The sequence below is a fragment of the Vicia villosa genome, linkage group LG4 (assembly GCF_029867415.1).
Source record: "Vicia villosa cultivar HV-30 ecotype Madison, WI linkage group LG4, Vvil1.0, whole genome shotgun sequence".
In the NCBI taxonomy this organism is placed as follows: domain Eukaryota; kingdom Viridiplantae; phylum Streptophyta; class Magnoliopsida; order Fabales; family Fabaceae; genus Vicia; species Vicia villosa.
In genome coordinates, this window is record NC_081183.1 from 36132777 (window position 1) to 36194960 (window position 62184).

A 62184-nucleotide genomic window follows, 5' to 3' on the forward strand; every position below is an offset into this window, starting at 1 on the left:
TAAAAAAGATTGACTTTGCATATGCATATCCGAAGTCACCCTTTTTTACACAAAAAGGGTGATTTTGGATATGCATATGCGAAGTCATCCTTTTTAAAAAAAAGGGTGCACTCGGAGATGCAAATCCGAAATAAGTTGTGTTATATCAGGAAATGCAAACAGTCACCCCCACTCTATGCATTCTCTTCAAACACCAAATACTCCCTACGACAACAAAAATCCATTTTTACAAAAATTTCTATTGAAGATTCACACTCCACAACCTCCATTCAAGAATTCCAACTTCAACTCAAGCTCAAAGTTAGAATTTAGGGTTGTTAGATTTTAGGATAATGTGTAGGTTTATCTTATTGTAGTTCAATGTTGGTGTTTAGATGTAAAAAATTGGATTTTGGATGAGTTAGGGAAAGAAATAGAAGTTTCTATAAAATGGTTGTTCGCAGGTTATTTCAGAAGTACATATCTGAAATCCCCTCTTACCAGTTTCGGATATGTACTTGTTAAATGATCCCTGAGTTGTTTTTTTAATTTTAAATTTTATTTCATACTCAAACTTTAATTGTTATTAAACAGTGGCATTTTTTCAGGAAAATGGCACACAACCAGGCACCGACCAATCGACTAAGACGGGGAAGGAAAACCCAGACAGTATTGGCTCGACGCGAGAGAGCTGCACAACAAGGAGTGGCTCAGAGATGGGAAAGTGTCCAAGTCCAAGTGGAGGAGGCGCCTACATGATCCTCATCTACACCGAGGAGACGCCTGTCTCGGGAGTCTTCCTATCGTGAGGTTAGTCGGGAGAAGGAGGTACCTGAGCATGGTGAGGTACCTGAGGAGGAGGATGTTCACCCTGAGCACGACGAGGATGCTCATGAAGATGTACATGATGTACACGAGGGCGGCTACCCAGGAGGACCGTCTGACATGTTCGTCTTGATTTACTATCACGACCATGCCGCTCGACATATTTGGGATTGTAAGGTTGTTTTTTATTGCAATTTTTAATTGAAACGATTTACTTACTAATATTTGAAATGAATTTAAACGGTTGATTCATGATCCAACAACAACTAACATTGTTTTTTTTATTCTAATAGGAACGGTTGCCCATAAAATTCGTGAACCATTCGCAGAAAATATTTGATCTCTTTAAACCACAGGCTGAGTGGTTTAATGATACTGTTACTGGACTCAAACTTGGCGGTTTATGTTGTACCGTATATGTTACCATTAGCAACGACATGCAGGGGGCATTTGCTGAAATGTGGCACAATGAGACGTCTTCTTTCCACTTTCCTGTTGGGGAGTTGATGATCACACTCCATAATGTGGCTTGTATGCTCCACCTACCTATCAGAGGGAGGTTACTGGAAAATTCCCGGATACAGAGGGTTAATGCCATCGAGTGAATGGTGGATTATCTAGGTATGGATCCATTTATGGCTGATTACGAGTGTAGAACAACGAATGGGGCCGAGGATGAGGGGGATGCGGTTTTTATTGAGTACCATCGCAGTTGTGCTTTGTAGTATTGGTTCATGTTCTTGGTTGACACGTCCCTCTTTATGGACAAAACTGCAACCGACATGGATGTGACATACCTCCGGTACTTTATGGATTTTAGTATAGTTCATGAGTGGAACTGGGGGGCCGCCATTCTGGTATACCTATACCAGAAGCTGAATGAAACATGCAACTAGAGGACCAGACAACTGACTGGCTCTTGCACACTCCCCACGATACATTTATTTTTTATTATATCACATTTAATCTGTTATTTGTTAAGTTGTACTAACATATTTTCATATTTGTGTTTCAAAGCTGGACCATCTCTTACTTTCACCATATTCATTACTATGATCCTGATTTGTTGTACACTAACGACATGCCTAGGGATGCACAATACGTCCTTCAAAGTGGGAATCAGAAAGTGAGGCCATATCGGGTATACCTCGATCGTACTGCTCACGATGACATCAACTGAATGCCCTTCCGTGATTACCAGGAAGTTATCCCCTTCGACCACATCTCGTTATATTGCGGATGGATGGCATAGGGGACTAACACCATGGTTAGATAACTGCTAGAGCAGTGCATCAGACAGTTTGGGTGTGTGCAAATGATACCTAGGTCACCATTTGCGGCTGCTCTCGACACCATTACCCGCCGATATCTCACTGCTATCTTTCAGGATTGAGAGCATCATTTCGTGCTAGAGGAGTATCAGAGTATGCAGGCCACCGAGAACTGGCACTGTGTGTTAGAACATAGTTTGGTTCTACATCTTCGAAAGAGTTTTGATGATAACAAACACGTAAACTTAGATAAGAACAAATATGCACTCTAATTCTATGTTTCACTTTACAGAAGTTCTGAAGTAGGTAACAGTGATTTCTCAGAAGCAGAAGGTTGAATTGAGGGAAGCTTATAAGAAGAAGATACTCTGAATATTGATCTCTCAGAATCAGAAGGCTACTTAGAGAGAGGCTTACAAGAATAAGAAGATCTAAACTCTTGAAGGAAGTTTATAAGAACAATAAGTTCCGAAGATTCTAAAGGAAGTCTACAAGAACAAGAAGTTCTGAAGATAAACCAGATAATTCTCAAGTTCTGAATAACTCTGATACATAAGCGCTTCATGCACCAACGCTGAACAATACTCTGATGAACAGTTCCGTTACAAGAATTAAATGCAAGATCATTTCTTCAACGGCTGGAAATTATATTTAAGAGACAGAATATTCTCTTATGGAAACAAAATTAATTATGCAATTCATCAAGTTTCCAAATCAAGAAAGCATGTCTTCCAGCGGATCAAAATGCTCTCCTATATAACCTAGTATTTGTTGAAGAATCCGTACATCTATCACGCACGCTGAAAGCAAAAGGCTAAAAACGATATTCATAATTCTCTGACTGCTTGTGTAATTTGAATACTAGTGTATACATCACGGTAGTGATACAGCTTATTCGAAGCACTTTTGTAAACACATTATATTAAGTTTTGATTGTTATTGTTGTACCTTGAGCAAACCGGGTTGTGGTTTGAATCTCGAGAAGACGTTGACGGTTGTCTTCGTGAAAGGGTGTAATCAAGTTTGATTAGTGGACTAAGACCTCGTAAGAGAAAGGCAAAATCACCTTAATAGAATGGACTGAAATAGTTTGAGTTCAAATGAACCAGGATAACCAAACGTGTCATTAAGTTTTTATTTTATTAAAAACCTAATCCAACCCTCCTTATTGTGTTTTTCAATCCTCCTCAGATGGATATGTGACATGGTTTTACCAAGTGTCACATCCTATCATGACACCCGATGCTCCAGGGCGTCCACCTAGGCCAGCTGTAGCGGTAAAAAATATTCGAATATGTTCACACACTCGAAATACAACAGAGTCGCCACCAGATTTTATTTATTCCAAAGGAAAGGGAAAATAATGATAAAACCCACAAAGAAAGAAAAATGGATAAGATGGTCATCGCAACCAAATTTGGGTTCGGGAGTCGGTTAAGCAAGGGGAAGATATTAGCACCCCTCACCTCCATCGTACTCGATGGGACCCATTTAGTTAGTTTCGTGTTTGAGTGTTTACATGATGTTTGCGTTCGTTTGCTTATTAGTCGAAGAAAGATAAAAGAAAGAGTTTTTTAGTTTTTTTATTATTGTGAAGAAAAAGAAAAGATTTTTTTGTTATTATGCTCGCCAAGACATTTGTATCTTGTGCCTACGTATTCCATAGTGCAATGGGAAAGTAAGAGCAATCGTAGTTCGGGCGAAGAACCACGAAAGTTTTGTTGGTTGATTTTAGCGAGAGGTACTCGATCGCTTTCAAATGGAGACAATACTACGCACACATGGATAAGAGATCACCACAAGAATGGATGACTAAATCAAGAGTAAGACAAGATTTTGGCCATCATCGCATTCGAGTGGAAGATATTCGATCTTCACATGTGGAAGTATGTTCGCATATAAAATTGACTATAAGTGTCTCGTTTATGAAAAGAGTTTTAAAATGGTAAGGCCATAGGCAAGAAGGTTTGAATTAAAATCGAAGTTATGTTTTAAAGGGATGTTTTTGCGGATGTTTAGCAAAGGATTGAGCATAGGTGTTCACCTAGCGCGTCTTTACCCAAGGTGTTCAACAGGAGCGAGTCCCATTGTCACTTGTTGTCCTTGTTAATAAAAGAGGATATTTGCGAACGTTTAGTAAAGTGTTTGAGCATAGATGTTCACCTAGCGCGTCCTTTACCCAAGGTATTCAACAAGAGCGAGCCCCATTGTCACTTGTTGTCCTTGTTAATTAATTTGTTTTGATTCAAAGGATCAAGGTATTCAAGAGGTGTTCACTTCTTGTCACTTAATCACTTTGATTTAATTAATGTATTTTAATTCAAAAGATCAAGGTATTCAAGAGGTGTTCACTTCTTGTCACTTGATCTCTTTGATTTAATTAAGAAAGCTTTTTTTTGTTGTTTGATTCAAAAGATCGAAGATATTCAAGAGGTGTTCACTTCTTGTCACTTAGATCTCTTTGATTTGATTAAGAAATTGATTTAATGTCTTGATCCAAAAGAATCGAGGTATTCAAGAGGTGTACACTTCTTGTCACTCAATCTTTTGGTATGATTAAGAAAAGAAATTTTTGCATTAACGACTTGAGACGTTGGATCAAGCGTTAGAATTTATTTAAAAGTTCATTTTTTAAATTAATTGAAGAAAATATTTTTTTTGAATCTTTTTATGAAACATCTCAAACAAAAAAAAAACTAAGTCTAATCAAAACAAATTTACTATCATCTTTTTTATTTTCTTTAAATAAATTATGAAAGAAGAAAACAAAGAAAAATAAATAAAACAATGAATAAAGAAGTTGTTGTTGCATTATCTTAATACTTATCTATTAATCACACATGCATGTCATTACTTTTAAACCAACACATACAAACAGACAAACTAAAATATTGGATAGGCGGTGGACAGAATTGATTCTAGTAGAATTGAGTTTGGTAGAATTGATTCTATCAGAATTGAGTTTAGCAGAATTAATTTATGTTTGGATACATTTATGTAAAAGTGAGTTGAATAATAAATTTCAGTGTAAAAAATATCCAGAATCAATTCTGGAGGCAGAAGCTACAAGTTCTAGCTTCAAGTAGAATCAATTCTGGAGACAGAATCAATTCTACATTTACCTAAACAAACATCTTTAAATCACTCAAAATCAATTCTACATCTATAGAAGTGCTTTTGACCCTTCCAAAAGCCAAACCAAACATACACGAAAAGAGTAAATTACTTTCTTCCTCACTTCTCACGTTTCCTCCCCTCTCATGCTAGCTTTAGTTCCAACAAAACACATAACATAAACTCACATCTAAATGAGTTATCATTAATAAAATATTTACATAATAAAATAAAATAATTCTATACAAGGAAATATTTCTTTGTCTCATGCTTCAGTAGCCTTTACATTAAAGAAATTATGCATAATTCCACCACTATATGCCAAATAAACACTCAGCGTAAACAGTGTCATACAAAACAAAATTATGTACTCAAAAGCCAAAATGAAGCAAAGCTAACAACAAGAACACATGAAATCTTACAAACACACTTGTTTAGAGTTTTCACACCTATTTCTACACATAAAAATATGTCTAGAAACATGGTTCTCTCTTCTCAAAAAAACAAAACCAGTAAACATAAAACAAAGCAACACAAGTGGAAAACATAGAGAAATGAGAAATCTACCTGTAACGCAAATTCGGTCGAGATGGATGTGAGCGGAGTTCCACTCCAGCGCTGTGTGTTTCACGGTGAGTTTGAGGGAGGAGGAGATGAGGGTGTCTAGTGTGTATGGTATGGTATGGTGGTTGTTTCAACGAGTGAACAAAATGATGAGTTTCATGGTTTGTGGCTAGCCTATGGTATATTGAAGGAACTGAATCGAAGTTTTGGAGGAGGTTCTTGCTCTTGCGATTTCGGCAGAGTTTTTTTTTGTTCCGTCCCCTTTTTCGTGTGGCTCCCCCCTGTTTTTTAAAGACCAACTTGTGAATTTTTGGGGGGAAGATTGAGATGAATTTGAACAATTTTCACAAGCTGCTCTTATGCTTTCTCTTGCAGGTTTTGTAGGTTTTGTGATGACTATTTTTATGTAATCCTTGGCTTTTTGTGTGAAGGTTTTGGAACAGATGCAGGGGAAGAGTTTTTGGACACATTATGCAGTGTTTTGCAGGTCTATTTTTATGTAATCCCTTTTTTTTGTTGTTCTTTTTGTACTATTTTTGTGTAAAAAATAAAAAGTGTAATTGGGCCTAACCAAACAAAATGGGCCTAAGAATCAAATATTTTTCCTTTTGTACATCATAATAAAAAGGGTTAAACCCTATTTCACCCCCTGTCATTTGGGGCGAATTCGAAAAACAACCATGTAAAAAAAAAACAAGATTCCTCTATTTTGCCCCCTCATTAAATTTGGTCAACAAAAATGATGATGTGGCGTGCTGTGTTGGAGTTTTTTAATTTTTTTATTGCTGACGTGGCTGCCAACTAGACTATTTTAATTTTTTTAAATTTATTTATTTTTTAAATATTAATTTTTTTTTCACATATTTTGTAAATGCAAGCTTCTCAAGCATAGTTTGTTTTGATGAAGACAATATGGACATCAAGCTTTCATAAAAGGATGTGCAAAAAGTAGTTCAAGTTTTAAGCAAGAAACACATCATTTCAGAGTCTTGAAGAAACAATAAAGATTCAAGGATCAAGCTAAAACGGCAAAGGTACAAACAATACTCACTTTGACATATAATTGTTCACAAATATATTTTCATGCATATCATAAAAATACTACAAAGTGTCATCCCTCAAAAGTTCTTTTAAAACCTTTTTCAAAGTTAAAAATCAAAATAAAGGTTTTAGGAACCGGGTTGTCCCTATGGGGGAACCGGTTCCCAGCATTCTCAGTTTTCAGCATTCTGTGGTTTACTATGGGGAACCGGGTTGTCCCTAGGCAGGAACCGGTTCCTCAGTTCAAAATTTGAATTTTTCTGCTGTAACGTTCAGCAGGAACCGGGTTGTCCCAGGCAGGAACCGGTTCCTACTGAACCAGTGTGTTTTTCCATTGCATGATTTCATTCAAACGAATTTGTTTTCATACCACTTAATCAATGCATTGCTTCATGGAAAAATAACCATTCAAAGAGGTGTTTAGCACATTATATATACTACATCTTTCATAATCATTAATCACCTTCTTCATTAACAATTCATAACTTTCATAAATCTTCATCTTTCAATATTTCCAAGTGTTCATCAAATTCTTACTTTCAAGTGAAACTTTCTATACACATTTTCATTGAGAAATTCATTCAAAGTTTCATGCATACATTGTGAACACTTATATCCATTTTGAGAATTGTTTATTTGAAGAAGAAGATCAATTCAAGATTGATAGTGCTATACAAACTTCATCTAAATCTCTTGTAAAAATTCAAAGAAAATTATTTCCTTACTATCCAGGATTGTTGGAAGTAAGTGGTGTGTTTGAAGAGGATTGTTCTTCATCCACATTAGTGTTGATTGATTTTAAAGGTGTTAAGAACCTTTGATCACCCTATAGGTTAGATAGTAGGCATAGGCTTGTACAATAATTCTAACTATAGTGAAATCTCTTTCGTGTTTGAAAGGGGACTGGAGTACTCTCGGATTGTGAGGGGAACCAGTATATATCGTTGTGTTCTTTATCTTTTCGCTTTTATCGCTTTCATCACCATTACCAAGAAAAAGATAAAAACCATCAAAAGCCGTCAAACACTTAACCAAAAATCAGAAAAGACTTTCTCATAAAACCGATTAATTTTTGAAAACCTAATTCACCCCCCTCTTAGGCGCACTTCATACTTACATTTGGCATCAGAGCAAGTTATAGGTAACTTGTTCCTAAAGATCCAGAATGGCTTCCGCAAATCAAAATCCGGTTTTCAGAGATGGTGGTTCTAACAACAAGCCTCCATTGTTTTGTGGTGAATACTTTGACTTTTGGAAAATCCGAATGAAGGCTCATCTAGAAGCACAAGGAGAAGAAGTATGGGAGGCTGTCCTACAAGGTCCTCATGTTCCTGTAACTGTCGTTAACGGTGTTGGATCGGATAAACCTAAAGCGTCATGGGATGATAACGATAGAAAGAGGGTTTTTGCTGACAAAAAGGCGGTCAATCTCCTTCAAGGTGCTCTTAGTATGGATGAATTTTTCCGAGTATTGGCATGTACAACAGCAAAGGAAATATGGGATACTCTTGTAGAAACTCATGAAGGTACCACTGAAGTTAAAAGATCAAGATTGAATACTTTAAGCCAAGAGTACGAACTGTTTAGAATGAAGCCCGGAGAAACTATTCTCGATTTGCAAAAACGATTCGTACATTTGACAAATCACTTGAAGGCACTTGGTAAGACTCTTACTACCGAAGAACTTAATCTTAAAGTACTCAGATCCTTGACAAGGGAGTGGCAACCAAAAGTGACGGCGATATCCGAAAAGAAAAATTTATCAAAATTTACTTCCGCAACACTATTTGGAAAACTTCAAGAATATGAGACGGAACTTGGAAGATTGGAAAAGCATGAGAACTTAGAGAAGAAATCCAAAGGCATTGCATTAAAGGTAGATTCAAAAGAAAGCAAAATGAAAGATGCATCGGATGAAGATGAAAATTTCTTGCTTCTTGTAAAAAGGTTAGGCAAATTTTTTGGTAGTAAAAATAATATTGATAATACTAACTATGTCAAAAGAAAGAAATTCTCAAAGCATAAGGACAAAGAAGCATCCACTTCATCACAAGAAGTTACATGCTATGAATGTGGGAAACAAGGACACATAAAGCCGGAATGTCCAAAGCTTTCGAAGAAGAATGGATTCAAAGGCAAAAAGGAGTTCAAAAATAAAAAGGCCTACATAGCATGGGAAGATAATGAAGTAAGTTCCTCACCGGACTCCGATAGTGACGAAAGTGCAAACCTAGCACTAATGACATCACACCACTTCGACGATGAAGAAGGCGAGGTTAGTTATGATGATTCTCTTTTTGATAATGGTGCACAAGGTGCAATAGATGAATTATTAAAAGAATGCAAAATTCTCTATAAAACTATCTCATCTCAAAAGAAAATAATATCATCTTTAGAAGAGAAGGTTAAGATAATTGAAGTAGAACATAAAGATGACAAAGAAAAAATAATTAGTGTTCAAGAAGATAATGTTGCATGCAAGAATTGTGAATCACTTTCCTTCCAAATTGTCCAATTAAAACGTGTTTTAGAAAGATATGAAAAAGGGCAAATTGGATTAGAAAATGTTCTTAGCACACAAAGATACTCCAATGATAAGAGCGGACTTGGTTTCTCTAAATTTGATAAATCAAGATCCAACAAGACTATCTTTGTCAAGGCTAGTAACCAACCAATTCAAGAGAAAGTGATCAAGCCTAAAGTAATGCAACATTATCCTAAAAGGAAGAACTTTGTTAAGAAGAAATCCTATCCTCCTAGATATAGAAGTAACTTTGAACCTACTTGTTTTTATTGTGGTATTATTGGTCACACACCCAATGCTTGTTATGTAAGGAACTTTAGTGTTCCTAGTGGACATTATGTATGGGTGAAGAAAGGAACTAACTATGATGGACCCAAAGCCATTTGGGTACCTAACAAAACTTAATTTGTTTTGTAGGCATGCTTGAAGACCACCTTAAACCTATGGTATCTAGATAGTGGTTGTTCAAAGCATATGACGGGTGACCTAAACCAATTTTCAGATCTAAGGTTAAAGGCCAAGGGCTTTGTCACTTATGGAGACAACAATAAGGGAAGAATCCTTGGCAAAGGCAAAGTTGGTGCACCACCTTTCACATCCATTGAAGATGTTCTTTATGTTGAAGGACTAAAGCATAATCTTCTAAGCATTAGCCAACTTTGTGACAAAGGCTTCAAGATCAAATTCACCAAAGAGGAATGCTTGATCATCGATGAAGTCACCAATGAGGTAAAACTCAAAGGTACAAGAATTAATAACATTTTTATGATTTCTTTAAATGATTTATCTTTGAAAGTAAAATGTCTTTTGGTAAACAATAATGAATCATGGTTATGGCATAAAAGAGCAGCCCATATTCATATGGATCATTTAAATAAGTTAATCAAACATGATCTTGTTATTGGCTTACCTAAGATAAAGTTTGTCAAAGATAAACTATGTGATGCTTGTCAAAAGGGAAAGCAAACCAAATCATCTTTCAAACCAAAGAATGTGGTGACTACAACAAGACCACTTCAATTGTTGCATATGGATTTATTTGGTCCATCAAGGACAAGAAGCTTCGGAGGTAATGTATACGCTTTAGTTATTGTTGATGATTATTCTAGATATTCTTGGACTTTGTTTCTTGTGCAGAAAAGTGATGCTTTTAAAGCTTTTAAGAAGTATGCAAAACAAATCCAAAATGAAAAATCATTAAAGATTGTATCCATAAGAAGTGATCATGGTGGAGAGTTTCAAAATGCATCATTTGAAGAATTTTGTGAAGAACATGGTATCTCTCATAATTTTTCAACACCAAAAACTCCACAACAAAATGGAGTAGTTGAAAGGAAAAATAGGTTTCTAGTAGAACTTGCAAGAACAATGCTTAGTGATGCAAATCTTCCTAAATATTTTTGGGCGGATGCGGTTAGTACGGCATGTTATGTTGGAAATCGAGTAATCATTAGACCTATCTTAAAGAAGACTCCATATGAACTCTTCAAAGGAAGAAAGCCAAACATTGCTCACTTTCACATTTTTGGATGCAAGTGCTTTGTTCTCAACAATGACAAAGACAATCTTGGTAAGTTTGATGAGAAATCTGACGAAGGTATATTTCTTGGTTATTCTCTTTCTAGTAAAGCATATAGAATTTATAATAAAAGAACTTTAACTATTGAAGAATCCATGCATGTATCCTTTGATGAGACTAACACCTCCAAAGAGGAAATAGTTGTTTGTGATGATGATGATCCTTTAGATTTACCCTCGGAAGAACTTTCAAATGATACAATTGTGAAGGCACCGGAAGTTCAACAAGAAAGTGTTCAACAAGAAAGTGTACCACAAGAAACTAACACCAACGATCTACCAAAAGAATGGAGAACTCATAGAGATCATCCTATTGATAAAGTTATTGGTGATATTAGCCAAGGAGTTGCAACAAGATTAAATCTTAAAGATGCTTGCTTACACATGGCTTTTGTTTCTCAAATTGAACCTTCCAAAGTTGATGAAGCCTTAGGAGACGATCAATGGATAAATGCAATGCAAGAAGAATTAAATCAATTCGAGAGAAATCAAGTTTGGGAACTTGTTCCTAGACCAAGTAATAAACACATCATAGGTACTCGATGGGTGTTTAAAAACAAACTTGATGAGAATGGTATAATTGTTCGAAACAAAGCAAGATTGGTGGCCCAAGGTTACAATCAAGAAGAAGGAATCGACTTTGAAGAAACATTTGCTCCGGTTGCAAGGTTAGAAGCTATTCGTCTTTTACTTGCTTATGCATGTTCATTAAATTTTCAGCTTTATCAAATGGACGTCAAGAGCGCATTCTTGAATGGCTACATCAATGAAGAAGTCTATGTCAAACAACCCCCGGGATTTGAAGACTTCAAGAATCCTTCACATGTCTTTAAGTTGAGAAAGGCTCTTTATGGATTAAAGCAAGCACCTAGAGCATGGTATGATAGACTTAGCAATTTTTTGTGTGAAAAAGGTTTCGAAAAGGGTAAGGTTGATAAAACTTTGTTCATTAAGAAAATCAAAAGTAACACTTTATTGGTTCAAGTCTATGTTGATGATATCATTTTTGGATCGACTAACAAAGAAATGTGTGAGGAATTCTCATTGATGATGCAAGGAGAATTCGAGATGTCTATGATGGGAAAGATGAACTACTTTCTTGGACTACAAATTAAGCAACTCAAAGATGGAATCTTTATCAATCAATCTAAATATTGTAAAGAACTATTGAAAAAGTTTGATATGGACAATTGTAAAGCGATGAATACTCCAATGGGCTCCGGTACATATGTTGATCAAGATGAATCCGGTACTCCAATTGATATTACCAAGTATCGAGGTATGATTGGTTCTTTATTGTATTTGACGGCAAGCCGTCCTGACATAATGTTTAGTGTTTGTCTTTGTGCTCGCTTTCAAGCAAATCCAAAGGAATCACATCTTATGGCAGTTAAAAGGATCATGAAGTATCTCAAAGGAACGACCAACGTTGGCTTATGGTATCCTAAAGGTAGTGTTTGCAATTTAATTGGTTATTCTGACGCGGATTATGCAGGTGTTAGCTGAAGATTTCGTTTCATATTGTTTGTCCTTCGAAGAGGTTGAGAATCGAAGGAAGAGATGGTTATTGATGGCCGTCCCTTAAAAAGTAAAAGAATGGCTACTGATGGTCATGCCTCGAAGATACAGACTTCTAAGTTCGTTGAAGATAGTGAACACTGAAAGACTAATGAAAGCGTATGTCTTCGGGACTTAGACAAAATTTATAAAGTATATATTTAAGTGTTACTACTTAGCGTGTTTTCATAGTGTTTTTACACTGCCACGCGTCGAAGACGGACTCAGGCGGGAAGATTTGAAATTCGAAGACAGTATCGTAACTGTCCAAATACAGATGGCTTCGCTGGAAGTTCTGATGAGAAACGTGGCAGCAGATTAGTGTAGGACCGTTAAGGTCGAAACTAGTATAAATAGGGGTCTTTATGTTAGGATTCCGTGTGTTCATTTTGTACAAATCACTCACATATTTACTCAAGTATCAAGTGTTACGAGAAAGAGTTCGCTGAGAAAATGTACGTATGACACCACCATTTTAATACATGTGTATTGTATTTCATTTTCGAATACATTTCTGAGTTACTGCATTCCATTTATTTCTTGTCATTTACATTCCTGTATCTTTATTTTACTTTCGAATTTACTTTCATGATCATTTACTTTTAAAGTCCTTAACGTTTCTGCAGTTTAAGATTCTTTATGTTTTAACAATTTTTAAGTTTCATATGTTATGTTATTTATTTTTCTTGTTGAAGTTATAATTACATATAACGAAGCAATTACCAAGATTCTTGAATCGAACAATACTCATCGAAGAGGACAAATTACGAATATGATTCAAATGAACATTGATAACAATCTTCTTGACTATGTGTCCTAGGATCAATCTAGTCGATCCTGCAAGTAACCAAATCATATTTATTATAGTTTGGAAGACTAGCGGTTGTTTACCGGAAATCACCGTAAACAAATTGGCACGCCCAGTGGGACAGTGTCACGCGGATTGTTTTAATCAATTATTTTGTTTTTGTCTAGACAATATCAAGACCTTGTATGAACCTTAGGAACGGTAAATTAAAAGACAGTGCACAACCGATTCCCAAACGAAGGTACAACAGGAAAATGGCTGTTACGGCCAGTGCAGGGGGTGATCAGGATCCCCTACAAGGTTCAGGATCAGGAGCGGCAAATTCGACTTCCAGTCAGGGAACACAGAATACGACGGGTCCAAACGGATCGAGACCTGCAGACAATTCCCAGACTGCGCCTGAAAATACTACAGGACATTCAGGAACTGTTCCAGTTTCGGCATCGACAACCGCACCCTCATCTACAAGTGCAGATGATGTACTGTATCCCTGGACAAACGCTGCAAACAATTCATTGGGTCAAGGCACAAGTTCTGGCTTCGAATGGAGACCAAATAGTCCATATGGAATGCCATACCCATTCCCATTTGGAACAGACGTCCGAGGGGCAAGACCTATAAACACCTCAACTCATAATACGACATTTTCACCAAATGTTAGTTCAGTGGGTCGAAGTGGACGCAACACTAATTTTTCTACCCAAATACCCAATTTCACCACAAATAACCAAGCAGCATTTCGACAAGAAATGGATGCAAGCAACCATGATATGGTAGGGGTTTTGGCCAGAGAACTAACTTCAGTCTTGAACCCACTAATGGCAAATGTTACTACGACAAATAGAGAAAACGTAGAAATTTTCCAAAAGATATCATCGCAAATGAATCGAATGGCAGAATTCATGGGAGTACCACCACCTAAAAGGAAAGACAAACAGCCTGTGAATCAAGAAGAGAGGCCTATTTTGGAATGTGTGCAAGATATGGTTCCCCCACCTAGGACGGTTCCTAGGGATATAGGCCCCTCACGAAGGACGGAGTCGTTCGAAAAGACTCCGGTAATTAACGTGGAGGATTCAAGTCAAAGGACCGTCCCCTTTCAACAAGAAATGGAGGAAGAACGACCCAGATTGAGGATTTTGGGTAGAGACGATCATCCAGATGAGATTGTCCAAAGAGTTAGAAGAGAAAATCTGGCCACAGAAAATAATTTAACTGCCATGATAGAAAAGGTTATGGCCAATAATGGCCTTAGTACTGGACTCAGACGTCCAAATTATACATCCCCTATATCAGATTATATCATGCAAACAGAATTGCCTAGGGGAACTAAGGTTCCTAAATTCACAAAATTTTCTGGCGAAACTAATGAGTCAACTGTGGAACATATTGCTAGATATTTAACAGAAGCAGGAGACTTAGCGGGAAACGAGGATCTAAGGATTAAATATTTCCCTAGTTCGCTGACAAAAAATGCGTTTATTTGGTTCACTACTTTGCCACCAAATTCGATAGACGCATGGGCATACTTAGAAAGGTTGTTCCACGAGCAATTCTACATGGGTCAAACTAAGATAAGTCTGAAAGAATTGGCCAGTGTTAAAAGAAAATTCGCAGAGACAATTGATGACTACTTAAATAGGTTCCGCCTGTTGAAATCAAGATGTTTTACAACGGTTCCGGAACATGAACTCGTCGAAATGGCTGCGGGTGGTTTGGATTATTCAATAAGAAAGAAACTAGATACCCAATACCTCAGGGACATGGCCCAATTAGCAGATAGGGTTCGACAGGTCGAACGCCTGAAGGCGGAAAAAGCTAGGGCAAATAAAAGCTATAAGAAAGAAAGAGTGGCGTACGTCGAAGCCGAGAATGTTGATGAGGAGTCTTTCAATGACTCATATAGCCCTGAAGAAGTCGAAATAGACTTGGCTGAATTAAAAGAAGCGCCACCTTATGCTTGCAAATTGTTAAATCCAGCAAATGGAAAAAACCCAGTAGAAAATGATAAGAATGATAGGTTCCCTAAGAAAACTTATACATTTGACATTACCAAATGTGATGAAATATTTGATTTACTGGTAAAAGATGGCCAAATGATACTACCCCCAAATTCCAAAATTCCTCCGTTGGAACAACGGAAGAAAAGAGGTTTCTGTAAATATCATGGTTTTTTAGGCCATAAAACTTCTCAATGTTTTCTTTTCAGGGATCTAATTCAAAATGCTCTCAATGATGGAAGGTTGAAGTTTGCTGACAAAACCAAGAATCAAATGAGGGTAGATTCAAATCCTCTGAACATTGCTGACGCTAGCCTCTGTGAGGTAGAAGATATCAACATGGTGGAGGCGTCTGAAGTCGAAGTTGTAGAAACTAAATCAAAGTTCAATGGAAAGCAGGCTACTGAAAGCCTAAATGGTGACATAATCTTCAATACTGATGTTGAAGAATCTTCCAAGGCAGAGATAACTGAAGCCTCGAAGGAAGAAAGCAGCGAGGCCACTGAAGACCTCAGGATGAAACTCCAGAAAATACAAATCTCTAAAGTTCCTCCAGTAGCAGTTAACATGGTCAGTGCCAGACGCCCAGTGTCTGAGTTTGGCGAATTAGAGACTTGGTTAACAAGGCAAAATGGGGGCATCGAAGCTCCACAAAAAACTGAAAGCCTCAAAGAATATCTTTGGAAATGTCACGAGAGAAGCGGTGGTAAGCAATGGATGTGTCCAAGGTGCTCGATCATGCTGAATCGAAGAGTCGAAGCCAACTTCGAGAGGGCTCGGCGCGAAAGATGGGAACATCCAGGAAGAGAGCCAAATCCCCTGCTACAACTATATCCAAAGATGGATGAAAGCTTGGTAGGATTTTTGGTCAGATGCCACAAAGGAAACACTGAAGTTGCTCTGTGTCCCAGATGTGGGGCAGTCTATGATGAAAGACTCGCACGATCATTCGAACGCATATACTGCCATATGAGTAGGGAAACTCAGGGGTTGCATCCTAACCTTTATGGTTTCGACATATGGACTCCGACAAAGAGGCCTGATAGTCCACACCCTAGAGCTCGAAGAGTGACTTTCAAAGTCCCTGCGAATGCACCCAGGGATAGGTGGATACAAGCTAATGCAAGAACCAACAAATGGCGAAGCTGGGACCAAGGAGGAAGAACTGCAATGGCATATAGGAAACAATTTCAAAGACCAAATCGAGAGGCGAATCGATTGAAGAATTATAAGGGAAAAAATCCTATGTCTCGATCCCAGTGGAGAAGGCATCAGAGGATAAAAAAGTCTCAGAAGGAATACAGGCCAAGAGAAGTTGGAGAATCTAGTAGCAACCAAGTCTCATACCAGGGGGCAAAGTTAAACAAACCTCCAGGGAACGCAGGTTGTTCGAAGCTGAGAAACTCTTAGATGAAGAAGAGAAGATGCGTTCAAATTCCTGGAAAGAAGAGGATAGAATGACAAATGATTTTGATTCCGATGGAGTGTCATCCATAAATCTTAATTGTAATGTAGTATCTGTACTCCCTCACGAGTTTAACCAGGAAGTTGAAGTAGAAGACTGCGAAGAGGCTGATATCGAAGAAATGACAAAACACAGACCTGTGTGTTACTATGTGCTGAATAATGGTGCAGTAGAAGAACAGAATGCTTTCTTCGAAAGACCAGATGAGGGTATGCGAAACCACTTGAAGCCACTTTACATCAGGGCGAAGATTGAGAATATTGGTATTAATAAAGTCTTAGTTGATGGAGGAGCAGCAGTGAACCTAATGCCTCAATATATGCTGAAAAGAATTGGTATGTTCGATACAGATATAAGGCCACATAACATGGTCTTATCTAATTATGAAGGCAAAATAGGACAAACACTGGGAGTTGTTCAAGTCAATTTGACAGTAGGCTCAGTTACGAGGCCAACCATGTTTATGGTTATATAAGCAAAAGCAAACTACAACCTTTTGCTTGGTAGAGAATGGATTCATGGTGTAGCAGCTGTACCCTCAACAATGCATCAGAGGGTGACGATTTGGAGAGAAGATGGTATAATGGAGAATATCGAAGGTGATCAGAGTTTCTACATGGCTGAAGTCAACCAGGTAAATAGAACCAACTTCGATAGGAACCTGGCAAACATAGGTCCTTGTCATGCTGCTGAAGAGATGTATGCTCCAAATAGAAATGCATTGTACTATTTGTCTTTACACCCAAATGGATTCCAATGGGATAGGGAGATCATGGATGGTCCACCAGATCCAGCACCATTGGAGAATTATCAGACAGTACGGCCAACAGGCTGGGATGATGACGGTAATAATGTCTGAGTCTGTGTTCTTCGAAAAGATTTCGGCCTATGTGGCCGAGAACAAAAGAAAGGCGGCTCTCGAAGCCGAACTATCAAGTACAAAGATAGATACAGTTCCAATCAAGGAAGGAACAACAGAATTGGAGATACGTACGAGTTTCGAATTCCCTGAAGACACGACTCCAGTTGAAGAGATCATAAGAGAAGAACCAAGTCAGAGGTTAGATGCAATATACGACGAAGAACCTTTGGGATTTGAGAAAGACCCAATGGCGTCGAACATAAAGATGTTGGCCCAAGATCCCCTTGAAGAAGTAAATCTTGGAGACAATGATCAAAAGAGAATAACATACATCAGCGCGAAACTAGAGCCTGAGTTGAAAGCAACGATCATCAAAATGTTGAAAGACAACAGAGATTGTTTTGCTTGGGATTATGATGAGATGCCTGGTCTCGGAAGAGACTTAGTCGAATTGAAATTACCAATAAAAGAAGGGAAGAAGCCAATAAAGCAAACTCCCAGAAGATTCGCGCCAGAGATTCACTCGAAGATTAAGACAGAAGTCGAAAGACTCTTGCGTTGCAAATTTATCCGAACTACAAGGCAGGTGATTTCTTGGGTTTCGTAGTCCACAAAAAAGGGATAGAAATCAACCAAAACAAGACAAAAGCCATTATGGAAACTAAGTCTCCATCCACGAAGAAAGAATTGCAGTCTTTATTGGGTAAGATAAATTTCTTGAGAAGATTTATCTCTAACTTAAGTGGACGCACCCAAGCTTTCTCGCCCCTATTACGGCTTAAACAAGGAAAGTTCGAATGGAGTGCAGAACATCAAGAAGCTTTCGATCAAATAAAGCAATACTTGACGTGTCCACCAATTCTCATTCCCCCGAATGGGAAGAAGCACATGCGCCTGTATATCTCAGCATCAGATAAAACAATAGGCAGCATGTTAGCCCAAGAAGATGAGAACGGCATCGAAAGAGCCATTTATTACTTAAGTAGAGTACTCAATGATGCAGAGACTAGATATACTGATATAGAAAAACTCTGCCTTTGTTTGTATTTCTCTTGTATCAAACTTAAGTATTATATAAAGCCAGTTGACGTCTATGTTTCATCTCATTGTGATGTTATTAAACACATGTTATCTAAGCCAATACTACACAGTCGGATTGGCAAGTGGGCTTTAGCCCTTACTGAATATTCATTAATATTTCAGCCTCTCAAGGCAATGAAAGGTCAAAATTGTGTCAGATTTCATTGTTGACCATGCGGTGGTTGAGAATCATCAGCATTATGTGGATTTGAAACCTTGGAAGTTATATTTCGATGGTTCAACACATAGAGAGGGTACTGGTGTTGGAATATTGATAATTTCTCCTGATGGAATTCCAACAAAGCTCAAGTATAAAATTGAAGGTCCATTATGCTCCAATAATGAAGCTGAATATGAAGCATTGATTGCTGGACTTGAGGCTTTGTTAGAATTGGGGGCAACCAGAGTCGAAATTAAAGGAGACTCCGAATTGGTCATCAAGCAATTGACAAAAGAGTACAAGTGTATCAAAGAGAATTTGATCATGTATTTTGTTATTGCAAATAGGCTACTCAAGAAATTTGAATATGTGGAATTAAAACACGTATCAAGAGTGAATAACGAGGAAGCAAACGACTTGGCACAATTAGCCTCAGGATATAAAGTATCAAAAGAAAAGTTGGAAGAATTGATTGAAGTAAGAGGAAGAGCAATGTTTACTAAACTTTCGCCAAGTGATCTGGAGAACTCACGATTGGGTTATGCCAACAAAGAACAATTCGAGGTACTGTATATAGATTCATTAACAGACACAGATTGGAGGAGTCCAATTATTAACTATCTGAAAAATCCTTCGACGGATACAGACAGAAAAATCAAGTATAGAGCCCTGTCATATTATCTGATGGGAAATGAATTGTTCAAGAAAACTCCTGAAGGGGTATTGTTAAAATGCTTGGGAGAAGCAGAAGCATACTTGGCTCTGTCGAACGTACATAGTGGGGCATGTGGTGCACATCAAGCAGGGCACAAAATGAAATGGCTTTTGTTTCGATATGGGATGTATTGGCCTTCGATGTTAAAAGATTGCATAGAATTTGCAAAAGGGTGCCAAGAATGCCAAGAACACGCAGGTATCCAACACGCCCCAGCAAACAAACTAAGTACGATAGTAAAACCATGGCCTTTTAGGGGATGGGCACTAGATTTGATTGGAGAAATTCACCCCAAGTCCTCTAAAGGTCAAAGATACATTTTGGTGGGAATAGACTATTTCACAAAATGGGTCGAAGCAATACCGCTGGCAAATGTGGATCAAGAGGCTGTGATTGAGTTTATTCAAAAACATATTATATATAGGTTTGGAATCCCAGAAAGCATAACAACGGATCAGGGATCAGTCTTTACTGGACGAAAAATGCAAGACTTTGCCAGAGAAATAGGTTTCAAGTTATTTACTTCTACACCTTATTATGCTCAAGCAAATGGCCAGGTTGAAGCAGCAAATAAAGTAATAATTGGCCTTATTAAGAAACATGTAGGAAAGAAACCCAAGAATTGGCATAAGACTTTAGATCAGGCACTTTGGGCTTGTCGAACATCTCCAAAAGAAGCCACAAATACAACTCCTTTTCAGTTAACGTTTGGACATGACGCAGTACTTCCAATTGAGATATGTTTGCAATCAGTAAGAATACAAAGGCAAGCAGACATTCCTCCCAACGTATACTGGGAATTAATGATGAACGAGTTGGTAGATTTGGACGAAGACAGGCTTCGAGCATTGGAAATGATAAAGAGGCAAAAGGAAAGAGTGTCCAGAGCATATAACAAAAAGGTGAAAGGTAAAACTTTTGTTAATAATGATCTAGTTTGGAAAGTTATTCTACCTATAGATCGAAAGAATCAGGCACTTGGTAAATGGTCCCCACATTGGGAAGGACCCTTTCGAATCATAAAAGTATTCTCGAACAATGCCTACGAAATAGAAGAGTTAGCAGAAGATCGCAGGATCTTAAGAGTGAACGGGAAATACTTGAAGAGATATAAACCTAGCATGCATGAAGTAAAGATTGCAAAGACGTAGACACTCAAAGTACTACGAAAAGCCAAAATGGTCAGGCATGTGTCAAAATATACTTCACATTGATCAAAATGGCTTTAGAATCAGAAAGAATTATGGAAAGAAAATCAAAACACCAAAATATTCTTTTCATTGCAAGCATGGAAATACATTTCATTACAAAAAGATCCAGAAATAGGATCTGAGATTACAAAAAGAGAGGAAGGCATAGACATATAAAAAGATTAAACCTAGACTCGCTAGTTAATTCTGGCGTCTAGACCTTCCAGAGATAGCACAGGAACAGGTTCAGCTTCGAACATGTCCCTAGCCCCAGAATCACGCATTCTTCTCACTACGCCTTTCTTGAGAAAAATGTAACTAAGGAGTCTCCCGTATGGAAGACAAGTTACACTTTCTCGACGGTCCACGCCGATAGCAACAGCTTTGACAAGACCTTTGAAGATCATCAAAGGTATGTTAATCTTTCTTCCCCGAATACCACAGAGAATAAACTCCAGATCTTCAACCATGATGTTATTCTCATCAATCACCCGAGGTTGAAAGTTGCCTACGAGCATTTGGTGCCAAATCCTGATGGTTTGTGCGCTGTAGCGATCACTATCCACGAGTGTTCTCAACATGATATGAGTAGTCATGCTGAAAACATTATCATCACAAGTTGCTCCGGAGTTATTGCATCTTATGAGATTGGCAATAGTGGTGGGGGTAATGCTAAGGTGAGCATGTCGAACGGATGAATCAATGGTGGCTCTACCTTCAGGGTCCATGCGTAAAGACGCATTCATCCAAAACTCTGCCACCATATTAGGGTAGATGGCACCCTCCAGGACTTCCTCAAAGTAGAAGTTCAGTTCCTGATTAGCAAAGAGGTTTTCAATGTTAATGAAATGACGAACAAGTTCATCCTCATCAAGTCTGAACTCACCCTTGATGAGAGCTTTGAGATCGTTAAAGGAAAGAATTCCAGCCATTTCAGGGAAAAATGGTGTTTGAGAGGAAAGAGTTGTGTTTTCTCTTTTTTCTGTGTTTTGGTTTGGGGAAGAAATACTTGAATGAAGAAATAAAAGTGATATGGAACCCTTTATATAGAAGGAAAATACTGAAGGTTGGTTTTACATTTTTAATGAGTGATTAGACTGCGGTTCGTTTTTCAAAGTGAGAAGTTATTGCCTCCGCCGTTTCCCGCCCTTGGAAGTTGAGAAGTAATCATTAAACTGATGCACGCACGTCTTAAAAACCGACGTTTTGGAGAAAATGACGTCACTTTTAATAATGATTATGGCTAGAAGAAGTGGAAACGTCAAGTCTAGAGGCAAGAGTGTTGCGAAGGATGTTCAGGTTTTACATGTTGCATTTAATAAAAGCACTATAGGAAATCTAAAGATATATTTGGCAGAAAATTGAAAGATTTGTTAAAATTAATGCAAGCAAATATTATAGATAGAAATGGGAGTCAGGCGTACAAATATTATATGTCTCGATTACAAAATAAAAATCCAACAAATGAAACAAGATGGAAGACATCTAGCTAAAGTCCTCAGGGAGATCCCTTTTGATCTTCAGATATGGAGTTTCCCATGAGGACATTCGAAGTTCAATTAGTGCCCTTTGCTTCTTCAACTTTTCGATCTCTGGCACTAACTTCTGTGCAGTCTCGAAATGTTTGATTCCTGACTGCACCACTTCGAGCAAATCTTGTTGATTAGATTCTTGGAGGGCTGCTTGGCTACTTTCAGCTTCCTTTATCTTGCCCTCGAGCGTTTTTATTTCTTGTTTCCAGGAGCTGATTTTCTTCTCATATTCATCAATGGCTTTTTGATTCGCCGAATGTTTAAGCTTGAGGGCTTCACCTTGTTTTGTGGCTTCCACAGCAGAATTCCATGAAGAGTCATGAGAGGCCACTATCTCAGATAATTCTTTCTCGACATTTTGCTTTCGAAGAATGTTAGCTTGGAGTTGTTCAAGGAGAGAGCCTAGCAGAACAATCATCTCTGAGACTTCTGGGGAAACTTGAAGCAAATCTACTTTCTTTAAAAGTTGATTTAAGTTGTAGCTTTTAACAGGGTCCCGGTTGAGAACATCTACAAGATTAACCCCAAAGAATCTCTCTTTTATTTGTCGAAGAAGATTAGGAGTATCTTCCTTGTCACTAGAATCTGCAGTTACAGCTGGAGAGACATCAGGCTCCGAAAGTGAAGAAGTATTCACATTCATGATAGCCTTTAGGAACCCAAGAGTATCAGTTTGTTTAAGTTGTTCAAGCTCCGAAGGAGTAGGCTTCGTAGGGGCAGGCGTCGAAGTTGTCTCAGGAATAGTTTCTACATCGGGAGTCGAAGTTCCTTGAGAGATTGGTCTTTCTGGTTGAGAAATCTCCTCCATGGCATCTTTCTCCGATGCAGAATCTTCGTTGCCATGTGATTGCTGGTTCACATTGTCGCTGCCGGAGAACGGATGATCCTCTTCCAAATCTTTGCCTTGATGAGTAGGTGGGGATTCGTCAGTAGATTGGCTTTCTTCGATTGGCTCATTAGACAATATAGTGGCAATTGGCCTAACGTCTTCGAAGACTGGTGAGAGAACATGGGTTCTAGCTTGAGAAGTATCTGTTTCGAACGAAGCCAAGTTAATCGTGAGGTTAAGCCTTCGAAAGTTTTAATTGACGAAAGATGAAATTTAACAATTACCATAAAGTTTATCAACATCAATGGTGAGGCCAGGGTCTTTGAAACCAGAAGTAGCAGTGCCAGCATCATCCTGCAATAACAAGGTAGAATGCCAGTGCAATTAGTTAGTTAAAATTACAAGATAATATGTAAGACAAACGCAAGATACCTTGGGTGGATTATTGTCTGGGCTTGAGTTATGACTTTCCAAAACAAGAGCATTGCTGGCAGTCTTCAAAGGAGACTCTTCAGAAGACGCCTTATTGCCAGGAGAAGCAGCTTTTGAAGGACTTGCCTTTTTCCCTTTTCTTGAAGGGGTAACAGCTTTGTGTTTCTTTTTATGTCCTTGTCTAGTTTGAGGAGGAGATTTGTCTTCACCATCTGAGGCATTGGTCGAAGAAGCTTTACGCTTCGAACCCGTTGGGGGTTTCGAGCTCTGGAAAGTGAAAGATGAGAAAGATGAGTACCAATCACAGAATTGTACAAGATTGAGAGTATGAGATAAGTATTTACCGTGGGCTTCTTATCCGTGACGATCGAATCACTTTCGTTTGGTTTGTCGCTTTTAGATGTCTCAGACTCTTTTGGGGCAGAAGCTTCTTTAATCTTCCTCCTTCGTGCAACAGCTGTAGTTGAGACTGAAATCAGTATATCAGTAAAAGAAAAGAAAAGTCAGTCGAAAAAGATTATCTTAATTCAAACCTTCAGGTATTGGAGTCAGGACACGGACATGTTTAAGATCTATATGAAGATGTCCTTTGAAAGTATCCAAGGTATGCTTAGTCGGGACCACTCGTTCAGCGCGTTTTTTAGTACTCTCTCGAAGAATTTTGAGAGCATTCCCACACACAAACCAGTCTGGGAAAGGAGGACTTAGAGCCACACCAAAATCAGCACTTGGTAGTGGAGGGAATTTTGGAGGATGAAGTTTGAAAGCCACTTCATAACGTAGTTCTGGTCGAACATACGAGGGCAATTTCAATTTATTTAGTTTGGTGGAAAACTTTTCGCGCAAAGTGACTGCAGCCTCACGAACGGTCCGACTAAGATCATCAGGCCTATAGATAGTTTCAAAGAACTTTTGAAAAGCTTGGATTTCTTTAATATGAGTTGAAGTACCTTTTTTGAAGTTCTCCTGCACATCAGTGAAAGCTGCGGTTAGTTCTTGAGCAAGGCTATCAGCATCAAAAATTTGAGAGCTATAATACTCTGTCCACCATTGATGGAAATCTGGTGTAGAGTAGAAAGAAGGTTCGAAAGGAATAGGAGAAAGGTTGGTGACGCCACTATATTTGTTGATTTTTTGTTCACATTCTTCTTCAGTCAAATACAAAGTGTGGAAACACATATGGTTCCTTTTCTCATATAAGCACTTGGGTGTTATTTGAGTTAGCCCAAACTGCCTCGAGACCAAATTTGGTTGATAGCACATGAGGGTACATTGACCTTTCGACGGTCGAAGACGTTGGGAAAGCAACCTTGGAGTCAGGAAGGCTTCCCAAATTTCCATGGATTCAGTTTGCTGATCTTGAGATGTTGGTGGAAATTTTCGAGTAAACCATTCAGGACCTATTATTCTGTGTACAAATGGGGCCATGGAAGGATCGAACTGATCACGCCGAGCAAACATCATTGAATACGCCAAGAAATGTTCATGAAGCTTTCCCATTTCCTCTTTTGGAGTTAGGTAAGCTAACCTGGTCCCTTCTATAGTTCGATTTTTGATTGTGCTATCTTCCTCATTGACATCTCCTCGAAAAGGAAGATAAGTTTCGAATGTGGCATTGAGCCACAGTTGCAATAACCAAAAAGGACCAGCATAAAGTAAACTGCCAGATTTGAAATTCTTGGTAAGATTCGCAGCTTCACTAAGGTTTTCGTAAAGAGACCCTAGAAGTAGTTGGCTGAGGTTGAGTTTTCTACCAGCATGCAACTGATTAGCCATGCAAAGGTACCTCTTTGCAACCTGGATAGATATTGAGCAGAAGGCGCACCGTGAAAGCCATAATGCTAGAAAAGCAATATGCTCTTCGTCAGATACTGTCGCTTCGGCGGTAATATGGTGTTTCTGGATGAATGCCGTGTAAGTAACTTGCGAATCGTTGAAACCTATAGTGTCATTATCCATGTCATTGGGATCAAAGGTTTCGCCAGTTGGTCGAAGTCCCGTAATAGCAGCCACATCAAAAAGCGTGGGGGTAACCATTCCACAGGGAAGATGGAAGGTATTGTGAGAAGCATCCCAGAAATGAACCGCTGCTACTAACATGGGTTGGTTGTATTCTAAACCTGTTTTTGACAGTTGGATCAAATCGTATATCCCTAACGATTTCCAAAAGGATCCTTTTTGTTTCTCTACCTTTTCTAGCCAAGCATAATACAAATCAGGATCTTTGGCTAAAGGAAATGACCTAAACACTTTTACAGAATTGGTCATATAGTTTAACCTAATTTTGGCTAAAGCTAAAGGGGTTGCAGTTGAAGTTTCCTCTACATTAGTAGATTTGCCTAAAGGAGAACGACCGTCTTCATCTATCCTAACTTTGCTAACTATGGGTCTAGTTTTATAGTAAGCAGGGAAAAACTTATTCACGGATTGGATATTTTCACTCGGTAACGGACCCATAAAAGCAAGAGTTTTTCCAGAAAGATCAAAAGGTATGATTACCTGGGAAGCGTAGATTGCGCGTATTTCTTCAGTATTAGGGTTTGGAACGAACTCTCGTCCCCCAGAACATGTTGTTGATTGGAGCTTCACAGCGGGTTGAAGAACATTTGAAGATGAAGCCATGGAGGAGTTTTTGCTAAAGAGAGCAAGATTTTAGAAAGAGTGAAGATATTCTTAGTTTTCTCGGTGTAGAAGATGAATGGAAGGCGGTATAAAGGCACAAGGTCAAATATTTAAAGGTTTAACGGAAACCCTTTTAAATCTTTTGGGTAAAACCCGAGAGACACATGGCGGTTGGTGATTTAATCCAACGGCGGTTAAATAAGTTAGCCTTACTCCTAGTATATAGGAATAATGATCAGTAAGTAAGGTTAAAACGTGGGAGTGTAAGTTATGAGAAGACATCTTTGAAAATGACAAGACGTTTCGGAAACAGTGTTATCAGTGATTATGACGTTAGTCAGCAGTCTTGGAACTTTCAAGGATCATAAAAACGAAATCTTATAATGACAAGAAACGCCTATTTCTGTTAACTCTCGAAACAGGCATTTATTGGGGGCAATTTGTTAGCTGAAGATTTCGTTTCATATTGTTTGTCCTTCGAAGAGGTTGAGAATCGAAGGAAGAGATGGTTATTGATGGCCGTCCCTTAAAAAGTAAAAGAATGGCTACTGATGGTCATGCCTCGAAGATACAGACTTCTAAGTTCGTTGAAGATAGTGAACACTGAAAGACTAATGAAAGCGTATGTCTTCGGGACTTAGACAAAATTTATAAAGTATATATTTAAGTGTTACTACTTAGCGTGTTTTCATAGTGTTTTTACACTGCCACGCGTCGAAGACGGACTCAGGCGGGAAGATTTGAAATTCGAAGACAGTATCGTAACTGTCCAAATACAGATGGCTTCGCTGGAAGTTCTGATGAGAAACGTGGCAGCAGATTAGTGTAGGACCGTTAAGGTCGAAACTAGTATAAATAGGGGTCTTTATGTTAGGATTCCGTGTGTTCATTTTGTACAAATCACTCACATATTTACTCAAGTATCAAGTGTTACGAGAAAGAGTTCGCTGAGAAAATGTACGTATGACACCACCATTTTAATACATGTGTATTGTATTTCATTTTCGAATACATTTCTGAGTTACTGCATTCCATTTATTTCTTGTCATTTACATTCCTGTATCTTTATTTTACTTTCGAATTTACTTTCATGATCATTTACTTTTAAAGTCCTTAACGTTTCTGCAGTTTAAGATTCTTTATGTTTTAACAATTTTTAAGTTTCATATGTTATGTTATTTATTTTTCTTGTTGAAGTTATAATTACATATAACGAAGCAATTACCAAGATTCTTGAATCGAACAATACTCATCGAAGAGGACAAATTACGAATATGATTCAAATGAACATTGATAACAATCTTCTTGACTATGTGTCCTAGGATCAATCTAGTCGATCCTGCAAGTAACCAAATCATATTTATTATAGTTTGGAAGACTAGCGGTTGTTTACCGGAAATCACCGTAAACAGCAGGATGTAAAACTGATCGTAAAAGCACAAGTGGTACTTGTCACATTCTTGGAAATGCATTAGTATCATGGGCTTGTAAAAAACAAGCATGTGTTGCTCTTAGTACGGCCGAAGCGGAATACATAGCAGCAGGTAGTTGTTGTGCACAAGTTCTTTGGCTTAAGCAACAACTTCGTGACTACGGACTTGATCTTGGATGCATTCCTCTTCGATGCGACAATACAAGTGCTATAAATATCACAAAGAATCCGGTCATGCATTCAAGAACCAAACACATAGACATTCGACATCATTTCCTTCGCGATCATGTGCTTAAAGGAGATGTTGAAGTCACTTTTGTAGATACTCATAATCAACTTGCGGACATCTTCACCAAGCCTCTCCCAAAAGAATCGTTTTACAAAATTCGACGAGAGCTTGGAATTTTAGATGAAGGTGATGTTTAAATTCGTTCGTTATTATCATAAATCAAAGGTACACGTTTCTAACATTTTATGTGATAAAAAGTGTTTTATGAATGTTCATATATTATGCCTTGGTATTTATGTATGATATGTATGCTTTATATTTCATAAAATTAAAGATTTTGGACTTTTTTAGTCCAGGAACCGGTTCCCATGTGGGATGAACCGGTTCCCCATAATAATTTCCAGAAGCGTGGTTTTTGTGTGCTTCAGGAACCGGTTCCCATGTAGGGACGAACCGGTTCCCACGAACTTTTTTTCAGATTTTCTTTTCCTCTCTTTTGCTGTAACGTATACTTGTCTATTTTATTTTATTTTTCAGTTTTATTTGTTATATCACTTAAATGCTTTCTATCTTTTAAAATACACATTCACTCACTCACAACCACTCATTTACTCACATTCACTCTCATTCAACATTCATCTTCATCTTCTTCAAACCTTCCACCTCCGTTGTCAACCAAAATAAAACCTCACTATCTCACCATAACTCTCAAAATTAAAACACCCACTACCTCAAAACTCTATATAATCCTCCATTCTTACACATATCTCACTCAAATCCTCCTCCACTCACCAAATCCGAAAATCCCAACTTAAACCCTAACTCTCAACTCCTTTCAACAATGGCACCCAAAGTTTCAAGAAGTGCAAAGGGAAAGAATAAGATTGGAGAGACAAGTGAAGATCCTCAAGAGTTCCAACCAACTGTCAAGAGTCGGAGACTCACATTCAACATTCGTAGTCGGAAACTCCTTCCGGCTAAGTACGGTAAACTTCATGATTTCCCAACTCATAGCTTTAATTTAAATGCTAGGTTAGCTAATGCCGGTGTTGCAAATTTTGTGAGTGATCAGGGAGACTATTACCCGGATTTGGTTAGGGAATTTTACCATAACCTTAAGATAGTGACCAATGATTTTGATGAGTTCACTTTGGTATCCGAAGTTTCAAGAAAAGAGATTTGCTTAGATGTTGAGGATTTTGGGAAACTATTAGGAATTCCATATGAGGGTTTAGTGCTCCTTCAAGGTAACATTCTGGAGGATTGGCAACCGTATAGTAAGATTGATGTTTTTGTGGATATGTGCCGACCAACTCAACGCGACACAGTTCGCCAACAGCTTGCTACCAAGTTTAACATGTTTGGTTCAAGCTTATCGGTGAGTGATAGGATGCTCCATCTTATCATTGCTTATGTTTTATTTCCAAAGAATTCTAACCATTCCAGGGTCAATGAGTTCGAGTTGATGGTTTTGCTTGCTCTAAGACGTGGCATTGAAGTCAATTGGGCGCTTTCAATTATGCGCCACATGCAGCTCATGGCTTCCCTTAAAGGAGGCTTACCTTATGCAAGGGCCATCTCTCATATTGTTCGGAATGCTGGTGTTCTCCTCCAAAGGGAACCGAAGAAAAATATGGATGAACAAGAGTGTGCTATCACCACCGCTACCGCTCTTAAAAATACAGGAATTGTTACGGATCGTGAAGGTAGATTTTTCTACAAAGTTGATTTCGAACCGGCCGTGCCTCAAATCCCTCAACCTCCCGAAGGTGGATATACAATGGAGATGATGTTTGACAAGCTTTGCTCCATTCAAACATCTATTGATAACAACAAGCGGGAGAACAACTATGAGCATAACCTTATGAGAAGACAAATGCGGGAAATTCAACGGACTCAAAGGCGGATCTTGGCTCATTATGAGGGAGAGGAAGAAAGTGAAGAAGATGATGAACAAGATGATGATGATGAAGAGCAAATGGATGAAAGTGATTGAATTATGTGCTCTTTATTATTATTATGCTCTCTTTTATTGTTGGTTTTTCTTTATGTTTTAGACATTGTTCCCTTTATGTTTCGTGATGTTTAGGATTATTTATGTTTATGTTGTACTCGTAAAAAACTACGTTTCGTATTGTTTAATCGTGTTATGTTTATTTCGATTTGTGTTATATTTGTGATATTTCACCTTGTGTTTTTATTTCCTATCAACTTTCTCTTTTTCCCCATCCTTTTTGATAATAACAAAGGGGGAGAAGAATATGCATGTGTTTTGTGTTGTTTTGTTTCAAAGAAAAAATGTAGGCCATTGTTAACATTAACAAAAGAAACTCATCACCATAAATCAAAAGAAGGAATCATGGATTTAGGGGGAGTCTCTAACATAGGGGGAGTCTTGCATTGTTCAACATAATTTCAAAAGCACAAAACAATTTTTTCAAAACATTTTCAAGACTTGGTTGTCATCATCAAAAAGGGGGAGAATGTAAATGCAAGCTTCTCAAGCATAGTTTGTTTTGATGAAGACAATTTGGACATCAAGCTTTCATAAAAGGATGTGCAAAAAGTAGTTCAAGTTTTAAGCAAGAAACACATCATTTCAGAGTCTTGAAGAAACAATAAAGATTCAAGGATCAAGCTAAAACGGCAAAGGTACAAACAATACTCACTTTGACATATAATTGTTCACAAATATATTTTCATGCATATCATAAAAATACTACAAAGTGTCATCCCTCAAAAGTTCTTTAAAAACCTTTTTCAAAGTTAAAAATCAAAATAAAGGTTTTAGGAACCGGGTTGTCCCTATGGGGGAACCGGTTCCCAGCATTCTCAGTTTTCAGCATTCTGTGGTTTACTATGGGGAACCGGGTTGTCCCTAGGCAGGAACCGGTTCCTCAGTTCAAAATTTGAATTTTTCTGCTGTAACGTTCAGCAGGAACCGGGTTGTCTCAGGCAGGAACCGGTTCCTACTGAACCAGTGTGTTTTTCCATTGCATGATTTCATTCAAACGAATTTGTTTTCATACCACTTAATCAATGCATTGCTTCATGGAAAAATAACCATTCAAAGAGGTGTTTAGCACATTATATATACTACATCTTTCATAATCATTAATCACCTTCTTCATTAACAATTCATAACTTTCATAAATCTTCATCTTTCAATATTTCCAAGTGTTCATCAAATTCTTACTTTCAAGTGAAACTTTCTATACACATTTTCATTGAGAAATTCATTCAAAGTTTCATGCATACATTGTGAACACTTATATCCATTTTGAGAATTGTTTATTTGAAGAAGAAGATCAATTCAAGATTGATAGTGCTATACAAACTTCATCTAAATCTCTTGTAAAAATTCAAAGAAAATTATTTCCTTACTATCCAGGATTGTTGGAAGTAAGTGGTGTGTTTGAAGAGGATTGTTCTTCATCCACATTAGTGTTGATTGATTTTAAAGGTGTTAAGAACCTTTGATCACCCTATAGGTTAGATAGTAGGCATAGGCTTGTACAATAATTCTAACTATAGTGAAATCTCTTTCGTGTTTGAAAGGGGACTGGAGTACTCTCGGATTGTGAGGGGAACCAGTATATATCGTTGTGTTCTTTATCTTTTTGCTTTTATCGCTTTCATCACCATTACCAAGAAAAAGATAAAAACCATCAAAAGCCGTCAAACACTTAACCAAAAATCAGAAAAGACTTTCTCATAAAACCGATTAATTTTTGAAAACCTAATTCACCCCCCCCTCTTAGGCGCACTTCATACTTACATATTTGGCCAAATTAATTTTTATTATTATTATTAAATTATTAAGAATACAATTAAATGTTAAGACATCAAAATTTATGCAAGAGGAAAGAGTTGAACCCAGGTTACCCACCTCATTACAAGTAACTATACTGCTAGACCATAAGCTATATATGAATAATATCTCCACTTGTATTTATATGTTATATTGTAAAACGTAACAATTTAATTAAATATAAAATTGATGTATTAATTAGATATATTTAATATTTACTTTCAATCATTAATAAGACATATTTCTATTTTCAGTTTATTATTAATAAATATTAAAATATATTTATTTTTTAGTTTAATATATTTAATATTAGTTTTATTTACGTTCAAATAAAAGGAAATATTAAGAAACTAAAATATATAAATTAAATATAAAAAACATAAAAAAGACAAAGTGGTGAATAAATATTAAAATATTAAAATATATTTATTTCCAGTTTAATATAATAACGTTAATTAATTTTTAGTGTACTATAATAATAAACTAAAATTAAACTGGAATTAATTTTACTGTAGCATTATTAACTTTTTAATTGTTTTTAAAATATTATTTATTATCTCTTAAAATTTTAATTGTTTTTAATATTTCAATTAAAAATAATTAATATATTAAACATAAAAGTATTATATTTAAATATTTCAGTTTATTATATTTACGTTCAATTAATAAACTGAAATTATATTTCAATTATTTTCAATTTATTATTATTTTATTATTGTTAGTATTTAAATAGTAAATATTAAAATTGTTTGTTTAATAACGTTTATATATAATATATTTGAAAATTATATTTATTTATAGAAATAATACTTTCAGTTTAATATATGGTTAAATAATAAATTTGGGTTGAATAATACTTATGGTTGAAAAAATACTTTCAGTTTAATATATGGTTAAATAATAAATTTGGGTTGAATAATACTTATGGTTGAAAAAATATTTTCAGTTTAATATATGGTTGAATAATATCTATGTAAGATATAGATATTGATGCAGTTAATAGATAAGGAAATTAAATAGCTTAGTTGGCTAGGATGGTGTGGGAGGTCTTGGGTTAAAGCCTCACATGAGACAGTTTTTTAAGAATTATTAAATATATATTTTGAATGTTAACAATGTAATAATAATAGTATAAATAAAATTAAAATAAATAAAAAATAAAGGGTTACTATGTGGAATTAAAAAGAATTTAAAATAAAAAAAATTAAATTCCACGTTAGCCTATAGTATTCCACGTCATAATATAATAATTAAATAATTAAAAAAATAGCGCCACATCACCATTTTTGTTGACCAAATTCAATGAGGGGGTAAAATAGAAGAATCTACAAATGGCAGGGACGATATCTGTGTTTTTTTTACAGGGTTGTTTTTCGGATTCGCCCCAAATAGCAGGGGGCAAAATAGGGTTTAACCCTAATAAAAATACTAAACTAAACAAAAATATCTATCCTAATTAACATTAAACTATATATTTAAAACTAAGTATTTTATAAATGAAATTAAACTAAAAATAAAATACATATTTTTTTAAAATGATAAAATATAAAACAACATCTATAAATTGTCTAAAAATAAAAAATTAAACAAATGGTAATTTGAATAAAAATGTGTAAAAATGCGAAATGCATGTTGTTTTTGTTGACTTTAATAAAAAGCCAATTTTTTTCAAGTTATGCAAAAAAAATGCGATGAATGAATCATGAACGCACACGAAATACGAATGTGGCAAACCTAAACGAACGAAATGCATAGGGCAAAAATTGGGGTATGACACCAGCGCATGAGGAGCTCTTGGAGAATCAGCAGGCCGAGGATGACCACGCCACTGATCTCTCGCCGATATGCTAGTAGATACAGATGATTGGACAAGAGGCATTGGATAGAGAGATCATTCAGGAGGACGGTGCAAAGGCAGTTGCAATAGTGCAGAGGATGGTTAGTGAGGCATCCAGTGCGGCGGCGTATAGGAGGCGGAGGAGGTCGCAGGGGGTTAGGATTAGAAATACTCAGTAGTAGTAGTAGTAACCCGTGTTTATGACTTTTATTTGGTGTTGTAATATTTCTACATTTTGCACTTATCAGAACACAGATTACTATTTTTTGATATTTTAATTGAGTCTACGTTCTTTTTAGGCTATATTACAGTTTTAGTCCCCCTGTTTTGGTATTTTCACGATTTTGGTCCCCCTATTTTCTTTTTAAACAGTTTTAGTCCCCCATCCCAATTTTATTCATAAACAGTGCATGATCCGTACATGAACAGTACATGACCGTACATGAACAGTACATGACTAGTTGGTTCAAAATTGAGATGGGGGACCAAAACTGTTTAAAAAGAAAATAGGGGGACCAAAATCGTGAAAATGTCAAAACAGAGGGACCAAAACGGTAATTTAGCCTTCTTTTTATTTCCATTACATTTTATCTGATAAAAAGGTATTAAATTTAGTTACTACGATTATAACAATGTAATTTTGTATTTTTTTTCAAAAATGAAATAATTAGAGCACATTTTGCATGTTCATATCCGAAACTGGTTTAGGGTGTTTTCGAATGCATATCTGAAACATCTTAAAATGTGAAAAGGGTGCCTTCGGATATGCATATCCGAAGGTTTTTTTGGGGGGGGGGGGGGGGGGGGGGGGGGGGTTCAGAGGTGTTTTTCACCCTATATGGGTGAAATGAGAAATTCCCTACTTATTCTCATTATTAGGCCCAACTAGTTATTTATATTCCCATACTCATAAACCTAAATAATATATAATACACATACATATATTCCATTTAATCAATTATTCACATTAATAACCCAATTAAATCACATATTCACAAAAACTCAAATAAATAATTATTCAACACATCAAATAATAATTATTATAACAATTAAATAATAAAATAATTACTAAATAAAAAAATTGGGGTGTTACAACTCTCCCCCACTTAAAAGATTTTCGTCCTAAAAAATGACCTTAAACGAACAACTTAAGATAAGAATCTCTCATCTGACTCTTAATTTCCCAAGTCACATTATCACCAGCCGGTCCTACCCAGGCAACCTTCACCAAAGCGATCTCTTTACCACACAATTGCGTTAACTCCTGATCCTCTATCCGCATAGGCAACATCTCCATAGTCAAGTTATCTCTTACTTGCACATTATCTAATTGGACAATATGAGACTGATCCGCAATGTATCTCCCCAACTCAGACACATGGAACACATTATGGATATTAGCAAGTGATGGTGTTAAAGCAATCCGATATGCCACTTCACCTAGCCTCTCTGAAATCTGATAGGCCAATAAAACACAGTGTAAATTTTCACGACTTCAACGCTCGACCAACACCCGTTACTAGAGTTACTCTAAGAAAAACATGATCATCCTTCTCAAACTCAAGCACTTTCCTCCTCTTATCATGATAACTCTTCTGATGACTCTGAGACGCCTTCATCTTCTCATGAATCATATTAATCTTATCTGAAGTCTGTTGAACTATCTCAGGTCCAACCACAAAACATTCTCCAGATTTATACCAACACAAAGGCGTCCTACACCTCCTACCATACAAAGCCTTGAATCATGTCATTCCAATAATTGAATGGAAACTATTATAATAAGTAAACTCAACCAAAGGAGAATAAATATCCTTAGTGTAACGCCCGAAAATTCAATTATTCACTTAATCTAGACGTTCAGAGTGTTTAGTGAAGTTTTTGTATTTTGAGACGATTTAGTCGGTATTATTTCGGGATAGCGGATTGACATTTAATCAAGAGTTTTGATATTTTCAGTATTAGAAATATTATTGGAATAATATTTGAAGTTTTGGGAATTTTCTGAATAATTAAGATTAGACCGGAAATATGATATATTAGTCAATTTGGATTTTCGGTGTTATTTTAAGAAGCGTATTTGAATTTTTTAAGTTAAAAGTCGTATTTTAGTCGGACGGTCAAAGAATAATATTAAGAATAATATTATTTACAAGTCGGAATTTATTATATTGTTGGAATATTAATAAGAGTAATATTTTGATTATTTCGGGTTATTTATGTTATTGGGCCTAATTTGGTTTATGAAAATTGTGCTAAAGACTAAGCCCATTGGAAAATGATAAATTAGGGTTTTAGAGATAGAAGAGTAGTGTTGTCATTTTTGGGGAAAATAAGAGTAGAAGAGAAGGAGGCTATGTCTTGAAGGGGAGACTAGAAGCTTGGAGATTTCCATCCATGGTGTCAATTGGAGATGCAATTGGAGACCCATTGAGTTGCTTCAATTGATAAGCTAAGGGTGAGATTCTCTTCCTATAATGGGGCTTATGAACAATTGTATGTGGGGAAATAGATGTGTAAATTTATTATTTTTGCTTGTGTTAATTATTGCTAGAAAAATTGAAAATCTATGAAATGCTGTGAATCCCTATTGTTGAAATTGCTGTCGGTATCTTGGAAATAAACATAGACCCATTGACGGGACGTCATTCCAAGTTCATGACTTTCTAAGTCATGACGGACGTAGTTCCAATTCATGAGTGCCGGCAGCATAATGTTGGTAAGTTGAGTCCATTAGCAAAGCAAATAAATTGGAATTGTATGACGTCCCTATTATATCATAAAGCATATGAGTATATGAGTATATGAGTACATCTGTAGGTAGTTGATCAGTCAGTAAACACACCTCACAAAAGAAACTTTTAGCATGATTCTAAACAAATTAACATGTTAAAGGACCATTATTCTACATACTGTGTGATGTTAAATCGTTTCTCTTCCATTTCTCACATGTGCCCTGTTATGTTCTTGTTTTAATACTGTTAATTAATTTATTTGCATGACCATTATGAAATGAAAATATAATTGAGACAATAGGATAGTTGGAATAATAACAGTAGTAATTATAAAATTAATAAACAGTCCCGTTTAATCGAAATAGCCGAATTAAGCGGTATAATTAGTTGTCCGGAATTTGATGGAATTTGACGAGATAGCTAAGTTTAATTAGTATATTAACATGGTGGTGTTATTTTGTCGAAATTGTGATGTTAATCGGTCGATTAAATTAATGGTTGAATTAATCTCAATTAGTTTATTTAATTGAAAAACACTTAGACTTAGATTAATTATTCGGTTTGTCGGTAAATAACGGTATCTTGAGAATTTAATCGAACGAATCGAATAACCGGTAAAGAATAGAATTGTATCCGAATTAACCGGTTGAGTTGTGTTTTTGGTGACTTGGAAGTGTAACCCGAAGACTCATAAATCGTGAATATTAAGGATATAACCGAAAATTAGGTAACCGGTAGCGACGCGAAATTTACACAATTAATTGAAGTATCCTTTGTGAATAATTTTGGTTAGTTGATAGTGGATTAGTGAGTTAATTAGAAGACTAATTTATAGAGAATTATGAGACTAATGTGAATTGACTCAATGTGTTGATTTGTTGTGATATACCGAAACATGATGATGTTGTGATGATTTTGTTAATGTTTGAAATTATATGTTTGTCGTGATGTGTCAAAACATGACGATGTTTGTGATGATTGGTAATACGTGATGTTGTATATATATTCGTGACGATAATTTTGTGACTAAGTGAAGATGAAATATTATGGTGACGTGAATTACCTCGTATAATGGTAATTGATTGTGATATAGGCTTATGCCTCGTGACGATATGTGATTATGATAAGTATGCTGTGTTGTCTTGTTTGTCGAGTCACATTTCATATGCATACTCTGTGACGGCCTGGATTGGCAAAATTAGTGACGAAGGCTTATGCCTTGTGCCTCAGAATTGGGCAATTGGTGACGGGGGCTGAAGCTCCGATTGGTACCACATGCATATACATGAGTCATGTCCCATGTGTCTTATGTGATTCATAGTTGTGACGTTTTGTGACTATATCGTAATTGTATTTCGTGACTTGTTAAATGATGATATATGTGAATTGATGACTTTGTGAATATAATGATGATATCAATACTTGTGAATACAATTAACTGAATATGTCTGTGTGACTTATATGTGATGTTTCGTGACTAAATGTATGACTTATATGTGATGTTTCGTGACTAAATCTATGACTTATATGTGATGTTTCGTGACTAAATGTATGACTTATCTGCGGTGATGTTTTGGGACTATAGTTGCGTTTTATACTTGTGATGTATCGTGAATTAGCTTGTAAAGTAAATGAGGGAGATATGTAATTGATGAGAATATGATTTGTTGTGAGATGTAAAGTATGTGAGATTTATGGGTTAGTGAATGCATGAAGTGTATAGCAATGTTAATACTTGCGATGTGATAACTATATATGCCTGGATCCTAATATACAATTTATCATGCGCTCACTTATATGATTTGATATCTCACCCTTTTCTCTTGTTCGCCGTTGCCTTTATATTGGTAACGTGCAGGTGTTCGAGTATGAAGATTTAGTTGCCGTTAATCGAGTCGGTTGTCGCTCTGATACGTAGCACTCGGGGGGACGATTTATAATGTTTATGATGTTGTTGTTTCTTGTGACTATCCTGGTTTATTAGGATGATATGTTAAGTGAAGTTTCTTTATTAATATGATGTTGTTTATGTGATTAAGATGTTACTTGATTCTGAAATTGAGAATCATGACTCCGCTGTTTTATTAATAAAAGAAGTTATTCTGTTTTAGAAAGTGCTATGTATCCGCTAAATGCGATGAAGTGATTTATTGTTGAAGTGAATATGTGATGCCTCATTTGTTTGTCGAGAAATTTTTAAATACTCTGATATTTTCCGCATTATAATTGCCGGGTAGAAATGGGGTGTTACATTAGTGGTATCAGAGCAGGTCGGTCTGTCCGACCAAGTTGTCGAGTCTGTTGAGTTTGTACGAAAGTTGAATGCTGTCAGTGTTTTATCCTATAGTACGCGACATGTGTGCAAAATACTGTTGGTACTTATTTGTTTTGTTGCAAGAAGTAGTTTGACGATAAGTGGGGGAGAAGCCTTGCTTCTCGAAGAGGTTTCTGTTATAAAAGATAGTCTGGTATGCTGTCGATAAGCGAAGATGCAAGTGTTGTTGAGAGTTTTGGATGTTACCCGGATTCGAAGGTGACGTGAAGTTAAGAATGATTTTGGGAAGCAGAATTTAGAGAGTTGCGATGTTCAGTACGGTTGAGGACTGTGAAGTTGTCGGTGTGAGTAACCTTTTCATGAGATGCTAATGCTTGAAAAGTGATGGAGTAATGAAGTTGTAGCGAATTTTATGTTGGACTCGCATAAGTGATTTTTGGATGTAGTCGATGCGTGAAGTGATGAGAATCGCGAGTCCGAGCTGGAAACTCGAGGATGTGCGTAGCTTGTGAAAAGAATTGTTGTCTCAATGATATCAAGACTGGAATTTCAATGAAAGAATGCACCTCTCGAGTTATAAAGGGTTTAAAGATGAGGAGTTATGCTAGAGACTGTTTGAAATATGCTTAAGTCGAAGAAGAGTGAGTTTCGGAGTGGGATCTTCGTAAACGAGTCGCAGGAAATTCAGAATCATTGTGAAACTTTAAGAAAATTCATAATTGGAGTTCCGAATAATCGATTTGAGCTCCGTTTGAAGCGTCGGACAGATAATGAGATAAATTGTGTAGAACGAGTATAGCAGTACTTTTGAAGATGGAAAGACGTGTGACGATTGGGTGATGCTAAGTGAATATGAAGCGGGTTTTGTAAGATATTGGACGTTGGTGACCCATCAACGAGATATAATGAATAGGAAGTTGTGGGGATTGCAAAAAACCCTAGGTGAATTATTGGATTATGATGTGTTATTAGATTTGAGTGAAAATTCAGAAATGACACTATTATGAAGTAACGACGGTTTATACTCCATTATGGTTGTCGAATACTAATTGACAAATTGGGGAACTGATCACCCTCAATCCATTGTTAATGGTAGGCGAAAATCGTGTTGGATGTTATAGCTTTGTCTTACTATCTTAATAGTGAGGAAAGAGTATTGATGTTGTATCGCGAAGTTAGTCGTTCACTAGTTTGTGTAACTTGATGATAAGAGTGGTTGAGTAAGAGTTGGACGAAATAAACAATTTGGAGTAATGAGTTTTGTGTAAGCGAATGTCGCAAGGCGAAAGATTTGGAAGTAACAGTGAAACAACGATGTGAAAATGAGTATTAAGGAAAGTCTGCGTTGGATTGAAAATTTATGAACCATACAGTTGACGGAGTTTTAACAAGGCAGTGACTTAAAGAAGAATTATCAGAGTTGTGCAGCGGAAGCATTGTGTTGCACTGTTGTTATACGACTTGTAAGAAGTGAAGGATGATATATTAGAAAATTGTGAAGTGAAGTTATCTTGATGTTTGGATTGATAGACTGTTGGAATAGGTGCGATGAGCCAGGATGCTGCATTGGGTTGTAGATTATTATGAATCTAGTAAGAATAGTAATGTGTTTGTGTTCTTGTGGAATCGTTGTTGTGCCGAAGAAGTAGTGATTGAAGTGTTACCAGACGCGATTTGGATATTTGAGAATTGGGTACGAGATTTGGTTGCGACGGTGTTGTTAAGTAGATTTTCGAGGACGAAAATATTCTAAGTGGGGGAGAGTTGTAACGCCCGAAAATTCGATTATTCACTTAATCTAGACGTTCAGAGTGTTTAGTGAAGTTTTTGTATTTTGAGACGATTTAGTCGGTATTATTTCGGGATAGCGGATTGACATTTAATCAAGAGTTTTGATATTTTCAGTATTAGAAATATTATTGGAATAATATTTGAAGTTTTGGGAATTTTCTGAATAATTAAGATTAGACCGGAAATATGATATATTAGTCAATTTGGATTTTCGGTGTTATTTTAAGAAGCGTATTTGAATTTTTTAAGTTAAAAGTCGTATTTTAGTCGGACGGTCAAAGAATAATATTAAGAATAATATTATTTACAAGTCGGAATTTATTATATTGTTGGAATATTAATAAGAGTAATATTTTGATTATTTCGGGTTATTTATGTTGTTGGGCCTAATTTGGTTTATGAAAATTGTGCTAAAGACTAAGCCCATTGGAAAATGATAAATTAGGGTTTTAGAGATAGAAGAGTAGTGTTGTCATTTTTGGGGAAAATAAGAGTAGAAGAGAAGGAGGCTATGTCTTGAAGGGGAGACTAGAAGCTTGGAGATTTCCATCCATGGTGTCAATTGGAGATGCAATTGGAGACCCATTGAGTTGCTTCAATTGATAAGGTAAGGGTGGGATTCTCTTCCTATAATGGGGCTTATGAACAATTGTATGTGGGGAATTAGATGTGTAGATTTATTTTTTTTTGCTTGTGTTAATTATTGCTAGAAAAATTGAAAATCTATGAAATGCTGTGAATCCCTATTGTTGAAATTGCTGTCGGTATCTTGGAAACAAACATAGACCCATTGACGGGACGTCATTCCAAGTTCATGACTTTCTAAGTCATGACGGACGTAGTTCCAATTCATGAGTGCCGGCAGCATAATGTTGGTAAGTTGCGTCCATTAGCAAAGCAAATAAATTGGAATTGTATGACGTCCCTATTATATCATAAAGCATATGAGTATATGAGTATATGAGTACATCTGTAGGTAGTTGATCAGTCAGTAAACACACCTCACAAAAGAAACTTTTAGCATGATTCTAAACAAATTAACATGTTAAAGGACCATTATGCTACATACTGTGTGATGTTAAATCGTTTCTCTTCCATTTCTCACATGTGCCCTGTTATGTTCTTGTTTTAATACTGTTAATTAATTTATTTGCATGACCATTATGAAATGAAAATATAATTGAGACAATAGGATAGTTGGAATAATAACAGTAGTAATTATAAAATTAATAAACAGTCCTGTTTGATCGAAATAGCCGAATTAAGCGGTATAATTAGTTGTCCGGAATTTGATGGAATTTGACGAGATAGCTAAGTTTAATTAGTATATTAACATGGTGGTGTTATTTTGTCGAAATTGTGATGTTAATCGGTCGATTAAATTAATGGTTGAATTAATCTCAATTAGTTTATTTAATTGAAAAACACTTAGACTTAGATTAATTATTCGGTTTGTCGGTAAATAACGGTATCTTGAGAATTTAACCGAACGAATCGAATAACCGGTAAAGAATAGAATTGTATTCGAATTAACCGGTTGAGTTGTGTTTTTGGTGACTTGGAAGTGTAACCCGAAGACTCATAAATCGTGAATATTAAGGATATAACCGAAAATTAGGTAACCGGTAGCGACACGAAATTTACACAATTAATTGAAGTATCCTATGTGAATAATTTTGGTTAGTTGATAGTGGATTAGTGAGTTAATTAGAAGACTAATTTATAGAGAATTATGAGACTAATGTGAATTGACTCAAATGTTGATTTGTTGTGATATACCGAAACATGATGATGTTGTGATGATTTTGTTAATGTTTGAAATTATATGTTTGTCGTGATGTGTCGAAACATGACAATGTTTGTGATGATTGGTAATACGTGATGTTGTATATATATTCGTGACGATAATTTTGTGACTAAGTGAAGATGAAATATTATGGTGACGTGAATTACCTCGTATAATGGTAATTGATTGTGATATAGGCTTATGCCTCGTGACGATATGTGATTGTGATAAGTATGTTGTGTTGTCTTGTTTGTCGAGTCACATTTCATATGCATACTCTGTGACGGCCTGGATTGGCAAAATTAGTGACGAAGGCTTATGCCTTGTGCCTCAGAATTGGGCAATTGGTGACGGGGGCTGAAGCTCCGATTGGTACCACATGCATATACATGAGTCATGTCCCATGTGTCTTATGTGATTCATAGTTGTGACGTTTTGTGACTATATCGTAATTGTATTTCGTGACTTGTTAAATGATGATATATGTGAATTGATGACTTTGTGAATATAATGATGATATCAATACTTGTGAATACAATTAACTGAATATGTCTGTGTGACTTATATGTGATGTTTCGTGACTAAATGTATGACTTATATGTGATGTTCCGTGACTAAATGTATGACTTATATGTGATGTTTCGTGACTAAATGTATGACTTATATGCGGTGATGTTTTGGGACTATAGTTGCGTTTTATACTTGTGATGTATCGTGAATTAGCTTGTAAAGTAAATGAGGGAGATATGTAATTGATGAGAATATGATTTGTTGTGAGATGTAAAGTATGTGAGATTTATGGGTTAGTGAATGCATGAAGTGTATAGCAATGTTAATACTTGCGATGTGATAACTATATATGCCTGGATGTGATAACTATATATACAATTTATCATGCGCTCACTTATATGATTTGATATCTCACCCTTTTCTCTTGTTCGCCGTTGCCTTTATATTGGTAACGTGCAGGTGTTCGAGTATGAAGATTTAGTTGCCGTTAATCGAGTCGGTTGTCGCTCTGATACGTAGCACTCGGGGGGACGATTTATAATGTTTATGATGTTGTTGTTTCTTGTGACTATCCTGGTTTATTAGGATGATATGTTAAGTGAAGTTTCTTTATTAATATGATGTTGTTTATGTGATTAAGATGTTACTTGATTCTGAAATTGAGAATCATGACTCCGCTGTTTTATTAATAAAAGAAGTTATTCTGTTTTAGAAAGTGCTATGTATCCGCTAAATGCGATGAAGTGATTTATTGTTGAAGTGAATATGTGATGCCTCATTTGTTTGTCGAGAAATTTTTAAATACTCTGATATTTTCCGCATTATAATTGCCGGGTAGAAATGGGGTGTTACACTTAGCACCTCCTTGTTCCTATACACAAGCTCTCAAAAGATCCTCAAGTGACTGAATCGTCCTCTCAGTCTGACCATCTGTTTGCAGATGATAAGCCGAACTCAAACGCAACTTAGTACCCAAAGCACGTTGCAAACCTTTCCAAAATATAGAAGTAAACCTCAGATCTCTATTAGACATAATACTAGACGGAATACCATGTAAACAAACTACCCTCTCAACACATAGCTTCGCGAGCCTCTCAATTGGATAATCCATCCTAATAGGAATAAAGTGGGAAGATTTCATCAATCTATCCACACTAACCTAAATCGTATCACAATTACTCGGTGTCCTAGGTTAACCCGACACAAAATCCATAAAAATGTTATCCCATTTCCACTCAGGAATGGATCAGAGTTGCATCAAGCCAAACAGTTTTTAATGTTCAATCTCTTTCTTCATACTTGACCACCAAAACAAGAATACACAAATTTGGCAATCTCTTTCTTCATACTTGACCACCAAAACAATTTCCTCAAATCTTGATACATCTTAGTACTTCAAGGATGAATATTCAATCCACTATGATGTCCTTCTTCAAGAACCCTCTTCTTCAAATCAGATATATCCGTAAATATGGAAATCACCACATCTACCTTGACCGTGTTTACCAGTGATTTCTGACAAACAACTGCTAGTCTTCCAAACTCTATAATTTGGTAACTTACAAGATTGACTAGATTGATTCTAAGACATGTGTCTTAAGTTCTGGCATTCTTTAAGTTTGATTCACAAATGAACATTATTTTGACTTATAAAGGTAAACAAGACTTCTTTATAAAAGAAAATATTATTATCTAAGTAAAAGGACTAAGCTTTGGACTATGAACACTGGATGAAATTTAAATGGTTAAATTTAAATGTTTGCAGGAATCATAAAGTGCAGAAAAGTAGAGGTTCGACAGAAATGTAAAAGGGTCTGACTTAAAGTAAAGAAAAATAAAAGACAAAATATTGAATGATATTGATGAAAATATAAATGACTTTAAATGAAAGTAATGGTGTTGGTATACATACATAATCAGCAAACTTTTTTCTCTCGCTCCAGTACTTCGAGTATTTGAGTGATTTTTTTGTATACAATGCAAAACACACGAATCCTAACATCTAACACTCCTATTTATAATAATTTGACCCTAACGGTCTCTACACAAATGCATGCCATGTTTCGATATTTCAAATGACAAGACCCTCTGATGATACCATGTGTCTTTCTGGTGAAAAGGAACTAATTCAAATTTCAAACTTTCCCGCTCGAAGCTTTGAAATCATCCAACGTGGCTGCCGAAGTAAACTTCTCCATGTTGCAAAAATATCTCTATCATACACTTGATTTGGATTTCACTTCGACATATCAATTTCTCTTACAAGAATAAATGTAAAATAGCTTTATGAAGCCACATTTTATGCTAATTTGTTTAAAATGTGACATCCTTAAATCAACTTTATCAAAGTTCGAAATTTCCAGCTAACAAATTGCCCCCAATAAATGTCTATTTCGAATAAGTATAGAAATGGACATTTCTTGTAATCATCAAATTTTGACCAGCAACCTTTCATTAACCTTCAACTCATGACGTCATAATCAATTATGATTTGCTTTTTCAAAACGTCTAATCAAGACGTGCGTGCAGTAGTTATGCATCATGAATATCAACTTCCAAGGAGATTTAAATAATAACCTCTCCATCTTCTTCAAAAGATTTGGACACGTGCCCCATTAACTTTGTGAGATGTAACTGCTCTTGCTTCCACTTCTCATTATAAAAGTTATTCTTCTCATTTTCCACTTTCTTCTTTCAACAAAAACCCAGAAAATTCTCTCTTCTCTAAACCTGCGTTCTTTATCTCTTCTCAAAAAATCCATTAAAGCTTCAAATCTGTAACAATGTCACCGAACAAACAAAGGAAGAGATCCAAGGGCATCAAAGAAATAGGAACTTCTAAAGATTCAGCTTCTCAAAGTGTTCCAACCAACAAACTCATCACTTCTGGGAATCAAGAATTAATAACACCCCCAAAACCTACCAAAGAACAAAAAGCTATTTATGCTTCCCAGGTATTAACCCCTTCTTTGCTTTCTGGTAACACTATTGACTTCAATGTAAAAAATGCTTCCTTTAGTGCTTACACTAACCTTTATCATGTCGAAGGGGAGGGTGTTTATGATACTGAACACATAGCTTTCTTAGCTTTATGGTTATAAAAATTCATCTTTTGCTATAAATCTTTGCAAGTAGCTAGAAGGTTTTTGACTTTAGCCAACCAGTTACATGCTAGTCAAAAAGTTTGTATAAGTGAACTGCTCCTAACTAGTTTGTATGAGAGTTTAGGGGCTGCTACTACCAAACTCAAAGAATATGAAGTTGTTATCCATCTACTTCTGTTTGGACCCTATTGGCTTCTTCAGTTGTGGCTAAATGCCACATTTGAACTATCTCTTCGAACCTCTGGCACCATCAATGAAAAGGATCCGAATATAGCCAATCAAAGCATTGAAGGAACTAGACTTTTGCAATTGACTCCCAATGATGATATGGAAAATCTTCAGACTTGCCTCACCAAATATATATTAATGTTTTCGAATTATAACAACTTTACTTCTTCTATGGCCCCTTTCGCCAGCCGGACTCATGGACCTTCCTAGTTCACTTCATCAATTGGGGATGCTGTGAAGGATGCAAATACTAAGGTCGAAGACATATGGAGTGCATTCCTTCTTCCTAGATTGCTAGTTTCTAGGATCTTGCCAGTGAAGAGTTATGTTTGTCAGCTAGCTTACAAACCTAACTTTGTCTCTCGACAATTTGGGTTATGTCAACTTATCCCTGAACTTCTTTTCCTCAAAAGCGTGATTCCTGCTTCGTAGGGGTAGACTATGATGTTCGAGATATTGCAAAGCATCAGGAATATCATGCTAATTTTGTTGAATTTAGCCTTATTTCTTATCAACCTGCTTTCTACATGACCAATGTTTTTTATACTTGGTGGACAAAATTTTAATCAAACAACATGTTCGACACTGCCCAAATTAGTGATCATCTGACCAAAGCCTTCTCACTTGTGCAGGAAAATGTTTACAAAGGTAAGATAACACATTTTGAAGAAATCAAAGCGTTTCAGGATTACTTTGAAACTGTCTATGATCCTACTTAGCTTAGTCAAACGATTTAGAATGCTCACGAACTTTAAGAGAAAAATTTACTAAATTACTTCCATCTTTAAAAATTCCTTAATCTGTAAAACTTGAGTTCAGGTATGACCTAGCTTTCGAACTTCAACCACCCAAATTTCCAAAGCTACCTAATGCTGATTTTGCCTTAGCATTTTCTCCACCTTACCCATATTGGTTTACTTGTGAAAATATTTTTAAAGAATTAAAAAATGATTCCAAAAAACCTACAAAAAGGGTAGTTTCGACTAAGCACACTCTGGACAGTTTCAAAGGTTTCCTCCACTATGAATTGTCTATAGTGAGAATCGTATCTCTTACATGTGAAGGTGTGGAGTCGAAGGAATTCCTGGTTTTTATTCCCCTTTCCTTTTTAAAACATAACTCCTTTTAACTAATTCCCAGGATGTGTTTGTTTTCAGCTATTGAAAGGAAAGCAGTTAAAAAGGAGAAAATTGTGTCAAAGGCTACTTTGACTACTGCATCTAAACCAACAACCTCTTCTAGTCAGGGGGCTCCTTCTGCAAAGGGTGTTTCTCCAGAGAAAGTGGCGAAAAGTTCAAAGGTACTAACTCATATAACTTTCTTTTATCTTTCATATTTTCCTGACTATAAAATTTTGATTTTTTAAGGGCAGTGGCTTACCTCCTCCCACACCTAAGAAAAGAAAGGCCCTCAATAAAGATGCAACGGTGGTTATTGAAGATGATGATAAAGAAGTTCCTCCTACCCCCTTCAAGACCAAGAAGAAACAAAAGAAGAGCAAGACGTCGACAGATGCCTCCTATCAAGCTATCAATCAAAAGGATATTTAAGTGAAAATTCCCCCTACTTAAAAGGACGCTGAGCCTCAACCTTCTGGGGGTGTGATTCTGGAGCATATTGGAAGCAATGCTTCTAATCCTGATGATCACAAGGTAAAATTTTGGCTTAATAATTAGTTTATCTTTTGAATAATTTCCAATTCTCAATCTAATACTTCTTCATCTTTTTTAGGATAAACCAACTACTCCTCTTAATTCTTCTGCCAATCAAGCTGATCCTCCAAGCACTGAGATCCCTTCGCCTCCTCTCACATCCAGTGGTGCTGTTCAAAATAAGGGATCTTCGAGTGGAGTTCAACATCCTGAAGGATGTGATGTTCAAGGTGAACAAGAAACTTCCTCTCCTGGCAAAGATGCCTCAAAAAAGCCTACACAAGCTGGAAAGGAGGCAATGGAGGAATATGAAGATTCTAATGATATCCCTAGAAATGTTCCCCCCAAAAGGGCTCAATTCCTTGAAGATTACGTCGAAGATGATGAAAAATCTTCAGATGAATTTGAGACATACTTTCATGAAGATGAGGATATGGATGAGGAGGCAAAGCAAGAAATTGAAAACAAGGAGTCAAAACCTGATGCAGCTGAAGAATCACACCCTGATCCAACAAACATTCAACCAACTTCAAGTCAGGTACCAATCACACCACTCACTGAAGAAGAAAATACTTCCCTCAAAGAGAGTGATCCCTTCAAATATGTAAAATTGATGATTGCTGTAAAAGATTCTTCCTCTAAGAAAAGCATTTCTAGAGCTTCAACCCACTCTGGTGCTAGCGCAAATGAAACTTCTTATTACAAACTCCTCAAACAAGTGAAGAAATCCGTATTCGAAGTTGACTTATTTGAAGTTTTGAAGAAGGACTTTAGTGCTTGCTTTGGGATAAAAAAGTTAATCAGTCGAATCAACATCACTGCCTGCCCCACTAACATAGGCGAGGCCTTGATTGACATCCAACACTTGATTGACCAAATATGTGCAGAATACAATAGGGAAGTAGATGCTAAATCGAAGCTTCAAGCCATAGAACAAGCACAAGCTGTTGAATTCGACAATGTTCTCACCACTTACAAAGAGTCTGAAGGTTTAATGCACTCAAGGAAGACAGCCCAAGCAGAGTATGACATTTACACAACTTCGATCAATCTCTGGGAGTCTCATATTCTAGATATGCAGAAGAAGATTGCTGATGCCAAGGAAAAGCAAGCCTCCATCAAAGGTTTAGATAGCACTGAGGCTGATGACCTGGCGAAGCTAAGTGTAGCACACGTCGAAAATGATTCAGTTATGAACGAAGAAATTTCACGCCTCAAAGGCATACAGGCTGCTGTTCAATACAAGCTCAGTTTGGCGAAGATTAAGTATGACAGGATGAAGACTATTATTCCCTTTTAATCTTAACGTGTAATTCGTATTTTGACGTACTTGCTTTATGTTACAAGCATTTAAGACAAAGCCATTTTGGCACCTTTTTAATTTTACTCTTTTGTACCATTTTGGCTATGTATAATTTCTTATTTATCATTTTGCCAAGATTCTGATTTCATGCAAGAATGGTTTATATTTCTTTAATTATTTCCCATTTACTTTTAGGATTCGAAAAGGCCCTTCCCAATGTGGGGACCATTTACCTAAAGCTTTATTTCTTTAATACATGGGTAAAATAACTTTCAAACTAAATCATTGATAATAAAAAATTTACCTTTGACCTTTTTATTGTATGCTCTAGCAACACTGCATCATGCCCAAACGTAAGTTGGAAAGGTGTAGTATTAGTTGCTTCTTTAGGGGATGTTCGACAAGCCCAAAGCGCTTGATCTAAAGTTTTGTGCCAATTCTTTGGCTTCTTCCCCACATGTTTCTTTATTAGACCAATTATCACCTTATTGACTGGTTTGACTTGACTGTTTGCTTAAGCATAATATGGTGTAGATGTTAACAATTTGAAACCCATTTCCTTTGCAAATTTCTGCATTTTTCGACCAATAAAGATCGATCCTTGGTCTGTTGTTATACTTTTTGGAATTCCAAATATATAGAGTATTTGTTTCTGAATAAATTCAAAAACAATCTCTTGATTCACATTTACTAAAGGTATGGTCTCAACCCATTCTATAAAGTAATCTATCCCTAATAAGATGTATCTTTGACCTTTAGATGAAGTAGGTCTAATTTCTCCAATTAAATCTAATGCCCAACCTCTATAAGGCCATGGCTTGATAATTGAATGGAGTTCACTTGCAGGAGAATGTTGAATACCTGCATGCATTTGACATTCCTGACATCCTTTAGCAAAGTCTATACAATCTTTCAACATAGTGGGCCAATACATCCCATATCGAAATAGAAACCATTTCATTTTATGGCCTGCTTGATGGGCTTCACAGGCTCCATTGTGAACACTAGATAGTGCCAAATATGCTTCACTTTCTCCTAAGCATTTCAATAAGATCCCCTCAGGGGTTTTCATGAAAAATTCGTTCCCCATTAAGACATAAGACAATGCTCTCTACTTAGTCTTTCTTTCTATGTCTGTCGAAGGGTCTCTGAGATAATTAATAATTGGACTCCTCCAATCTGTATCTGCTAGAGTGTCAATAGTCAATACTTCAAACTCTTCTTGGTTAGCATAACCTAAATGTGTACTCTCCAAATGTGTCTGGGATAATCTGGTAGCCATTGCTTTCCCTCTAACTTCGACCAATTCTTCCAACTTTTCTTTCAACACTCTATATCCTGATGCTATTTGTGCCAGGTCATTTGCCTATTGATTGTTTATTCTAGGAACATGCTTTATATCTACATATTCAAATTTTTTAAGAAACCTGTTTGCAATAACAAAGTACATAATCAAATTCTCTTTTATGCATGTGTATTTCTTCGTCAGTTGTTTTATTACTAACTCATAGTCTCCTTTAATTTCGACTCTTGTTGCCCCCAATTCCAACAAGGCTTTAAGTCCTACAAGCAAGGCTTCATATTTTGCCTCATTGTTTGAATAAAGAGGGCCTTCAATTGTATACTTGAGTTTTGTTGGAATTCCTTCAGGAGAAACTATCAGAACCCCAACTCCACTACCATCTTTATGTGTGGAACCATCGAAAAACAATCTCCAAGGTCTTAGCTCAACACAATGTTGAGGGTTTTTGACCACTGCATGGTCTACAATGAAATGTGAGACTACTTGACCCTTCATTGCTTTTAAAGGCAAGAAAGCTAAAGAGTATTCAGCAAGGGCTAAAGCCCATTTGCCAATTCGACTGTGCAATATTGGCTTTGACAACATATGTTTAATAACATCAAAATGTGACGAAACATACACATCAATAGATTTTATATAATACTTAAGTTTTGTACAAGAGAAATACAAACAAATACAAGGCTTTTCTATAGCAGTATATCTTGTTTGTGCATCATTTAGTACTATACTTAAATAATATATGGCTCTTTCGATGCCATTTTCGTCTTCTTGCGCTAACATGCTGCCAATAGTAACATCAGAGGTTGATATATTCAATCTCATAGGTTTCTTCCCGCTAGGTAGTGACAAGATGAGAGGGTGCATTAGATATTGCTTGATCTTATCGAAATCTTTTTGATGTTCTTCGTTCCATTCAAAATTTCCTTGTTTCAGGCGAAGGAGGGGAGAAAAGGCATGGGTTCGACCACTCAAATAGGAGATGAATCTTCTCAGGAAGTTTATCTTGCCTAATAGTGATTGTAACTCTTTCTTAGTTGATGGTGCTTTCATTTCCATAATAGCCTTTGTCTTATTTTGGTTGATTTCTATCCCCTTTTTATGGACCACAAAGCCCAGGAAATCTCCAGCTTGCACAAAGAAGGCACACTTAAGAGGATTCATCTTCAAGCCATGCTTTCGCATTCTTTCGTCTGATATAGATTTGATCACAATGTCATCTATGTACACCTGCATAAAAGTTTCTATATAATCATGAAATATTGAATTCATTGCCCTTTGGTAGGTTGCCCCAGCATTTTTTAGGCAAAAAGGCATAACTACCCATTCATAGGTGCCTATTGCCCTAGGGCATCGAAAAGCTATTTTGGGCACATCTTCCTCAGCAATAAAAATTTGGTTATATCCGGAGTATCCATCAAGCATACTAAGATACTCAAAGCCTGCAGCTTAATCCATCTCTGCCACAAGCATTGGATACTCATCTTTAGGAGTTGCTGCATTTGAATCACGAAAATCTATGCATACTCTTAAAGAACCATTTTTATTAATGACAGGCATTATATTTCCAATCCATTCGACGTACCTTGTGGTCCTGATGAATTTGCAACGGAGAAGTCTTTCGACCTCTTTTTTGATTTTTGAAAGGATTCCTGGAGCGAACCTTCTAGGAAGACTGCTTGATGGGCTTCTTGCCATCCTTGATTGGCAGCTTCAATTTGACCAGATCTTTTTTTAAACCAAGCATTTCATCGTAATCCCAGGCGAAGCAATATTTATTTTCTTTCAACAACTCAATGGCTTTTGCCTTTACCTTTGGCTCCAGTTTAGTGCTGATATATGTGATTCTTTTCAGACTCCCATCTCCAAGATCTACTTCTTCAAGGGGATCTTGAGCTAGCATCCTTGCGCTTGACGCCACTGGATCTTTTTCGAATCCCAGAGGCTCCTCATCATAGATAGAAACTAACTTCTAACTCATTTGTTCAACTAGCACCTGTTCGTCAGGGGGTTTTGGAATGAAATACTCGTCAGGTCCTGCTGTATGCAATTTGTCACTTGTGGCTTCGACAACCATGTTTGCCACTTTAGCTTCGAGAGCCGCTTTTCTTTTGCTCTCGGCCACATAAGCCAAAATATTTTCGAAGAATGAAGACTCAGACATAATCAATGACTTCGTCCCAGCCAGTTGGCTGTATCTCATATGATCCTTCGACATCTTCTGATTCTCCCATAATTTCTCTGTTCCATTGAAACCCATTTGGGTGGAGAGTCAAGTAATAAAGGGAATTCTTACTAGGTGAATAACATTCTTCTGCTACCTAACATGGCCCTATGTTAGCCAAATTTCTGTCGAAGTTTCTCTTGTCAACGCGATTCACTTCCATCATGTAATAGCTCTGGTCTGCTTCAATGTTCTCCATTATGCCTTCCTCTCTCCAAATAGACAACCTTTTATGCATGGTTGAAGGGACAACTCCTATCCCATGTATCCATTCACTGCCAAGCAAAAGGTTATAGTTTGCTTTCGCATTGTTGGCCTTGTGATTGAACCAACTGTGAGATTCACTTGTATTACTCCCAAGGTGTGTCCAATATTTCCTTCATAATTTGAAAGTACCATGTTGTGTGGTTTCACATCCGTGTCGAACATGCCAATCCTCTTTAGCATAAACTAGGGCATTAAGTTAACAGCTGAACATGCCAATCCTCTGTTTCTTGGTTATATTCATGAGGAAAAACTGATACTACATTGCAATTTAAATTAACAGATGACACCCTGCTAGATTCAAAATCATCTGTCAGCATCTCTTCTTCTTTTATTGGGTTTTCTTGCGCCTTATCATTAATAATCTGTTTTTCTGAAGTAAACAACTTTTGACCCACAAGCGGCTTACTTGAACTTGCAGCCTTCAGAGGGAACTTGCCACTACTGGACTCTCCCACATCCTTTGACGCTAAATCTCTTTTAGCTTTCTTAATCCTCTGATGTCTCCTCCACTGAGACCTTGACATTGGGTTCTTTCCTTTGTAATTTTCCAATTTGTAAGTCTCCCTTTTCGACGCTTGGAATTGTTTTCTGTACGCCATTGCAGTTCTTCCTCCTTGATCGAAGTTTCTCCATTTTCCTCTCTCTGTGTGCCAACTTGAGTCCACCTATCAATAGGTACGTCAGCAGGGAGTTTGAAGGTGTCTCTTCTTCCCTTGGGATGGGGGCTATCTTGTCTCCTAGGGATTTCCCTTTTGTCGAAGATGTACATGTTGGGGTTACCTCCTTAGTGGTCCCATCCATCAGTGAAAGGAATCCTTTCGAACATTTCAGCCATTTCCTTATTATATACTGCCCCACATTTAAGACATATCATACATTCTGTTTCAACCTTGTAGCAGCGCACCAGGAAACCTAAAAGACTTTCTCCTGGCCTTGGGTAGACTTTCATTAGTTGGCTTTCTTGTCTCTAATTTCCCTGAGTCTTGGTACATTGGGCCCTCTCATAGGCTTCAGCAACCCTTCAATTTAGGACAATGCTGCATCTGGGGAACACCGACATTTCAGAGTTCTTCTTATGGCATCACCACAAATATTCTCGCAGACTCTCATTACCCTTTGGGTAGCCATAACTCATCTGCTCTTTCTCCAACCTAAGACACTTTTCCAGTTCTTCCATTTATGGCGCTGGTTGGTTTAGATCTACCATGTTAACCCCTAAGGCAGGACCTTCAGTAATCCTTACCTTTTAAAACTTCACTCTAAGGCCTTCAGTAGCCTCAATTATTTCTCTTACAAGGCCTTCAACAGCCTTTGGTTCAGATTCTTTTGCAGACAAACCTTCGACAGAGGTGTCGAAGGAAATATTGTTAGTTAGGCTTTCAGTAGCCTGCTTTCCAGTTAATATAAATCCTTCAGCTTCCTTGGATTTATTGTCGATGGCTTCGACCATATCCACCATGTTGATCTCTACAAGTTTAGTGTAGTTAGTGTCTGCAACATGAAGGGGATCAGTTTCGACCTTCATATGGCCTTTGACTTTGTCAACGAACTTCAAACGTCCATCCTTAATAGCATTCTGGATAAGATCCCTCAAAAGAAAACATTGTGAGGTTTTATGGCCCAGAAAACCATGATATTTATAGAAATCTCTTTTCTCCCGTTGTTCTAACGGAGGAATCTTAGTGTTAGGAGGCACTATCATTTAACCATCTTTTACCAATAAATCAAAGATCTCATCACATTTGGTAACATAAAATGTGTAGGTTTTCTTAGGGAATTTACCATTCTTTTCTATTTCGACAGGGTTCCTGCCATTTGATGGTGTGAGCATTTTGCAAGAGTATGGGGGTGCCTCTTTTAATTCAGCCCAATCTACTTCAAATTCCTCAAAATCATATGAGTCATTGAAGGTTTATGGTTTTTCCTATTCGGCTTTGACATAAGCTACCATTTCTTTTTTATAACTCTTATTTGTTCTGGCCTTTTCAGCTTTTAATCGTTTGACCTGTCGAATTCTATCTGCTAATTGGGCCATATCTCTTAGATATTGGGTATCTAATTTCTTTCTAATAGAACAATCTAGCCCTCTAGCAGCCATTTCGACTAGTTCATGCTCAGGTACTACTGTAAAACATCTAGATTTTAATTAACAGAACCTATTCAAATAATCATCTATGGGTTTAGTAAACTTTCTTTTAATGCTGGCCAATTCCTCAAGACTTATTTTAGTCTGTCCCATGTAGAATTGCTCATGGAACAATCTTTCTAGACGAGGCCATGCATCTATAGAATTTGGTGGCAACGTACTGAACCACGTAAATGCATTATTTGTTAATGAACTAGGAAAATATTGTATCCTTAAGTTTTAATTATTCGCCAAATCTCCTTCCTTAGTCAAATACCTGGCTATATGTTCGACAGTTGATTCGCTAGTATCTCCTGAGAACTTTATGAATTTTGGGACTTTACAACCCCTTGGTAACTCAGTTTGCAGAATAAAATCTGCCAATGGAGATGTGTAATTTGGCCGTCGAAGCCCTGTGTTTAGGCCATTTTGAGCCATGATTCTTTCAATCATGTTGGTTAAATTATTTTCCGCCAGCATGTTATCTTGCCTAACTCTATGAATTACTTCATCCGCATTTTGATCTCTGTTAACCAGTACTACCCTCCTAGGCTGTCCCTCAGGGACTTGTTGTCGAATCTCCTGTTGTTCTAACCTTGATTATATTGTTTGAATGATTATATATTGTCTATATAATAGACTCAGACATATTTATTATTTTATTTATTCAAACATGTATTAATTTCATTTGGTTTAAACTGTTGTTACAATTAGTCTATAGAAAAAACCTGATGATCCTATTACCATGTTCAGAACTATATCGTTTGTGCATCATTAATATATATTGTATGTTGTTTTTGAATTTTCTAACACCAGCTCAAATACAGCCAGAAGTATTTTATAACAATACCTTATCTGACATTGCTATAATGACATGGCTGGCATTTGCTATACTAATATTGTTGGAACATTATGTCAATTTTCCAAAATAGGCAGATGAATTGAAATAGTTCCTAAGTCAATTCCCACATTGTGTGTTAGTTGAAAAAACTCCTTAGTCCCACATTGCTTTGATTAGAAATCTTGGCTAGTTTACTTCATTATATAAGGAGGTCACTTGTTTCATTCCAAAATACACCAAAAACTTATTTTGAGTTTTTCCTTCCTCACTCTCATAACTCTGCGTCTTTCGAATTGTCGAAGTGCTAACTTCTCCCCCTTTATTTCTACTTGTTGAATTTTCTGAGTAATTTCTTGAATTCTCCTTAGAGAATAATGTTAAATTCCCCTCGTTTGAGTTGAGAAATTATCAAGTATAATTTTTCGTGGATTCTCTTTAGAGAATTATTGAAATTTTTCTTGGTTTGAGAAATTATTACAACTGGTCGTTATACCAGATACTAAGGTGGTATTTATACCATATTTGAATGGTCTCAATGCAACCTGAGGGTGTATTTCTATACCGATTATCTACCGTGCAAGTAGTAATCGTACAGTATAGAACTGAGCTGTTTTATCCTGGAGGCGTCGTGGTTATTAAGAGTTGCTTTGCATAATTTTGATAGTACTGCGAAACGTCTTGAAGAAAGTGTACTGTTTTGTGGCTCAGCCGATAATTTTCTCCATGGCATTATTTTCTAAAACCGGAAAATAACAACTTTAAGACGTTTCAAATTTTCATGGCTATTGAAGAAATTATTGGTACTTCTGCAGATACTGTCTTTGACAAACCGTTCATGTTTAAGAGATGTCACTTCAAATATTGGCAACAAAAAGATGACTTTCTTCTTAATATTGAAAAAGATAGCTAACATTGTGACCGAGGATATTTTGTTGCTCCTTTTAGATAAATCGAACAAACTAACGGTAATAAATTTGAGGGTTCAAAAGGAACACATAATAGTGTTGAAGTTGAATCTGCTGCACAGATTAAAGCGAACAATTTACAGCTTAGGAAAGAAATCAACTTATATAAAGAATGGTTATAACATTCTGAATGGAATCACAAATGATTTATATGACTATTACAGTAATTGCGATACTTCAAAAATATGTTTAAGAGGCTCTGGAAAATAAGTATTACATTGAAGAAGCTGGAGAACAGAAGAATGATTTTAGCAGCTATGAGAACAGAAGGTATGTATTTATATGAACAATTAATTGAGAGACTGATTATTCTCATTGAAGAAGAATCTCAAAGACATGATTAAATATAACTTTTTAGAACTTTACTTCTTCTTTGTAAGAGGTTTAGTTGACGAGGGTGGTGTTGGCTTACTTGTTGTTAGTGGTGCTACCTTAATTGGTCCTTCAACTTGAGTGGGAGGTATTGCGTGACTTTGTCCTTGCTCAAGTGGTGGAAGTTTTCATATTGTCTTGTTATGTCCATCTATACGACACTGACTCCATTTAATTCCAAATGTCTTCCTCTTCATCAATGTTTCATCTCACATCATTTCTTTAGCCTCTTTGTTTCTTTTCTTCTTTAATTTTTCAGGTTGTCTTTTTAGAAGTTGTGGATGCAGATCAACAAACTCGGGTTTGTCCACGAAGCTTCACCATTTCTAGGATAAATAATGATAACAAACTTCATAGTATTTCTTTCGGTAGCAGTCAGGGACATACTCGTCTTTCACCAAATGTTGATTCTTCATGCAAGAAATGGTGTAACAACAAGGCAACAATGTCAACATCCATTTCTTACAAGAGGTTTTCTTTTTGGATAGATTCATAATATAGTTGGCTATTTTATGCCTATTTGACTGTAATTGTTTTTGAATTGAATTGCAAATTGAGTTGTTAATGTATGTACAAAAACGTGAAGTGCATGTTGTGTAGTCCCAAGATTGAACTTTGGTTTGGATGGCTTAAAAAGTATGGCTTCAAACATGACTCAATTTTGGCTCAGAACTTGTTCTTTAAAAAGCTTAAAAGAGACTTAACCTTGGTTGTGAGAATGGCTTGAGACTTGCTCCAAATTTGGCTCAATTTTTGGCTTGCAAAATTAAACTTCGAATATGTACTCTTTGTTGCAGCTTTTTGAGTTTCTAATCGAATAGATCCAACGTTTAATCGATTAGAGCGCATCAGATTTGAATTAACAATGTTTTGACATAATAGAACGATAACAAGAGTACATCGGTTAATGATGCACAATAATATAGTTCTAAACAGAGTAATAGGTCCATCAGGTTTATTCTATAGACTAACTGTAGGAATGTTTTTGAAGAAAATGAAATTAATACAAGTTTGAAATAGTAAATCATAAAAGGAACTTACTTTTAACAAACTGAAGCCAAACTTTCTACATAGCGATGGGCATAAAACAAAGATCTTGTATCGGAAATTGTAATTGGATCTACTCGATTGTCTCTCCTATTATAGCGAATTACTTGACCTTCACCATTTGCCAATATCAATGTATTACCATTCTCAAGAACATGTAATCGCAACAACTGATCATATCTCGAGTAAGAAAAGCTGCTGCGTAGAATATCTTGAAAATTAATATTAAACAATTTAATCCAAGACTCTTGGACTCCGAACTCTCTCATCTGCCATATGACAAAATTACTCTCATTTGAATGGTGAGAAAAACAAAGACAGTCCATCATCACCCAAATATTTGTCAAAAATAGTACCTCGCCATCAAAACCCTGGGGTGGCATCATCTCCGTGCATCTCTCCGTCCCCAAATCGAGAGAGATAATCACAAATTGTTCAAGAGGGTTAAAAAGACTATCGCAATGGCCATACCAAATAAGACAATTATTCAAATAGAGACCGCCATTCTGATCTACACATGTAAAATTCAAAGGAATTATGGGAAAACTTTGAATATTCTTCCATACATTAACACCCAAAGTGAAAAGTCTGACCTCGGTGAGACGGAAGGCCACCACCTTATAACTACGGGTTAAATTATCATAACCAAAAGAGAATTTTAAAAGAGAATCCGGATGGCTAAGTGAAATGCGAAAAGAGGCTAGTTTGTGAGATAGTGACCTTGTGGCCGGGTTACATAAACGAAAAGAAAATTCTCGATACTCAGCGTTGGAGGAAAGTTGCATCAAGCAGCACAATCCATTGCAAGAACCGATAATCTGATGGTATTCGTTGAAGAAGTATTTATAGATAGTATCATGATTGGTAACCATGGTGGTGGATTCGTTCGCAAGTAAACTATGTTCCGGGAAGACAGTGAGTTTCATATATGTGGAACTTCGGTATAATTCGCCGAAAGTAATGTAAGGTCAGTGTTTGGTGAAGATTTATCGAGATGCATTTTGACGAAGAATGGATCAGAGATGAGTCTCTTCCAGGACTTGCTCACGTATTTGAGTCGTACGAGAGATTTAATTGTAAGCAATAATAGGACCTCCACGATGAGTTCGTCCGGTAAGGCGGTTACCGGCGACGGCGAACAAACTGGGGAGTTGATCATCATCGGACTTCCTGTGACTTTATGAACAAGGAAGAGTTGATTAAAGAAAACACAGCTAGGGTTTATATTTATATATTGAAATTTAAAAATAAAAAATATAGCAACAAACAAAATCACGGATAAATAAAAAAAAAACAAACAAACAAAATCTTAAGATAATATTTTAGCAAAAAAATTAAATAAATTTTAAGATATTTGGCAAGTTCATATTAATTTTTTAGATTTTTTTTAAAAATTGTTTATAATCAAAAGAGTTGATTAGTCTTACCAAAAAAAAAGAGTTGATTAGAAAAAAACATAATTAGGATAATGCTATATTAACTTTTAAGAAACTATTGATTTAAAAAATATTTTAAAAGATTTGGAAGAATTATATTAATTTTTAAATTTTAATAAAAAACTATCTTCACTTAAAAATTTAAATTTTCAAAAAATTTATAAAAAAAGATTTTAAAAATTTAGAAAAACTTTATGTATTTTTAAAATTTAAAAGATATTAAAGAATATATTGCTTATGCAAATGTGAATCTGACACGGTCGCCTACCACTTCAAACAAACCTTCTCATTTATTTTTTGGGTTAAATATGTTTATGGTCCCTATAAATAACCCAAAATCTAGTTTTAGTCTCTATAAAATTTTTGTTTAAAGAATAGTCCTGGTAAAGTTTTCCGTCTCTAATTTTGGTCCCTGCCGTCAACTTTCATTAACGGAAGATGACGTGGCATGCCACGTAGAAGACAACTTGGCAAACATTTTAAAACGCCTTAGATTGAGGGGGTTTTAAACCTCCTCTAAATAAACCCAAAAAAGAATTATAAAGCATTAAATATTAAATGTAAGACAACAATGATAAATTTATTTCTAACATATGTTTTAAAATATTAAATCGTAAAAGGTAACAAAAAAATTTATGATAAATTTTTTAGAAATATTTGTTACACATAAATAAGATAGATTTTTAAATGTTAATGATAAGTATGAATTTCATTTTTTATAATTATCTAAAACATATATGTCATGTCTTTCTTTATGTATTAATTGTTATGAATATTTATGTTAGTGAATGTCCATCCATCTCCTAGGTTTTCATCTTCCTATTCCATATATGTGTGATTTTCTATCTCCTTGAGTCCTATAAATAGAGACTCATATTACAATGTAAAGCACACTTGAAAGAAAATGATAATACAGTATTACTTTTTCTCTTCTCTTTCTCTCATTCATCTCTCTTTCTCTCTATGTTGTTTTGGTTAATTTCATAACACGTTATCAGCACGATACTCTATAACACGAGTGATGATATAGCCAGGTTCTACGTTATTTTTCTAATCTTAATATAATTCATGATTTTGTTACTATTTTTTTCTTCATATAAATATGTTTATTTTTTATATATTTTGTAGAGAAATTTATTTACCTTGTACAATAATATTAGATTTTTTTGATCATTCTTGTTAAATTCCGGAAGAATTTAACATTAAAGTATTTCTATATGTTTGTCCGAAATTGAATTTTAACACAAAAGTGTTAATTTAATATTCAAGCAACCCTGAAGGATTGCACAAAGATTAATTTTTCTTGACCGTTGTTTATGGAAATAGTTTGTGATGTGATATTTGTAGAACTAAAGATTATTATTATTAAACTATCTCCAAATTATTATTCAAAGATTCAGTTTAATCGAATATTGTGTTTATAAATAATTGATGAATTCCAGAAGAATTCAACGTTCAATCACCTTTAAAAGGTCGCATCTATAATATTATTGAATCCTAGAAGGATTTCATAATTTTTTTTTTGTATCGATCTAAAAATTCATAATTTGTAATATGCTCATTAAAAGATTGTCATTCCAGAAAAATGACACAAATAACTTTAACGCATCCCAGAAGGATGGTTATATTTTTTTTATAGATTATTGTTTATAACAAGTTTTTTATATAGTTCCTGAAGAACTTATCAAGCATCCCTGAAGGATAGAAAAATAAATTATTTTTATAGTTCTTGAAGAACTTATCCATCCCTGAAGGTGTTTACGGTGATTTCCGGTAAACAACCGCTAGTCTTCCAAACTATAATAAATATGATTTGGTTACTTGCAGGATCGACTAGATTGATCCTAGGACACATGGTCAAGAAGATTGTTATCAATGTTTATTCGAACCATATTCATTATTTGTCTTCTTCAATAAGCGTTGTTCGATTAAAGAACAAATAGTCTTGACAATCACTTTGTTATATATAAATGTGACTTCAATGGAAAGATAAGTAACATAACATAGAAAATTAAAAGGACTATTGAAACGTAAAGAATCTTAAACTGCAGAAATGTAAAAGACTTTGAAAGTAAATAGCATGAAAGTAATTCGAAAGTAAATGACGTTAAAGTAAAGATACAGAAATGTAAATGGCAAGAAGTAAACGAAATGCAGTAATTCTGGAAGATAAAAACAAAAGATAATACACATGTATTAAAATGGTGGTGTCATACGTACATTTTCTCAGCGAACTCTTTCTCTTAACGCTTGATACTTGAGTAAATATGTGAGTGATTTGTACAAAATGAACACACGGAATCCTAACATTAAGACTCCTATTTATACTAGTTTCGACCTTAACGGTCCTATACTAATCTGCTGCCACGTTTCTCATAAGGACTTCTAGCGATGCCATCTGTTACTTGGACAGTTACGAAACCGTCTTCGAATTTCAAATCTTCCCGCCTGAGTCTATCTTCGACGCGTGGCAGTGTATTAAACAAACACTACGAAAAAACACGCTAAGTAGTAATACTTGAATATATTTACAAATTCGTCTAAGTCCCCGAAGACACATACTTTTCACTAGCTTTCAGTATTCATTATCTTCTTAGTGAACTTAGAAATATTTACTCTCGAAGCATGACCATCAGTAGTCATTCTTTTATTTTTAAGGGATGGCCATCAGTAACCATCTTTCCTTCGATTTTCTACCTCTTCGAAGGATAAATACTTCAAAACGAAATCTTCAGCTAACAAATTGCCCCCAATAAATGCCTGTTT

General features: G+C 36.1%; 1 protein-coding gene and 1 long non-coding RNA gene across 2 annotated transcripts; both read right to left on the minus strand.

Moving 5' to 3' along the window:
* Window positions 1-22946: 22946 nt before the first annotated feature.
* On the minus strand, window positions 22947-24021 carry LOC131599057 (uncharacterized). Its single transcript, XR_009282525.1, has 3 exons — window positions 23871-24021; window positions 23527-23793; window positions 22947-23448 (listed from the first exon to the last, which is right to left on the minus strand). It is a non-coding gene; the product is annotated as an uncharacterized LOC131599057 (long non-coding RNA).
* A 10571-nt stretch (window positions 24022-34592) lies between these two features.
* Window positions 34593-43940, minus strand: LOC131597071 (uncharacterized). Its single transcript, XM_058869786.1, has 2 exons — window positions 43854-43940; window positions 34593-34913 (listed from the first exon to the last, which is right to left on the minus strand). The coding sequence occupies exons 1-2, from the start codon at window positions 43938-43940 to the stop codon at window positions 34593-34595; spliced, it is 408 nt and encodes a 135-aa protein (XP_058725769.1).
* Window positions 43941-62184: the final 18244 nt, after the last annotated feature.

Excerpts from the sequence above, each read along its gene's own strand:
- LOC131597071 (XM_058869786.1), bottom strand. The coding sequence starts at position 43,940 with ATGTATCAAGATTTGAGGAAATTGTTTTGGTGGTCAAGTATGAAGAAA. Across the intron at positions 34,914-43,853 it reads ATTCTTGTTTTGGTGGTCAA|ATTTCAGAGAGGCTAGGTGA; the intron begins GTATGAAGAAAG and ends TTGGCCTATCAG.